This window comes from Oncorhynchus kisutch, linkage group LG25 (assembly GCF_002021735.2).
Source record: "Oncorhynchus kisutch isolate 150728-3 linkage group LG25, Okis_V2, whole genome shotgun sequence".
In the NCBI taxonomy this organism is placed as follows: domain Eukaryota; kingdom Metazoa; phylum Chordata; class Actinopteri; order Salmoniformes; family Salmonidae; genus Oncorhynchus; species Oncorhynchus kisutch.
In genome coordinates, this window is record NC_034198.2 from 37348007 (window position 1) to 37420095 (window position 72089).

General features: G+C 46.1%; 1 protein-coding gene and 1 pseudogene across 2 annotated transcripts; both read right to left on the minus strand.

Annotated features, from left to right (window-relative positions):
* Window positions 1-8873: 8873 nt before the first annotated feature.
* LOC109870451 (G-protein coupled receptor family C group 5 member C-like) lies at window positions 8874-23754 on the minus strand. 2 transcript variants are annotated; one of them, XM_031805070.1, is made up of 5 exons: window positions 23401-23754; window positions 18504-19572; window positions 11493-11593; window positions 10817-10936; window positions 8874-10143 (listed from the first exon to the last, which is right to left on the minus strand). In XM_031805070.1, the coding sequence occupies exons 2-5, from the start codon at window positions 19555-19557 to the stop codon at window positions 10111-10113; spliced, it is 1308 nt and encodes a 435-aa protein (XP_031660930.1). In that variant the 5' UTR covers window positions 19558-19572; window positions 23401-23754; the 3' UTR covers window positions 8874-10110. The 2 variants fall into 2 exon arrangements, with proteins under 2 accessions (XP_031660930.1, XP_031660929.1); XM_031805069.1 differs by having other exon boundaries at window positions 10817-10939.
* A 7226-nt stretch (window positions 23755-30980) lies between these two features.
* On the minus strand, window positions 30981-43789 carry LOC109870217 (probable G-protein coupled receptor 142; annotated as a pseudogene).
* Window positions 43790-72089: the final 28300 nt, after the last annotated feature.

A 72089-nucleotide genomic window follows, 5' to 3' on the forward strand; every position in this document is an offset into this window, starting at 1 on the left:
AACAGTCTAAAACAAAAGTGCAACACCTGACAATCATCCACGTAACAGATAACAATCACTCACAAATACAACATGGGGAACAGAGGGTTAAATAATAAACAAGTAATTGGTTGAGTGAAGCCAGGTGTGATAAGACAAAGACAGAACAAATGGAAAATGAAAAGTGGTTTGGCGGTGGCTAGAAGGCCGGTGACGTCGACCGGTGAACGGCGCCCGAAACAAGGAGAGGGACCGACTTTGTTGGAAGTCATAACACCATCCTCTCTGCCCATCAAAGATGAGAATGACAAAGCGTATCACATTACATCACCTTACGGAAAATCACATGATTTCACAATGTGACATTTAGCTTCTTTTGGAATAAAAAAAACATATACATGTATATACATCCCACTCGTTCCATCACAGTTCAAATCACATCACTACGACAGTCTCAGGAGCCTGTGAGGACGGAGTCTTTATTGACAGTCTCAGGAGCCTGTGAGGACGGAGCCTTTATTGACAGTCTCAGGAGCCTGTGATGACAGAGCCTTTATTGACAGTCTCAGGTGCCTGTGAGGACGGAGCCTTTATTGACAGTCTCAGGTGCCTGTGAGGAGGGAGTCTTTATCGACAGTCTCAGGAGCCTGTGATGACAGGACCTTTATTGACAGTCTCAGGTGCCTGTGAGGACAGAACCTTTATTGACAGTCTCAGGAGCCTGTGAGGACGGAGCCTTTATTGACAGTCTCAGGAGCCTGTGATGACAGAGCCTTTATTGACAGTCTCAGGTGCCTGTGAGGACGGACAGTCTCAGGTGCCTGTGAGGAGGGAGCCTTTATCGACAGTCTCAGGAGCCTGTGATGACAGGACCTTTATTGACAGTCTCAGGTGCCTGTGAGGACAGAACCTTTATTGACAGTCTCAGGTGCCTGTGAGGACGGAGCCTTTATCGACAGTCTCAGGTGCCTGTGAGGACATAACCTTTATTGACAGTCTCAGGTGCCTGTGAGGACGGAGCCTTTATCGACAGTCTCAGGTGCCTGTGAGGACGGAGTCTTTATTGACAGTCTCAGGTGCCTGTGAGGACAGAACCTTTATCGACAGTCTCAGGTGCCTGTGAGGACGGAGCCTTTATCGACAGTCTCAGGTGCCTGTGAGGACGGAGCCTTTATTGACAGTCTCAGGTGCCTGTGAGGACAGAACCTTTATCGACAGTCTCAGGAGCCTGTGAGGACGGAGCCTTTATCGACAGTCTCAGGTGCCTGTGAGGACGGAGTCTTTATTGACAGTCTCAGGTGCCTGTGAGGACAGAACCTTTATCGACAGTCTCAGGAGCCTGTGAGGACAGTGCCTTTGTTGACAGTCTCAGGAGACTGTGAGGAGGGAACATTTATTGACAGTCTCAGGAGCCTGTGATGACAGAGCCTTTATCGACAGTCTCAGGTGCCTGTGAGGACTGAGCCTTTATTGACAGTCTCAGGTGCCTGTGAGGAGGGAGCCTGTATTGACAGTCTCAGGTGCCTGTGAGGAAGGAGCCTTTATCGAACAGTCTCAGGAGCCTGTGAGGACGGAGCCTTTATTGACAGTCTCAGGTGCCTGTGATGACAGAGCCTTTATCGACAGGATTCTTTGTAATGCCTCTACTGTAAAATCCCCCAAAAAGTCCCCAAAAATACTCAGCCTCACTCACAACGATGCCTGTTTCTCAGATTTCCTCTCTGTTTGCGCTGTGCAGTTGATAACCAATGCAATGAACCGTCTCCTTCGCCCTAACAGGGGCACATGTTCACCACCACCATTTAAGCATTTAGACTCAGCCGGCATATGATACTCTGGGTAAAAAAAATGTCCCATTATAACTACAAGGTACCAAACTGTACTGTGTGAGTTCATATGTGTACATGTGAAGTGTACCCTTTGACCTTTGTGTACCGCAGGGAACAACACTGTCATGTACTCTAACCAAACCCTTATTATTGTGTTAATATGGTCCAAGCAATTAGTATGAACCTGGTGACACTGCATACTTTACTTCAAGTGCCCTTGAGCACTGCTAGTTTTACTTCAAGTGCCCTTGAGCACTGCTAGTTTTACTTCAAGTGCCCTTGAGCACTGCTAGTTTTACTTCAAGTGCCCTTGAGCACTGCTAGTTTTACTTCAAGTGCCCTTGAGCACTGCTAGTTTTACTTCAAGTGTCCTTGAGCACTGCTAGTTTTACTTCAAGTGCCCTTGAGCACTGCTAGTTTTACTTCAAGTGCCCTTGAGCACTGCTAGTTTTACTTCAAGTGCCCTTGAGCACTGCTAGTTTTACTTCAAGTGCCCTTGAGCACTGCTAGTTTTACTTCAAGTGCCCTTGAGCACTGCTAGTTTTACTTCAAGTGCCCTTGAGCACTGCTAGTTTTACTTCAAGTGCCCTTGAGCACTGCTAGTTTTACTTCAAGTGCCCTTGAGCACTGCTAGTTTTACTTCAAGTGTCCTTGAGCACTGCTAGTTTTACTTCAAGTGCCCTTGAGCACTGCTAGTTTTACTTCAAGTGCCCTTGAGCACTGCTAGTTTTACTTCAAGTGTCCTTGAGCACTGCTAGTTTTACTTCAAGTGTCCTTGAGCACTGCTAGTTTTACTTCAAGTGCCCTTGAGCACTGCTAGTTTTACTTCAAGTGCCCTTGAGCACTGCTAGTTTTACTTCAAGTGTCCTTGAGCACTGCTAGTTTTACTTCAAGTGTCCTTGAGCACTGCTAGTTTTACTTCAAGTGTCCTTGAGCACTGCTAGTTTTACTTCAAGTGCCCTTGAGCACTGCTAGTTTTACTTCAAGTGCCCTTGAGCACTGCTAGTTTTACTTCAAGTGCCCTTGAGCACTGCTAGTTTTACTTCAAGTGTCCTTGAGCACTGCTAGTTTTACTTCAAGTGCCCTTGAGCACTGCTAGTTTTACTTCAAGTGTCCTTGAGCACTGCTAGTTTTACTTTGATGGTGATAATTGGACGATTATTCACTTGATTCTAGGTAGCTTTTTAGCAAAGTGCCGCAAATGCATTCTTGCCAGTAAGGGGTGCAAAGTAAACCAGTAAGGGGTGCAAAGTGAACCAGTAAGGGGTGCAAAGTAAACCAGTAAGGGGTGCAAAGTGAACCAGTAAGGGGTGCAAAGTGAACCAGTAAGGGGTGCAAAGTAAACCAGTAAGGGGTGCAAAGTAAACCAGTAAGGGGTGCAAAGTAAACCAGTAAGGGGTGCAAAGTAAACCAGTAAGGGGTGCAAAGTAAACCAGTAAGGGGTGCAAAGTGAACCAGTAAGGGGTGCAAAGTAAACCAGTAAGGGGTGCAAAGTAAACCAGGGGGTAATTGAGGGACAGTGAAATACAAGCCTTGGTTTTAAGGGGGCTGGGGTAGGGTGAAAGTGCTTGTCAAGTCGGAGTGGTGAGTGTGAGAGATTGCGTGAGTGTGTATGTGTGTGTGAGTGAGTGAGTGAGGGAAGGTGCTACCATACTTTAAGGTTTATGTTGATTAGTTTTAGTTTCCATGGTTTCAAGAATGAGGAGGCAGCAGAGTAAAAGTCGGTTTATGCCATGTTGACATGGGGACGAGGATAGAGGACAGACAACATATTCAAACTCATTCATACCCTCCTCTCAGTCTATCCTTATCCTTTATAGACCGGAGACTATAGCCCCGTATAGGGTGGTTCCAGCATAACAGACATAAGTAGCCCATCCCAGATACTCACAATCCTCCACGGACACTGCCAAGGATAACAGGTAAACAACTGGGGTCATGGCTGAGTGTTTTACTCAATCACTCTCAACTCTGGTTATTAACATCAACACGGGGGTTCTCTTACACCACTGAGTGTTGTTTGAACTCCGAAATCAAAATATGTTACACTGAAAAATCAACAGTGTAAAACTGGTCAATTTACGGTGTACACTTCTGGTTCACTCGTACGCCCTTCTATTCTCATACACTGCTCAATAAAATCCCAGAAAATCATGCAAAGAAATCAACGAGTACTGTCAGTACTGTATATGTCAAATGATTAAGGGAATACTAGACATATGCACAAATATTCCCTTACAGGTGCAGTTTAAAACATTGTCACACCTATCTGTTTAAACTGATCTGAACTGATCAGATCTGATCTGATCAGAGTACTCAACGCCTGATGTTAAAGTTGAAACACTGAGGTAAACACTAATGTTCAGGGACTATTTCAAATTCAAATTAAAATACATAGAACCCTTCTTGCCTTCCAAAGAATTATCAAAGAACCCTTTCTTCCAAAAAAGGGTTCTTAGGTTGTTAAAGATTCTAGGTAGAACCCTTCTTGCCTTCCAAAGAATTATCAAAGAACCCTTTCTTCCAAAAAAGGGTTCTTAGGATGTTATAGATTCTAGGTAGAACCTTTCTTGCCTTTTTTTAAATGAACCCTCGTTTTCCAAAAAGGTTCTTCAGATGAAAATTGGTTCTTGGTAGAAACCTAATCCCTCCACAGAGAACCCCTTCAGAACCCTATTTTTGTATATGAACACACGTGGATATTCTGGACCATAAACCAGTACTATACTATATCCTGTCTTACTTTTGGCCTCTCTTATGTTGTCATAATACAACCAGGGAGAGGACTATGGATAGACGTATGGTATCTTTCATATCAAAGGCAGAAAAAGGATTATACAAACCTAGATTCATTATTTCCATCCCCTTTGATGATTGGTATCGTTCCATCCATCTAATACCAGTCAGTTTAACGGACACATTGCCATGACCACGTACGGTACGATACATTATGTAATGACACGCTATTATGAAAATAACCATGACTGCTTTTCCAATCCTCTCTCTCCACCAGTGGATCAGACCGTCTGGATATCGGTAATACACACCGAGAAAATAATGCAGCAGAAATTATTCTGTCATTTTTTGTGTACACTAACAAATTTATGTTATCCTTTTCCACAACAACCTAATCAAACATAACCACATTTCCAATACACTGTCCCAGCTACTCCATAATATTAACAGTCTATAACAAGAGACTAGCAACTACCTGACTGTGCAGTACATGAACTTATCTGTTCTATTCAAATACACACCGGCCCTTCGTGGGAGATTTATGGTTTAGTGAAATTACAGGCAAAACAAATGAGGGGAGCGAAAGCCAACAGAGGCCGGCTCTCTTACAAACAAAAGCACTTTCTTGGCAGTGAACGCAACACACTGCCCTACATCCTTTTAGCAATCTCACTATACCACTCTCCATTTGAACATAACTTAAAAACAGTCTCCCTGTGTTGTTATGCCTTAACTGACCTGATGTTGGAGCCTTCTAGCACATGAAGACTCTGGGCAAAATAAGTGCACTATATAGGGAATAGGGGGCCATTTAGAAGGCATGCTCACTCTGAAGCAGAGACCCTGAGGGGAGTTCCACAGAGGCCCTTATCACAGGTGGCTATGGAAATTATGTGTGTGAGAGAGAGAGAGAGAGAGAGAGAGAGAGAGAGAGAGAGGTAGAGAGAGAGAGAGAGAGAGAGAGAGAGAGAGGTAGAGAGAGGTAGAGAGAGAGAGAGGTAGAGAGAGGTAGAGAGAGAGAGGTAGAGAGAGAGAGAGGTAAAGAGAGAGAGAGGTAGAGAGAGGTAGAGAGAGAGAGAGAGAGAGGTAGAGAGAGAGAGAGAGAGAGAGAGAGAGAGAGAGAGGTAGAGAGAGGTAGAGAGAGAGAGAGGTAGAGAGAGGTAGAGAGAGAGAGGTAGAGAGAGAGAGAGGTAGAGAGAGAGAGAGGTAGAGAGAGGTAGAGAGAGAGAGAGAGAGAGGTAGAGGTAGAGAGAGAGAGAGAAAGAGAGAGAGAGAGGTAGAGAGAGGTAGAGAGAGAGAGAGAGAGAGAGAGAGGTAGAGAGAGAGAGAGAGGTAGAGAGAGGTAGAGAGAGGTAGAGAGAGAGACAGAGAGAGAGAGAGAGAGGTAGAGAGAGGTAGAGAGAGAGAGAGAGAGAGGTAGAGAGAGGTAGAGGTAGAGAGAGAGAGAGAGAGGTAGAGAGAGAGAGAGGTAGAGAGAGGTAGAGAGAGAGAGAGGTAGAGAGAGGTAGAGGTAGAGAGAGGTAGAGGTAGAGAGAGGTAGAGAGAGGTAGAGGTAGAGAGAGGTAGAGAGAGGTAGAGGTAGAGAGAGGTAGAGAGAGGTAGAGGTAGAGAGGTAGAGAGAGGTAGAGGTAGAGAGAGGTAGAGGTAGAGAGAGGTGGAGAGAGAAAGAGAGGTAGAGAGAGGTAGAGAGAGGTAGAGAGAGAGGTAGAGAGAGAGATAGAGAGGTAGAGAGAGAGACAGAGAGAGAGAGAGAGAGGTAGAGAGAGGTAGAGAGAGAGAGAGAGAGAGAGGTAGAGAGAGGTAGAGGTAGAGAGAGAGAGAGAGAGAGAGAGGTAGAGAGAGAGAGAGAGAGGTAGAGAGAGGTAGAGAGAGAGAGAGAAGAGGCGGGTAGAGAGGAGAGGTAGAGGTAGAGAGGGTAGAGAGAGGTAGAGGTAGAGAGAGGTAGAGAGAGGTAGAGGTAGAGAGGTAGAGAGAGGTAGAGGTAGAGAGAGGTAGAGGTAGAGAGAGGTGGAGAGAGAAAGAGAGGTAGAGAGAGGTAGAGAGAGGTAGAGAGAGAGGTAGAGAGAGAGAGAGAGAGAGAGGGAGGTAGAGAGAGAGGTAGAGAGAGAGAGAGAGAGAGAGAGAGAGAGGTAGAGAGAGAGAGAGAGAGAGAGAGAGAGAGGTAGAGAGAGGTAGAGGTAGAGAGAGGTAGAGAGAGAGAGAGAGAGAGAGGTAGAGAGAGGTAGAGGTAGAGAGAGGTAGAGAGAGAGAGAGAGAGAGAGAGAGGTAGAGAGAGAGAGAGGGTAGAGAGAGGTAGAGAGAGAGAGAGGTAGAGGAGAGAGAGGGTAGAGAGAGAGAGAGAGGTAGAGGAGGTAGAGAGAGAGGTAGATGAGAGAGAGGTAGAGAAGAGAGGTAGAGAGAGAGAGTAGAGAGAGAGGTAGAGAGAGAGAGGTAGAGAGAGAGAGGTAGGAGAGAGGTAGAGAGAGAGAGGTAGAAGAGGTAGAGAGGAGAGAGGAGTAGAGAGAGAGAGAGAGAGAGAGGGTAGAGAGAGGTAGAGGAGAGAGAGGTAGAGAGAGAGAGGTAGAGAGAGAGAGAGGTAGAGAGTAGGTAGAGAGAGAGAGGTAGAGAGAGAGAGAGTAGAGAGAGGTAGAGGTACGAGAGAGGTAGAGAGAGAGAGAGAGAGAGAGTAGGAGAGAGAGAGAGGTAGAGAGAGGTAGAGAGAGAGAGAGGTAGAGAGAGAGAGGTAGAGAGAGGTAGAAGGTAGAGAGAGGTAGAGAGAGAGAGAGAGAGAGGTAGAGAGAGGTAGAGGTAGAGAGAGGTAGAGAGAGAGAGGTGAGAGAGAGAGAGAGGTAGAGAGAGGTAGAGGTAGAGAGAGGTAGAGAGAGAGAGGTAGAGAGAGAGAGAGAGGGTAGAGAGAGGTAGAGAGAGAGAGAGGTAGAGAGAGAGAGGTAGAGAGAGAGAGAGGTAAATGAATGTTTTGATGAGCATGAAGATGATGTAAACCATATGCCATGGCCGTCTCAGCCACCAGATCTCTTACTGCATTGTCGGAACTAGAAGCACAAGCATTTCGCTACACTCGCATTCACATCTGCTAACCATGTGTATATGTGACCAATAAAATTTGATTTGATTTGATTTGATTGAACACGTTTTTCCACCACCATCCACAAAACACCAAATTATGGAATTTGTTGTGGAAGAATGGTGTCACATCCGTCCAGTAGATTACCAGACACTTGTAGAATATATATGCCAGGTGCATTGAAGCTGTTCTGGCTCGTGGTGACCCAACGGCAGTTACCTGAATCTAGTCTGGGAAATCCCATACCTAGGGCAACAGTATGTTGAAACTTTGTTAACGTGAGAGGCAAACCATCTGCATAGGGAGACTAGCATATACAGTGCATTCGGAAAGGATTCAGACCCCTTGACTTGTTCCATATTTTGTTACGATACAGCCTTTATCTAAATTTGATTAAATAACTACACACAATACCCCACAATACCCCACAATACCCCACAATACCCCACAATACCCCACAATACCCCACAATGAAAAACTGGTTTTTAGATATTTTGGGGTAATAACCAGTATTAGGTATTAACAGTATTAGGTATTAACAGTATTAGGTATTAACAGTATTAGGGTAAATACCAGTATTAGGTATTAACAGTATTAGGGTAAATACCAGTATTAGGTATTAACAGTATTAGTTATTAACAGTATTAGGTATTAACAGTATTAGGGTAAATACCAGTATTAGGTATTAACAGTATTAGTTATTAACAGTATTAGGTATTAACAGTATTAGGGTAAATACCAGTATTAGGTATTAACAGTATTAGGGTAAAAACCAGTATTAGGTATTAACAGTATTAGGGTAAATACCAGTATTAGGTATTAACAGTATTAGGGTAAATACCAGTATTAGGTATTAACAGTATTAGGGTAAATAACAGTATTAGGTATTAACAGTATTAGTTATTAACAGTATTAGGTATTAACAGTATTAGGGTAAATACCAGTATTGGGGTAAATAACAGTATTAGGGTAAATAACAGTATTAGGTATTAACAGTATTAGGGTAAATACCAGTATTAGGGTAAATAACAGTATTAGGTATGAACAGTATTAGGGTAAATAACAGTATTAGGTATTAACAGTATTAGGTATTAACAGTATTAGGGTAAATAACAGTATTAGGTATTAACAGTATTAGGGTAAATAACAGTATTAGGTATGAACAGTATTAGGGTAAATAACAGTATTAGGTATTAACAGTATTAGGGTAAATAACAGTATTAGGTATAATATATGATTTATTATGACAGATTCTCTGGACTGTATGTACTTCACCATTAAATGTTTATTTCGATTTTCATTTTTCTTTCAGACATCAATGGCTGTTGATACAGTATGTTCAACCAATCAATTCACTCACTGTTGCTTTACAACATCATATTAGATTGAACATTCAGGATTTCATTTACAGGTCTTGGCTCAAAACTGATTACAAGAGAAGTAATTACTGTAAATGTCTTAAATATCATATTTCCAAATTCATACAACAATTCATACAACAAGTGATTCCGTACATATGTAGTGAGAAGCCATTCATTGGCATGGCATTACCATTAGGTCATTCAACAACCTTTAGCTACAAATTGAAATAGCAATTTTAACTTTCTGGAAGTGATACCCATTCACAAGCCAGGCACTAAACATTGACATAATAATATTGACACTTACTTCAATTGAGAGCTTGAAAGTACACGCTTTCTGTATGCTAAACCTATAAATGAGTGCATTAGTGTTAGGTAGGTATCCCCCGTGACAGAAGAGACCTTTTCCAAGATTCCATGGAACCATAGAGGGTGTTCCAGGTATGGAATGTTCCACTGTTAAGGGGTCCTCTTCTGAGAACACTGGGATGACAGGTTTATCCCATCACACCAGTTGCCCCCTCGCTTGACTGATCCTGTTGTTGGCTGCACTTCCACGTGACTACTGTGTATGTGACTATTGTGTGTGTGTGTGTGTGTGTCTGTGTGTATGTATATCTATCTTTGTAGCCTAAATACACCCCCACATGCTAAGAGAGAGTGAGACTAGTATTCCATGCTGTTATCTCACATTTCATCTTTCACAGTGTGTCCAGCGGAGAGCTCAGCTCATAGTCAGAGGTGACCTCTGCAAAAGGTATTGTTCTCTCCCAACGCCATGGGCCTGCGCTCTGTGGGTTGCTTTGACTTCTGTCAGACAGACAGATGGGGCAGGGACTGGAACAGGGATAGACAGACCTGTTGGACACTGTCCACCTATCGATAGAGGGTTATGTCGTACACAGGACTTTCCAATCTTTAGGGGTTTTACAAAGGGCAAACTGTTCATGTCGTTCACCTAAAAGTCACCTCTGGAGTCTGATAGGCTGATAGGTCAGAGTTCAGGTAGGCCTCATTGTGATGGGTCCCGTTAAAACCAGCTCATATCAAGGATGCAATGGACAACAGCAAAATAGAGTCAACATGAGGAAACTGTAGCAATAAATATGTCTTGAGGAGAGGGGTGTAAAGTAGTCTGTGTTCACCACTGGGATATCTTCTGCAGTCCATTCCCCTGAAAACAGAAAAAGATAGAGAGATATTGTTAAAAAAACGATATAGACCTAATGTCATATAAATAGGCATAGTGTAATGACAGTGCTAACGCAATATGTGTGTGGGTTAAAAACTGAACTGAAAGAAGGTCAAAGGAAAGGCCGTCAACACCGGGAAAAAGTCAGAAACCCACAGGAAGAACGAAGTGAAAAGAGACGACTGATTCAAAGCAATTAAGAGAAACAGATGGGATGGACAAAAAACAACCACATATTTCCGAGGAATGTAGAGATAGAAACCGTCCAATAAGACAAGACGACAGTACAAGACCAGGAAGAAACTTAAGTGACAGGCTTGTCAAGGTGAAACGGAGACCGAGAAGGAATGCATTGTGATTGTGTGTGTTTACTGTATACAGTATCCACCTTTGTAGCCAAAATACCCCCCCCCCCCCCCCCCCCAATGCTAAGAGAGTGAGACGAGGACTGTATTTTGCACCATTCTCAGTGGAGAACGGACAGGGAGAGAGGTGAGGAGAATATGTCAGAGGACAGCGGGTACGAGTTCCGAATGGCACCCTATTCCCTATTTAGTGCACTACTTTTGTTCAGGGCTCTGGTCAGAAGTAGCACTACGAAGGGAATAGGGTGCCATTTTGGAACGCATCACAGGGTCTTTCTATCTCCACCTACACTGTGGCCCTGCTGGGTCTGCGTGTCTGCTGTCTTGTCGGTGCGACCCGAAAGGATACTGCCCCCGCTGTGGGCCACGGAGCTGTTGTTGGTGGAGGCTCGGGGGATGTGAGACATTTCCTGCTGCGACCAGAGATACACAAGGAACACAACATGCGCATCATGATCCATACGAAAGAGAACCGAATAATATTTAAACACAATGGATGTGAATAAAGATCCCTCTTTCTTTTAATGAAATAATCGAAAAACACAACAACCTGTGGCAGTGTGTGTGTGTCGCGCCCGTACATGTGTGTGTGTGTCACGCCCGTACATGTGTGTGTGTGTCACGCCCGTAAATGTGTGTGTGTGTGTCGCGCCCGTACATGTGTGTGTGTGTCACGCCCGTAAATGTGTGTGTGTGTGTCGCGCCCGTACATGTGTGTGTGTGTGTCGCGCCCGTACATGTGTGTGTGTGTGTCGCGCCCGTACATGTGTGTGTGTGTGTCGCGCCCGTACATGTGTGTGTGTGTCACGCCCGTAAATGTGTGTGTGTGTGTCACGCCCGTAAATGTGTGTGTGTGTCGCGCCCGTACATGTGTGTGTGTGTCACGCCCGTAAATGTGTGTGTGTGTGTCGCGCCCGTACATGTGTGTGTGTGTGCATGGACAAACAATTGATGGCCAGTACTCACATTCCCCATTCCCCTGCTGATGAGAGCCAGCTCAGTGGGCTGGTAGACAGAATGGTGGCTCTGACCACTATAGCCGCTGTATGGAGACACAACTTTGGGACCTGCGAGGGAAAACAACATTAGATCCCCATCACACACTGAGTGTCTTTCAATGACAAAGACTGACCCAGGTGAATCCAGGTGAAAGCAATGATCCCTTATTGAAGACACTTGTTAAATCCACTTCAAAATCAGTGTAGATGAAGGGGCGGAGACAGGTTGTAGAATGATTTTTAAGCCTTGAGACAATTGAGACATGGATTGTGTATATGTGTCTTTCAGAGGGTGAATGGACAAGACAAAATATTTAGGTGCCTTAGAACAGGGTATGGTTTTTCACACTCAACAGCTTCCCGTGTGTATCAACAATGGCCCACCACCCAAAGGACGTCCAGCCAACTGGACAAAACCGTGGGAAGCATTTGGGTCAACATGGGCCAGCATCCCTGTCAACATGGGCCAGCATCCCTGTCAACATGGGCCAGCATCCCTGTCAACATGGGCCAGCATCCCTGTCAACATGGGCCAGCATCCCTGTCAACATGGGCCAGCATCCCTGTGGAACGCTTTCGACAAGTGTAGAGTCCATGACCCGACGAACTGAGGCTGTTCTGAGGGCAAAAGGGGTTGCAACTCAATATTAGGAAGCTGTTCCTAATGTTTCGCACACTCAGTGTTTATGTCGGGACAATGGGATGCTTTCTTCATATCATCACGTTTTCAAATCCTAAATCTCAATCAAATCCACGTAGTCAAACATTCACGGGCGCATTCAAGCAGTATCCTCTGGGTATTCAGTGTTCCCAAGCAACCAGTCGTAGTAGCTTGTTCTATTCAACCACCATGACAAGATCATAAACAACAGACGCAGGCGATTTGTCTATTATCTCCACTGTGCAGTCAAATGTGCAGTCCTCTATAAAGGTAGGATGGATAATGCTTGGTTAATGTGAGAGGCATTTTTTGTTTTCCCCCCAGGTGGAATTGCCTGGTCCTCCCTCTGAAATATCTGCCTACCATGGCACTGTTGCCACACCTTGTTTGCTATTGAGACAGCGCGGTAACGCAAACACAAACAGTGATGTTGGGGCAAGCTGACGAGTGTGTGTTTGTGTGTGTATGTGTCAGTGTTTGTGTATGCATGGTATACTGGTTAGGTCACTGTTTTGTCCTGGACATCTAAATCCCATTGAGTCACCTGGTAGACCGGTGGGAATGGAATATATGTGTGGGAGAGAGAGAGGATTTGGTTGGTTAAATGTTTAAATAAGGTCCTCAGGATATACAAAGACAATGAAGGACTTTTTCTGGTTTCATAGCTCTCTGTCATCACGACAGATATCATCCTTCGTTTCTCAGTCTCTCCCAGAAAAGGTTGATTAGTTTTTAAAAACAAACATCATTTTCCTGTTAATATTTAATAATAGTTAAACATGAATATAAAATCGCCAAATATGGAAGGGTTATTTTTTGTCAAAACATTCTCTGTTCTCACTTCATTATTAGTTTGCTATGGCAACTGATGTGTCAGAGGACAGATAGCGGAGGGCTCATTATTAGTTTGCTATGGCAACTGATGTGTCAGAGGACAGATAGCGGAGGGCTCATTATTAGTTTGCTATGGCAACTGATGTGTCAGAGGACAGATAGCGGAGGGCTCATTATTAGTTTGCTATGGCAACTGATGTGTCAGAGGACAGATAGCGGAGGGCTCATTATTAGTTTGCTATGGCAACTGATGTGTCAGAGGACAGATAGCGGAGGGCTCATTATTAGTTTGCTATGGCAACTGATGTGTCAGAGGACAGATAGCGGAGGGCTCATTATTAGTTTGCTATGGCAACTGATGTGTCAGAGGACAGATAGCGGAGGGCTCATTATTAGTTTGCTATGGCAACTGATGTGTCAGAGGACAGATAGCGGAGGGCTCATTATTAGTTTGCTATGGCAACTGATGTGTCAGAGGACAGATAGCGGAGGGCTCATTATTAGTTTGCTATGGCAACTGATGTGTCAGAGGACAGATAGCGGAGGGCTCATTATTAGTTTGCTATGGCAACTGATGTGTCAGAGGACAGATAGCGGAGGGCTCATTATTAGTTTGCTATGGCAACTGATGTGTCAGAGGACAGATAGCGGAGGGCTCATTATTAGTTTGCTATGGCAACTGATGTGTCAGAGGACAGATAGCGGAGGGCTCATTATTAGTTTGCTATGGCAACTGATGTGTCAGAGGACAGATAGCGGAGGGCTCATTATTAGTTTGCTATGGCAACTGATGTGTCAGAGGACAGATAGCGGAGGGCTCATTATTAGTTTGCTATGGCAACTGATGTGTCAGAGGACAGATAGCGGAGGGCTCATTATATTTTGTTCCTTTTACTTGATCAAACATGATTCTCCACTCAGTATAAACTGGCTAAACACTGTATGTGTTCTGATACTGTATTGATATGTTCCCAGACCTTGGGCAACGTGCCGGAACATTGGTACATTGTGGGAGGCCAAATCAAATCAAATCTAACCTGTCTGTCTAGAGATGAGTCACCTGGTGCCAGCTGATCTCAACAGACCAAGACATACAGTAGGTTAACCTCAGTCAGGACAGAGCTGCTAACTCATGTGGCGCCATCCGCATTAACACGTGCTATTATACCTCCCTCCCACTCTGACCTAAACCATTGCCGGCATCCCAAATGGCCCCCTATACCCTATAAAGTGCACTACTTTTGAACGGTGCCTTTGGTCAAATGTAGTGCCCTATATAGGAAACAGGGTGACATTTGGTTGTGAAGAGGTGAGGCCAGGGCAAGCCGAGGGCAGGTGGAGCAGCATCAAAGAGATAGAGTGGGAGGGGAGGGGAGGGGAGGGGGGAGGGGAGGGGCGAGGAGAGGAGAGGGGAGGGGAGGGGAGGGGAGGGGAGGGGAGGGGAGGGGAGGGGAGGGGAGAGGCGAGGCGAGGCGAGGCGAGGCGAGGCGAGGCGAGGCGAGGCGAGGAGAGGAGAGGAGAGGAGAGGAGAGGAGAGGAGAGGAGAGGAGAGGAGAGGAGAGGAGAGGAGAGGAGAGGAGAGGAGAGGAGAGGAGAGGAGAGGAGAGGAGAGGAGAGGAGAGGAGAGGAGAGGAGAGGAGAGGAGAGGAGAGGAGAGGAGAGGAGAGGAGAGGAGAGGAGAGGAGACACAGTGTCCTGTCTGACTCTGCTGCAGCCTGCGAGATCAGATTCTGGTCGCCAATAGGATAAAAACCACATCAGCATATCAAATTCTTTAAGGTATGCAGATTGTACTGTATACTGGATGTGAAATTCAGTACTGTTTCAATGATATTCATTGAGCTTTTCTTGTCCATCTCGCAGTTTATTTTCAACTTACTGTTTTGGAAGATGTTTTATTTCAGACTCGGGGGTCATTGAAAAAAAAGTACATTGGAATATGAACAAATAAACTGTAGAGTGTGCAGATTGTTACATGTAGACAACAATGTTATTTCATTCACGTTCACCGCCTTATCTCAGCTCACTGGTCACGATGGCAACACCCATCCGTAGCACGCGCTCCAGCAGGTGTATCTCACTGATCATCCCTAAAGCCAACACCTCATTTGGCCGCCTTTCGTTCCAGTTCTCTGCTGCCTGTGACTGGAACGAATTGCAAAAATCGCTGAAGTTGGAGACTTTTATCTCCCTCACCAACTTCAAACATCAGCTATCTGAGCAGCTAACCGATCGCTGCAGCTGTACATAGTCTATTGGTAAATAGCCCACCCTTTTTCACCTACCTCATCCCCATACTGTTTTTATTTATTTACTTTTCTGCTCTTTTGCACACCAATATCTCTACCTGTACATGACCATCTGATCATTCATCACTCCAGTGTTAATCTGCAAAATTGTAATTATTCGCCTACCTCCTCATGCCTTTTGCACACAATGTATATAGACTCCCCCTTTGGTTTCTACTGTGTTATTGACTTGTTAATTGTTTACTCCATGTGTAACTCTTTGTTGTCTGCTCACACTGCTATGCTTTATCTTGGCCAGGTCGCAGTTGCAAATGAGAACTTGTTCTCAACTAGCCTACCTGGTTAAATAAAGGTGTTCTCAACTAGCCTACCTGGTTAAATAAAGGTGAAATAAATAAAAAAATAAAAAAAATAAAAAAAGTGTCTGACTATACGTACGAAAGCCCCATACCCTCCTGAACCTGCTGACAAGCCCCATACCCTCCTGAACCTGCTGACAAGCCCCATACCCTCCTGAACCTGCTGACAAGCCCCATACCCTCCTGAACCTGCTGACAAGCCCCACACCCTCCTGAACCTGCTGACAAGCCCCACACCCTCCTGAACCTGCTGACGAGCCCCACACCCTCCTGAACCTGCTGACAAGCCCCATACCCTCCTGAACCTGCTGACAAGCCCCATACCCTCCTGAACCTGCTGACAAGCCCCATACCTTCCTGAACCTGCTGACAAGCCCCATACCCTCCTGAACCTGCTGACAAGCCCCATACCCTCCTGAACCTGCTGACAAGCCCCATACCCTCCTGAACCTGCTGACAAGCCCCATACCCTCCTGAACCTGCTGACAAGCCCCATACCCTCCTGAACCTGCTGACAAGCCCCATACCCTCCTGAACCTGCTGACAAGCCCCATACCCTCCTGAACCTGCTGACAAGCCCCATACCCCCCTGAACCTGCTGACAAGCACCATACCTTCCTGAACCTGCTGACAAGCCCCATACCCTCCTGAACCTGCTGACAAGCCCCATACCCTCCTGAACCTGCTGACAAGCCCCATACCCTCCTGAACCTGCTGACAAGCCCCATACCCTCCTGAACCTGCTGACAAGCCCCATACCCTCCTGAACCTGCTGACAAGCCCCATACCCTCCTGAACCTGCTGACAAGCTCCATACCCTCCTGAACCTGCTGACAAGCCCCATACCCTCCTGAACCTGCTGACAAGCCCCATACCCTCCTGAACCTGCTGACAAGCCCCATACCCCCCTGAACCTGCTGACAAGCCCCACACCCTCCTGAACCTGCTGACAAGCCCCATACCCTCCTGAACCTGCTGACAAGCCCCATACCTTCCTGAACCTGCTGACAAGCCCCATACCCTCCTGAACCTGCTGACAAGCCCCATACCCTCCTGAACCTGCTGACAAGCCCCATACCCTCCTGAACCTGCTGACAAGCCCCATACCTTCCTGAACCTGCTGACAAGCCCCATACCCTCCTGAACCTGCTGACAAGCCCCATACCCTCCTGAACCTGCTGACAAGCCCCATACCTTCCTGAACCTGCTGACAAGCCCCATACCCTCCTGAACCTGCTGACAAGCTCCATACCCTCCTGAACCTGCTGACAAGCCCCATACCCTCCTGAACCTGCTGACAAGCCCCATACCCTCCTGAACCTGCTGACAAGCCCCATACCCCCCTGAACCTGCTGACAAGCCCCATACCTTCCTGAACCTGCTGACAAGCCCCATACCCTCCTGAACCTGCTGACAAGCCCCATACCCTCCTGAACCTGCTGACAAGCCCCATACCCTCCTGAACCTGCTGACAAGCCCCATACCCTCCTGAACCTGCTGACAAGCCCCATACCCTCCTGAACCTGCTGACAAGCTCCATACCCTCCTGAACCTGCTGACAAGCCCCATACCCTCCTGAACCTGCTGACAAGCCCCATACCCCCCTGAACCTGCTGACAAGCCCCATACCCCCCTGAACCTGCTGACAAGCCCCACACCCTCCTGAACCTGCTGAAAAGCCCCATACCCTCCTGAACCTGCTGACAAGCCCCATACCTTCCTGAACCTGCTGACAAGCCCCATACCCTCCTGAACCTGCTGACAAGCCCCATACCCTCCTGAACCTGCTGACAAGCCCCATACCTTCCTGAACCTGCTGACAAGCCCCATACCCTCCTGAACCTGCTGACAAGCTCCATACCCTCCTGAACCTGCTGACAAGCCCCATACCCTCCTGAACCTGCTGACAAGCCCCATACCCTCCTGAACCTGCTGACAAGCCCCATACCCCCCTGAACCTGCTGACAAGCCCCATACCTTCCTGAACCTGCTGACAAGCCCCATACCCTCCTGAACCTGCTGACAAGCCCCATACCCTCCTGAACCTGCTGACAAGCCCCATACCCTCCTGAACCTGCTGACAAGCCCCATACCCTCCTGAACCTGCTGACAAGCCCCATACCCTCCTGAACCTGCTGACAAGCCCCATACCCTCCTGAACCTGCTGACAAGCCCCATACCCCCCTGAACCTGCTGACAAGCCCCACACCCTCCTGAACCTGCTGACAAGCCCCATACCCTCCTGAACCTGCTGACAAGCCCCATACCCTCCTGAACCTGCTGACAAGCCCCATACCCTCCTGAACCTGCTGACAAGCCCCACACCCTCCTGAACCTGCTGACAAGCCCCATACCCTCCTGAACCTGCTGACAAGCCCCATACCCTCCTGAACCTGCTGACAAGCCCCATACCCTCCTGAACCTGCTGACAAGCCCCATACCCTCCTGAACCTGCTGACAAGCCCCACACCCTCCTGAACCTGCTGACAAGCCCCATACCCTCCTGAACCTGCTGACAAGCCCCATACCCTCCTGATGTATGTAATGTGCCAGATATATTAGATATATTAGATATATTAGACATATATATATGAGATATATTAGATATATTAGATATATTAGACATATATATATGAGATATATTAGATATATTAACTGTATGTAATGTGCTAGCAAGTGGAGAAAACATCCTGGTATCTAGTGAAGTGTACTTATTAGTGAAGCCAGGTCATTTATGTGGGTCACCAAGAGTGTGTGTGTGTGTGTGTGCTGTACAGTATATGTGTGTGTGTGTACACGTTACAGTGTGTGTGTGTGTACGGTACAGTATGTGTGTGTGTATGTGTACGGTACTGTGTGTGTGTGTGGCTACATACCGAAGTTGGGCTCATCCATAGAGAAAGCCTTGTTCTCCATAAACATGCTCTGGGCTCCTTGCTCCCTCAGGATATTCTCATAGCCCACACCTCTGCTCAGGTCCTCTCCGAACCCTGGCGCGCCCCCCTCCTCTTCCCCGGTCAGAGAGCATATCTCTGGGATGGTGTAGAGGATCAGGAACACCCAGGCGTTGCTGACCAGGGCGATGGCCAGGGTAGGGTCATCCCAGCTGGGTCTGCCGGTCCTCAGGTTCCCCCAGACGTACATGGTGATCCAGGCCACCCAGATGAACACAGAGAGGAGACCCGTGACGAGGATGAAGGCTCCCTCCTTGCGCCACTGTTTGTATTTCCCACACAGGGTGGGTATGGAAGCCACAATGACAGCTAGGAGAAGATTCAATACGTAGATCAGCGCCATGACAAAGTCCCGGTTGGCGATGTTACAAGGCACGTCTGTGGCTGTGCCAAGTGCTATCCCTGTAGCGTTGAGAGGATATCGAACCACAGTGATGATCAGCCACTCTGTGTTGATGACCACCTCCACCAGCCAGAGTCCCAGGGCTCCCAGACACAGCACCGAGGCCCGGGGCCCCCGATCTCCCCTGCGGGCCAGGAGGTTCAGCTTCACACACTGCATGAGAAGACACGCGAAGCACCCAGCGAACAGTACCCCAAAGAGGAAGCGCCGCGAAGCACAGGTGGCGAAGTCCTTCCCTACGATGAAGGAGAAGGTGAGGCAGAAGAGGCCCAGGGTACTGACCAGGAAGCAGGCATGGAGGCCCACGGAGCACATCCTATTCTTGTCTGTGATGAATGGCAGGCTGGCCAGGAGGACGATGAAGAGGACGATGGAGACCAGCACGCCAGCCGCCGCCAACGCTTCCAGCACGATGCCCCATACGGCACTGAGGTCACACAGGCTGTAGTACAGGGAGCCTACGTTGGAGCCACACCCACTTGGGGTCACACTGGCAGCCATCGAGACGGGGAAAGACCAGAGAGTGATGACGGTCGGGACTAGGAGATGAAGTCTCTGGAGTGTGTGGTCCATGTTGTTGGGCAGCACCTGTTGACACAGAGATAGAAGGAGAGACTCAGTAGGTTGGCATATGAGAAGGTTCTTAAGAGGGAGAAGAGAGAAACCAGGGTCGTTGTCATACATTAAAGAGTCACTCTTGAAACACCCAAGCAGGTAAACATGAGTCAAGAGCAAACAGAAAACATTATCCTGTAAAAATGGCTTAGATGTTAATTTTTACAACTTTTTTCTATGTAAAAATACCAGAGCCTATACCAGAGGTACCAGAGGTATTTCTGAAGCTGGCATTTATCCAAGCCCTTTTTGAGAATCATTGATAAGACTTTAAAAACAAATATAGAGTGAGTTCACCGTGTCAGCATGATAACACTTAGGAATGTCAGTTGAGACACTCTTTTACGGTCAGAGGATACAGTATAGTACAGCACACACACACACACACCATATAAATTCCCTCACAAGACACCACTCAGTGTACAACACATTTGGAACACCTTCTTAATATTCTTAATATTGAGTTTCAACCCCCCCCCCTTCCCTCAATTGATCAGGGCATGGACTCTAAGAGGTGTGGAAAGCGTTCCACAGGGATGTTGACTCACAGTTGTGTCAAGTTGGCTAAATGTCCTTTGGGTGGTGGACCACCTTCTTGATACACACGGGAAACTGTTGAGGGTGAAAAACCCAGCAACGTTGCAGTTCCTGACACACTCAAACCTGTGTGCCTGGCACCTACTGCCATACCCCGTTCAATGGCACATAAATATTTTGTCTTGCCCATTCACACGTACACAATCCATGGTTCAAAGCTTAATAAGGGAACACTAGTCACATTAATAATGTTTAAATAATGTCTACACACCACTTTACTCATCTCATATGAATATACTGTATTCTATTCTACTGTATTTCAGTCAATGCCACTCTGACATTGTTCGATCTAATAATTTATATATTTCTTAATTCCATTCTTTTATTTTTAGATGAATGTGTATTGTTGTGAATTGTTTTTATATTTGATGGGGACAGAGAGAAATGGCATGGCACAGCATTCAAATAAGTCTGGTCTACTGTAGGGATGCTTATTTTCAAAAAAGTTGGCGGTTGTTTAGATGAGTTTGACAAACTTTCACAAGGGCAAAGCTTTAAAAAGGCTCATCATCTCAAATTCAAGTTATAGTTGGAGCAATGCATGTACACTGAGTGTACAAAACATTAGGAACACCTGCTCTTTCCATGACATAGGCTGACCAGGTGAATCCAGGTGAAAGTTATGATCACCTATTTGATGACACTTGTTAAATACACTTCAATCAGTGTAGATGATCATGTAGAGGTTAAAGTGGCCAGTGATTCCAAGTCTATGTATATAGGGCAGCAGCCTCTAAGGTGCAGGGTTACGTAACCAAGTGGGAGCCGGCTCGTGATGGCTATTTAACAGTCGGATGGCCTTGAGATAGAAGCTGTTTTTCAGTCTCTCGGTCACAGCTTTGAGGCACCTTTACTGACCTCGCCTTCTGGATGATAGCGGGGTGAACAGGTCGTGGCTCGGGTGGTTGATGTCCTTGATGATCTTTTTGGCCTTCCTGTGACATTGGGTGCCATAGGTGTCCTGGAGGGCAGGTAGGGTGCCCACGGTGATGCGTTGGGCAGACCACACCACCCTCTGGAGAGCCCTGCAGTTGCGGGTGGTGCAGTTGCCGTATCAGGTGGTGATACAGCCCGACAGGATGCTCTCAATTGTGCATCTGTAAAAGTTTCTGAGGATTTTAGGGGCCAAGCCAAATTTCTTCAGCCTCCTGAGGTTGAAAAGGCGCTGTTGCATCTTCTTCACCTCACTGTGAGTGGTGATGAATCATTTCAGATCATCAGTGATGTGTACGCTGAGGAACTCGAAGCTTTCCACCTTCACTGCGGTCCCCTCGATGTGGATAGGGGTGTGCTCCCTCTGCTGTTTCCTGAAGTTCACGATCAGCTCCTTTGTTTTGTTGATGTTGAGAGAGAGAGGTTATTTTCCTGGAACCACTCTCCCAGGGCCTTCACCTCCTCCCTTGATGGTGTTGTTGTGGTGGCAAATGCTGTTCAGTTTCCTGCCATGAAGCCACTGCTCAGCCGTAAGAAAGACATCCTTCTTTCTGTATTTCCATGTGCCTTAATTCAATAACCCTCATGTAATACCATTTTCTTTGCAATTCTGCCAATAATGTAACTAAGTTTGTGTTGGGCACTAGGGAGTAAGTAGCAAAACAGGTAGTCAATTGTTTGTGGCGGGAGGAAGTATGGAGAGCCAATTGTTGAGATCTTATCACACATATAAACACGTATATAGACATACATACACATACACACACACACACACACAGACACACACACACACACACACACACACACACACACACACACACACACACACACACACACACACACACACACACACACACACACACACACACACACACACACACACACACACACACACACACACACACACACACACACACACACACACACACACACACACACAACACACACACACACACACACACACACACACACACACACACACACACACACACACACACACAGACACACACACACACACACACACACACACACACACACAGACACACACACACACACAGACACACACACACACAGACACACACACACACACACACACACACACACACACACACACACACACACACACACACACACACACACACACACACATACACATACATACACACACACACACACACACACACACACACACACACAGACACACACACACAATATATGTTATATATGTTAACCCAGGGGTTCTCAATATATGTTAACCCAGGGGTTCTCAATATATGTTAACCCAGGGGTTCTCAATATATGTTAACCCAGGGGTTCTCAATATATGTTAACCCAGGGGTTCTCAATATATGTTAACCCAGGGGTTCTCAATATATGTTAACCCAGGGGTTCTCAATGTGGGGATACCGTCTTCGTTCTCGATTCTGGGTAAAACGTATCTTATGTCTGTGTCCAGTTGCACCACCTGCAACTGGACACAGACATAAGATACGTTTTACAGTGAAAACCCAGAAAGATAGAACGGGAAGCTCTGACAAATCACTCCACAGAATATCACTCTTTCAAACCAATTAAACCAAAAGTAAAATACCCACAAAAAATGAAACTTAAGAATGTGAAGCATAGAAATAGTGCACATAGAACAGATTTACCGAATGACAGATTTATAACTCACATTTCTATGTGAATATGGTGGGGTCACCCCAAAAGTTACATATTGCAGTTTAAATTTATGTTTTATTAGATGTTTTTTCTCAATTTGGGGCGGCAGGGTAGCCTAGTGGTTAGAGCGTTGGACTAGTAACTGGAAGGTTGCAAGTTCAAACCCCCCAGCTGACAAGGTACAAATATGCCGTTCTGCCCCTGAACGGGCAGTTAACCCACTGTTCCTAGGCCGTCATTGAAAATAAGGATTTGTTCTTAGTTAAATAAATACAAAATAATAAATAATAAATCCCTTCCTGCATAAGGAACCAGCACTACAGAATCGGTAAATAGAATTGTATTTAATTTCTGGCAGACTATTCCGTTTTTTTTTGCAAGCTGATTCCTAGCAACGCTAGTGTGTAAATAGCGTTGCTAAAAACAGATAAGCGGATCCCCGAGGCTCAATTATAGGCTTTTAACCAACTATTAAATATTTATATTTTTGGGAACACTTTTCAAAAAGTCATAGTCTATGTATTTGGAGTGTCACTATTAGACCGTGCGTAGTCGCTGTACCCCCCACTACCTCTTTTCACTATGAAATGAATCTGTAGAGGACCTTACCTTCGGGTGTCTGATCAGTGTTTTGTTCTTGGTGGTCTTTGATAATGTCGCTATTCGTTCACCTGTTCTAAGCCACAACGATAGAAAACGCGCTCAACATCGTCTCCAGGTAGCCTATCCAGTGGGTTAAAAGGTAATAGCTCTTTTGAAAATGTCGTGTATATTCCGTGTCTAGTTGTTTTTAAATGAGCCCTAATGACACTGCACTCACTGCTTTTAGTAAAATGTTGAAATATTGAAATCAGGGCTGGATCTCACAAAACTAGGCGACTAGGTGCTGAAGTCCTGTGGCTGTGATGTGGACAGAGGAGCGATTGGTCCCTGGATAGCGACTGCCTCTCTCTCTCTCTCTCTCGCACACACACACACGCCTTCTCTCTCTCTCTCTCGCTCTCTCGCACACACACACACGCCTTCTCTCTCTCTCTTGCGCGCGCACACACACACTATTTTGATGAATAGCCTACTAACAGGGTAAGGTTGGAGAACAGTTAGTGTTACTCTAAATTGAATAATACAATTCACGTTTTGTCTTTTTAATTAAGCAGGGATGAAAGGTGTCTAGTTCGAATAATTAAATAGTTAATAGCACAGGAAGTAGCTCACAAGGTTTTGCGTGCCTTTAGTGCGCTCACTGTCCAAGCTGCTCCATTTGACCGAGGTGAGTCGAACATAATGTATCTTTGCCATTGGGTCATCAAGACTAGAAATAGACCATTGTACATAAAGTAGTCGATATATTCGTGCCTCTCCTCAGATCATGTATAGTCTATGATGAAATATATAGACACCCCCAATGTGTCAATAGCCTAGCTGTGCATCTGCACACACACTGTTAAGAGAGAAATCTGTATTTCATCAGAGGAGGAGGAATGAGGAGACACCTGGTGGCAGTGCAGCGCTTACCAGGCTACTAGTCCAACTGTTGATCACTTTGACATCAGAGACACCTGGTGGCAGTGTCCTCCATGTAGGCTACTAGTTAACATGTCACATGGGAGGCTACTAGTTAACATGTCACATGGGAGGCTACTAGTTAACATGTCACATGGGAGGCTACTAGTTAACATGTCACATGGGAGGCTACTAGTTAACATGTCACATGGGAGGCTACTAGTTAACATGTCACATGGAAGGCTACTAGTTAACGTGTTACACATGGAAGGCTACTAGTTAACATGTCACATGGAAGGCTACTAGTTAACATGTCACATGGAAGGCTACTAGTTAACATGTCACATGGAAGGCTACTAGTTAACATGTCACATGGAAGGCTACTAGTTAACATGTCACACATGGAAGGCTACTAGTTAACTTATCACACATGGAAAGCTATTGGCTTTTTTTCACCCATTGGCTTTTGATTGTGATAATACCATTAGTTTGGTCTCGCATCTAAACAGTCAAAACACCTCTCCCATCCTGATGTGTGAAAAACACGTTTTTAAAACATCTGTTGTCTGATATTCTGCCTTGTCTCCACGCTCTGTCCACCAGTTCACGGGCACAATGAAACACTAAAGGTGGCTGCTGAAAGACAAATAGAAGAATATGTTTGATTCTGGTGTGGTTGTTGTTGCTGTTGCCTTTGTGACAATGTACTTTCATCCAAAAATACATCACCTGGCAATACCTGAGGTCAGTTGTGGGGCAGTTAAGCCTACAGTAAGATTATGTATGTAACAAATGGTCAGGACTGGTGACAGACACCAATGGACATAGAGTTGTAGTCAACCTTTAGTAGTCAATTGAAATGCCATTTTTTTATTTCGGCTGGCTGGCGGCTCTGGCAACTCCAGGCTGGCTGACGGCCCTGGCGGCTCCCGGCTGGTTGACGGCTCTGGCGGCTCCAGGCTGGTTGACGGCTCTGGCGGCTCCCGGCTGGCTGGCGGCTCTGGCAGCTCCAGGCTGGCTGACGGCTCTGGCAGCTCCCGGCTGGCTGACGGCTCTTGCAGCTCCTGGCTGGCTGACGGCTCTGGCAGCTCTTGGCTGGCTGAAGGCTCTGGCAGCTCCTGGCTGGCTGGCGGCTCTGGCAGCTCCTGGCTGGCTGACGGCTCTGGCAGCTCCTGTCTGGTTGACGGCTCTGGCAGCTCCTGACTGGTTGACGGCTCTGGCGGCTCCTGGCTGGCTGACGGCTCTGGCAGCTCCTGGCTGGCTGACGGCTCTGGCGGCTCCTGGCTGGCTGACGGCTCTGGCGGCTCCTGGCTGGCTGACGGCTCTGGCGGCTCCTGGCTGGCTGATGGCTCTGGCGGCTCCTGGCTGGCTGACGGCTCTGGCAGGTCAGAGCAGAGGGGATGGCTCTAACCATTATCACACAGAGGGGATAGCTCTAACCATTAAAACAGAGGGGATGGCTCTAACCATTATCACACAGAGGGGATGGCTATAACCATTATCACACAGAGGGGATGGCTCTAACCATTAAAACAGAGGGGATGGCTCTAAACATTAAAACAGAGGGGATGGCTCTAACCATTATCACACAGAGGGGATGGCTCTAACCATTATCACACAGAGGGGACTCCTCTAATCATTATCACACAGAGGAGACTGCTCTAATCATTATCACACAGAGGGGATGGCTCTAACCATTATCACACACAGGGGATGGCTCTAACCATTATCACACAGAGGGGATGGCTCTAATCATCATCACACAGAGGGGATGGCTCTAATCATCATCACACAGAGGGGATGGCTCTAACCATTATCACACAGAGGGGATGGCTCTAACCATTATCACACAGAGGGGATGGCTCTAACCATTATCACACAGAGGGGATGGCTCTAACCATTATCACACAGAGGGGATAGCTCTAACCATTAAAACACAGAATATGTAAGAGCCTATTAGAGAGTGACTTGTCAATGGGTGGGGATGAGATGGTGGCACTTGGAGACATGAAAAATAATAAGGTAATTTCTAGGCTTCTCTAATGTTGGCATTGAACCATATACTGTAGGTATCACACAACTACATTCACGGTAGTTGACTGAACTGCCTAATATAGTACCATACCAAACATGTACTGTACACTCACGTCAGTTGACTGTCATGCTCAAAGAAGCTCACTGAGATTGGTATAAGGTTGGTTGGTCTTGTGCTCATGTATGAATACTGTAGATATTACACTTTGACTATGGGATATGTTGATTACTCATCCAACTGGTGATATACACACACAAGTTATTTACAAGTATTAATCAGCTAGAAATGATCTAGGTACATAGTGTAAAGATAAGTATTTAGGCTGCCATTTGAAAGACCAGATCAAACGATAGTGAAGGTATTTAGGTATAAGTATTTAGGTATTTAAGTATTTTATAGTATTCTTTTATAGTGGTCTTTATGGTAAATATTTATTTATTTTTAAATTTTACCTTTATTTAACCATGCAAGTCAGTTAAGAACATATTCTTATTTTCAATGACGGCCTGGGAACAATGGGTTAACTGCCTGTTCAGGGGCAGAACGACAGATTTGTACCTTGTCAGCTCAGGGGTTTGAACTCGCAACCTTCCGGTTACTAGTCCAATGCTCTAACCACTAGGCTATGCTGCCGCCCCATAGTAAGTCTTTTGTAGTGGTCTTTATAGTAAGTATTTTATAGTATTCTTTTATAGTGGTCTTTATGGTAAATATTTTATAGTAAGTCTTTTGTAGTGGTATTTTATCGTAAGTCTTTATGGTAAGTATTTTATAGTAAATATTTTATAGTAAGTATTTTATAGTATTCTTTTATTCTGGTCTTTTTATACTGTACTTTATTGTTTACATTTCTTTAGATTGATTTCAAAAGTCATCCACATTGGGGGTTGCTTAATAAATACAAATACACCAGCAATGAGCTCACTCTGAATCTCACTCAAACAAAAGACAAAATCAACTAATTTTAAACTCATCTTTCTTACTCTCTGTTACTACCAGTGCAAACAGATTAACTATTTGATGTAGTTGATATGTCTTCTTCTATAGATTATGCTACGGCTATGAGGACAAAACTACATCCTTATTTAGAAGCTTTTCCCTGAGGAAGCATTGATGAGCCAGAGCTGCACGATCAATCGATTAATTCCAATCGATTAATTCCAATCGATTAATTCCAATCGATTCATTCCAATCGATTCATTCCAATCGATTCATTCCAATCGATTCATTCCAATCGATTCATTCCAATCGATTCATTCCAATCGATTCATTCCAGATAAAAGTCGAACCACGGTTCATCAAATGAATTCGTTGCGTTAAAAAGCAATGCACCAACAGATTACATGTGCCAAGTGTTGTCACGGATCCCTCCTGAACTGTCATTACCCACACACCTGGTCCCCATTTCCCACTGATTGTAATTGTATAAATGTGCCCTTTGGTTTCCTTTGTCCTGTCGATTATTGTTACAATGTCCGTTGGTGGTATGAGTACCTGTGCTGTGTTGTTTTGGCTGTATTGAGCAGACGATTACAGGTCTCGTCCCATGTGTTGCCCTTGTGTATTTATTCGAGGTACTCCCCGCTCTTTTGTTTGGGTCTCAACCCTGTGTTTTGTATACGTGTTTGTTTGGTCTTTGTCCCCGTGCCTTTACACGGCACGCTGTAATTTGGGTAAATAAAAAAAGATATTACACATTCCTGTGCCTGTCTCCCGATCCCTTTATACCAAGCGTGACAAGTGTTGATTAACATATGAAATGATTAGTTAGAACCAGAGATATGTATAGAGAATAGATATGGAGCCGGGTAGAACACTCAGCTCCAAATTAATACTGAGGTCACAAAGTGCTTATTTATCTCATATTTAAAAACGGTAATACATATTTGTAAGTAAGTGTGGATGTTTCTAGAGGACTGTTTCACCCCTTAGCCGTGTGATGATCACAGTAAACCCACAGGTCCTCATGCCCTATTGCTGGGATATCTCATTTAAAAATGTTGATTTGAATTTGTCCGTATCGTCTGCCTGTCTGCCTGTCTGTCTGTCTGTCTGTCTGTCTGTCTGTCTGTCTGTCTGTCTGTCTGTCTGTCTGTCTGTCTGTCTGTCTGTCTGTCTGTCTGTCTGTCTGTCTGTCTGTCTGTCTGTCTGTCTGTCTGTCTGTCTGTCTGTCTGTCTGTCTGTCTGTCTGCCTGCCTGCCTGTCTGTCTGTCTGTCTGTCTGTCTGTCTGTCTGTCTGCCTGCCTGCCTGTCTGTCTGTCTGTCTGTCTGTCTGTCTGTCTGTCTGTCTGTCTGCCTGTCTGTCTGTCTGTCTGTCTGTCTGCCTGTCTGTCTGCTTGCCTGCCTGCCTGCCTGCCTGCCTGCCTGCCTGCCTGCCTGCCTGCCTGCCTGTCTGCCTGTCTGTCTGTCTGTCTGTCTGTCTGTCTGCCTGTCTGTCTGCCTGTCTGCCTGTCTGTCTGTCTGTCATTAGGTTTGTTTAGCTAGCTGAGATGAAGTGGAGAGAGTGTTTTGTAGAAATGTTATTCGCTCCTGCGGCTTTTAGACAGTCACTCACAGCCAGCATTTATTTAAACCTACACCCAGTTGCCTTTTCATGAGCAATAAACACCAGAGCTAACAGCTGTTGTTTGACCTCACTGTCGCCGTGGAAATGAAGTGCTTAGTGTCATTTCTTTGCTTGATTGGTTTGGGTGTGCTGCTCAGCGAGCCGGATGTTCTGTCATGTTCATGTCCTCTCCATGGTAAAGCATAACAACACCGTATAAACATAATGTCTCACTCTCATTTAGCTTAGTCCCTGTTCCTTGATTTGATCAATGTGCAACGAGATGAAGGATTCACATGAAGTGACGTGCACATGAAAGCGTCATCTCTTTTTCAGCGTCTCTTCCCTCTGTGTGCTAACCAAAGCACTTTGAGCAAGTACTTACTGCAAAACGGACCGAAAAACAAAAAAATAAAACAATGTCCATGTGTCTTTCCTTTTAAACAAATAAAAAATGATATCATGATGCGTAATTATGACTAGCTACCGTATATGGTAAACAGCAGAATGCCAGGCCAAGTGCTCATGATGTCACAAGCCAAATGTTCCCCTAAGGAAAAATAAATAGTTTGTGAGCCATTTAATTGAATTCCCGCTGGGACATCATAAAATCATAAATAACACATGAATCAGTTACAAAAAAAACCCCATGCTGCTTAGTTTTCAGTCCAGCAACAGGGGATGGGGATGGGGTGGATGAGAGGGTTGGAGGGATGGGGGATGGGGTGGACGAAAGGGTTGGAGGGATGGGGGATGGAGGGATGGGGTGGACGAGAGGGTTGGAGGGATGGGGGATGGAGGGATGGGGTGGACGAGACGGTTGGAGGGATGGAGGGATGGGGGATGGCGGGATGGGGTGGACGAGAGGGTTGGAGGGATGGAGGATGGGGGATGGAGGGATGGGGTGGACGAGAGGGTTGGAGGGATGGATGATGGGGGATGGGGTGGACGAGAGGGTTGGAGGTATGGGGAATGGAGGGATGGGGTTGACGAAAGGGTTGGAGGGATGGAGGGATGGGGGATGGAGTGATGGGGGATGGAGGGATGGGGTGGACGAGAGGGTTGGAGGGATGGAGGATGGGGGATGGAGGGATGGGGTGGACGAGAGGGATGGAGGATGGAGGGATGGGGTGGACGAGAGGGTTGGAGGGATGGAGGATGGGGGATGGAGGGATGGGGTGGACGAGAGGGTTGGAGGGATGGAGGATGGGGGATGGAGGGATGGGGTGGACGAGAGGGTTGGAGGGATGGAGGATGGGGGATGGAGGGATGGGGTGGACGAGAGGGATGGAGGATGGAGGGATGGGGTGGACGAGAGGGTTGGAGGGATGGAGGATGGGGGATGGAGGGATGGGGTGGATGAGAGGGTTGGAGGGATGGAGGATGGGGGATGGAGGGATGGGGTGGACGAGAGGGTTGGAGGGATGGAGGATGGGGGATGGAGGGATGGGGTGGACGAGAGGGATGGAGGATGGAGGGATGGGGTGGACGAGAGGGTTGGAGGGATGGAGGATGGGGGATGGAGGGATGGGGTGGACAAGAGGGTTGGAGGGATGGAGGGATGGGGGATGGGGGGATGGGGTGGACGAGAGGGTTGGAGGGATGGGTTGGACGAGTGGGTTGGAGGGATGGAGGGATGGGGGATGGGGTGGACGAGAGGGATGGAGGGATGTGGTGGACAAGAGGGTTGGAGGGATGGGTTGGACGAGTGGGTTGGAGGGATGGAGGGATGGGGGATGGGGTGGACGAGAGGGATGGAGGGATGGGGTGGACGAGAGGGTTGGAGGGATGGGGGATGGGGGATGGGGTGGACGAGAGGGTTGGAGGGATGGGGGATGGGGGATGGGGTGGACGAGAGGGATGGAGGGATGGAGGGATGGGGGATGGGGGGATGGGGGATGGGGGGATGCGGTTGGAGGGATGGGGTGGACGAGAGGGATGGAGGGATGGGGGATGGGGGGATGGGGTGGACAGGAGGAATGGGGGGATGGAGGGATGGGGGATGGGGTGGACAAGAGGGTTGGAGGGATGGAGGGATAGAGGGATGGGGTGGACGAGTGGGTTGTTCTCAAATAGGGGGTCTCGTCCCATAGTCAAGGGCCAAGATCAGAGGCACACCTTGCGGAGTGGTAGGGGGGCGGGGTTGGTTGAGTCTCGGTGCCAGCACTTGTTTGTCCCGTTAGACATCGAGGATGTGGAGGCGTTGGCGGGTGCATCCTGAGCAGCAGAACATCCCTTTACGGTCACTCCGAGTGGCTTACTGACAACACTTTAGAGAAAGAAGTTGACTACATTGTTGAACATGGCCAGCATATTACCAGGTTGTAGGCCCGGTGGATCCGTCTGTCCTGGTGGACTGAGGACACGTACAGTATAGATGATAGATGGCCACTAGAGTCCTGGGGTCCCAGAGGATGGCGAACATGGAGTTGATGGCGAGCAGCATGGCAGGGCTCTTACCCAGCCGCCATAGCCATGCCAACTGAGGCCCACAGCCACCACACTCCTCCTGGCACGGGGCCTGTCTCTGCCGCGCTCCCAGCCGGCGGAGGATCAGCAAGTTCAGAACCAGGAAGATGCTACACGGCAGGAAGTATATTATAGTCACATGTGTCCATTTGAGGGCGGGGTCAAGGGAGGTGGGCGGTAACATGTCAGACCACCAGAAGAACGACACGCCCGACAACAGCGCCAGGAATAAGACGATGGCGATCCACCACACCGCAGCGCCGGGCAGCTAATCTAGCGGTGGAGGAGAGCGCCACTTAGCGGTCCATGGTAAGAGGTACGGTGGCCCAGATGGAGGTATGGCTGTCAGTGAACTCCGCCACTCTGACCTAGTGCAGCAGGAGGGTGGGGACCTAGAAAATCAGTACAATACTTTATTGTCCATTCTTCAACCACTGGGCTGCCTACCTCCCTGTGGAACATGGCTGTTTGCAGCAGGAAGCCCACCGAGATGATGCAGCGCTGGGAGAGGATATCAGAGCCGGTTAGAGCCAGCAGGTACACCACAGCCACCGAAGTCAGGATGTTAACTGAGAGGGGGGGGGGGTGAAGAGAGAGGGTAGAGAAAAAGAGGGGGAAGTGGGAGAGGGGAAAGAGAGAGAGAGAGAGAGAGAGAGAGAGAGAGAGAGAGAGAGAGAGAGAGAACATTTACTCAAACACCATTTGAAGTCCATTATACTTGGCCTGTGGCTGTGTTACGGTAGATATTCTGTGGAGGGGGGAGATATTTGTTCACACACACACACAGTATGTGTGTGTGTGTGTGTGAAATACAGGAGCTACATTGATGTGTATTTCCTTCAATATAAAGAGCTCATGTATATTCCAATGGATAATATCACTGTCACAGCCTTGTCAACAACACGATATTCCCACTAAAGTCAATTGGAGCACATGTGTGACCACAGTTAGTCTCAGACCTTCGACCTCAACACAGACCTCTCAATGCGTACTGGGGGAAATTAGTACACTGTGCTCTTGGGGTGGGTGTGTGTGTCTTGGTGTTGATGTGTGTGTCTTGGGGTGTGTGTGTGTGTCTTGGTGTGTGTGTGTGTGTCCTTGGTTAATTCCAAAAGGTCATCTGGAGGATTGAGTGAGCGACGCAGCTCTCCCCTCCACCCCCCCCCCCCCCCCAATCTGTAAATAGCACACCCAACTACCTCATCCCCATATTGTTATTTATGTTGCTCCTTTGCACCCCAGTATCTCTACTTGTACATCATCATCTGCACATCTATCACTCCAGTGTTAATGATAAATTGTAATTATTTTGCCTCTATGGCCTATTTATTGCCTTACCTCCCTACTCTTCTACATTTGCACACACTGTACATTTATTTTTCTATTGTGTTATTGACTGTACGTTTGTTTATGTGTAAATCTGTGTTGGTGTTTTTGTCGCACTGCTTTGCTTTATCTTGGTCAGGTCACAGTTGTAAATGATAACTTGTTCTCAACTGGCCTACCTGGTTAAATAAAGGTGTTCTCAACTAGCCTACCTGGTTAAATAAAGGTGTTCTCAACTAGCCTACCTGGTTAAATAAAGGTGTTCTCTACTAGCCTACCTGGTTAAATAAAGGTGTTCTCAACTAGCCTACCTGGTTAAATAAAGGTGTTCTCAACTGGCCTACCTGGTTAAATAAAGGTGTTCTCTACTAGCCTACCTGGTTAAATAAAGGGGAAATATAAAATATCCTGCCGGATAGTGATCACCCATGACAACATTTTTTTATGTATTCATTTATCTTTATTTAACTAGTCAGTTAAGAACAAATTCTTATTTACAATGACGGCCTAGGAACAGTGGGTTAACTGCCTTGGGGGCAGAACAACAGATTTTTACCTTGTCAGCTCTGGGATTTGATCTGGCAACCTTACGGTTACTAGTCCAATGCTCTAACTACTAGGCTACCCTGCCGCAATGACAACATAATATTGGTGGACTGGGGCTGTGTGTGTGTGTGTGTGTGTGTGTGTGTGTGTGTGTGTGTGTGTGTCTGTCTGTGTGTGTGTGTGTGTGTGTGTGTGTGTGTGTGTGTGTGTGTGTGTGTGTGTGTGTGTGTGTGTGTGTGTGTGTGTGTGTGTGTGTGTGTGTGTGTGTGTGTGTGTGTGTGTGTGTGTGTGTGTGTGTGTGCGTGCGTGTGTCTGTCTGTGTGTGTGTGTGTGTGTGTGTGTGTGTGTGTGTGTGTGTGTGTGTGTGTGTGTGTGTGTGTGTCTGTGTGTGTGTGTGTGTGTGTGTGTGTGTGTGTGTGTGTGTGTGTGTGTATATATATATATATATATATACAGTATATAGGGTGATGGGATGTATAGACATTATTGACAGTATATTAATAGTATATGTAGTATATCTGTAGAATATATATGATATTATATGTACAGTAATAGATAGGATAGGCCTTGACTAGAATACAGTATATACATATGAAATGAGTAAAACAGTGTGTAAACATTATTAAAGTGACTAGTGTTCCATTATTAAAGTCACTAGTGATTCCACGTCTATGTACATAGGGCAGCAGCCTATACGGTGCAGGGTTGAGTAACCGGGTGGTAGCCGGCTAGTGACTAAAGTTCAGGGCAGGGTACTGGGCGGAGGCCGGCTAGTGGTGACTATTTAACTGTCTGTGTGTGTGTGTGTGTGTGTGTGTGTGTGTGTGTGTGTGTGTGTGTGTGTGTGTGTGTGTGTGTGTGTGTGTGTGTGTGTGTGCGTGCGTGCGTGCGTGCGTGCGTGCGCTCCACACTGAGGAGGGTGTTGCAGTAAATGACAGGGACATCTAGACCTCTGCGACACTTTACCTCCTGGTTTCAGGCCTTGCTCTGAAGGGTTGGTCTCTGTGATATTGGGCCAGTCAAACAAGACCTTGGTGCTTCTCCTGAACGGGAGATAACTATTTTGAGAGAGGAGGACCATGGTCAGACTACTGAAAAAATATATCTGATTTGACTGAAACGTCACTAGTTTTATCGGTGAGTCAGTGAACAGTATAGTAAGCAGAGACTGTTAAGCCATTGTATAGCTAGCACCTCTACTGTAGTTTGAGCACAAATCCATTTTTTATTATTTCACTTACAATTTTAAAGATAGAATGATCAAAATATTAAAAAGTGCAAATTAAACTGTATGCTAGGAACTGTCAAACTGCTGCTATGGAATGAAAGTCCTGCTACATTACTACCCCACATTGAACCACAGCCAGGGGACAGCTACATTACTACTCTACATTGAACCACAGCCAGATGGCTGCTACATTACTACTCTACATTGAACCACAGCCAGGGGACAGCTACATTACTACTCCACATTGAACCACAGCCAGATGGCTGCTACATTACTACTCCACATTGAACCACAGCCAGATGGCTGCTACATTACTACTCCACATTGAACCACAGCCAGATGGCTGCTACATTACTACTCCACATTGAACCACAGCCAGATGGCTGCTACATTACTACTCTACATTGAACCACAGCCAGGGGACAGCTACATTACTACTCCACATTGAACCACAGCCAGATGGCTGCTACATTACTACTCCACATTGAACCACAGCCAGATGGCTGCTACATTACTACTCCACATTGAACCACAGCCAGATGGCTGCTACATTACTACTCCACATTGAACCACAGCCAGATGGCTGCTACATTACTACTCCACATTGAACCACAGCCAGATGGCTGCTACATTACTACCCCACATTGAACTACAGCCAGATGGCTGCTACATTACTACTCCACATTGAACCACAGCCAGATGGCTGCTACATTACTACTCCACATTGAACTACAGCCAGATGGCTGCTACATTACTACTCCACATTGAACCACAGCCAGATGGCTGCTACATTACTACTCCACATTGAACCACAGCCAGATGGCTGCTACATTACTACTCCACATTGAACCACAGCCAGATGGCAGCTACATTACTACTCCACATTGAACTACAGCCAGATGGCTGCTACATTACTACTCCACATTGAACTACAGCCAGATGGCTGCTACATTACTACTCCACATTGAACCACAGCCAGATGGCTGCTACATTACTACTCCACATTGAACCACAGCCAGGGGACAGCTACATTACTACTCCACATTGAACCACAGCCAGATGGCTGCTACATTACTACTCCACATTGAACCACAGCCAGATGGCTGCTACATTACTACCCCACATTGAACTACAGCCAGATGGCTGCTACAGTACTAATCCACATTGAACCACAGCCAGAAGGCTCCTACATTACTTCTCTACATTGAACCACAGCCAGAGGGCTGCTACATTACTACTCCACATTGAACCACAGCCAGATGGCTGCTACATTACTACTCCACATTGAACCACAGCCAGATGGCTGCTACATTACTAATCCACATTGAACCACAGCCAGATGGCTGCTACATTACTTCTCTACATTGAACCACAGGATCCTAATGGCTCCATGTCTGGCTTTATCCTTCATGACCTCAATGTGTTTCACTGGGGGAAGTGTTGTTCTCCATATAAGTGCTCTTACTCCTGTCTGGCTTCATAATGTTAGATGAGATTCATATGAGTGTTAATAAAGCATGCTTAATCTGTTATTTGTATTGCATTTATTATGATTCCACATTAGCTGGATGTGTAGGCTATACATTAGCCATAATTGGTCATGTGTTGGTTGGTGGGGGAGTGATGGTGATGATCAGGTAAATGGCAAAGTGAAGAGGGACTTAGGATGTTTTCCAGACTCTCTCGCACCTCTTTTTCTCTCTCTCTCTCTCTCTCTCTCTCTCTCTCTCTCTCTCTCTCTCTCTCTCTCTGTCTCTCTGTCTCGCTCTCTCTCTCTCAGGCACCTCTCTCTCTGTCTCTCTCTCTCATACCTCTCTTTCGCTATCTCTCTCTCTCTCTCTCTCTCTCTCTCTCTCTCTCTCTCTCGCTCTCTCTCTCTTGCTCTCTCTCACCCGCACCTCTCAATTCAATTCAATTGACTTTATTGACATGGCAAGTTCATCAATACTCACATTGTCAAAGTATTCATGTAGAAAAATCTAAAATAAATATTTATATATATATATATATAAAGAAATATATATATATATTTATATATAAATGGTGGGACCAACAGCAATAATAATAGTAGTAGTGGACATGGGATTACCATTAACAACAACAATATTAATGAGAACAACAATACATTAAAGCAGTGGTAGTAGACCAGTGTCAACATGACTGAGAAGACACATGACCTGGTAGTAGACCAGTGTCAACATGACTGAGAAGACACATGACCTGGTAGTAGACCAGTGTCAACATGACTGAGAAGACACATGACCTGGTAGTAGACCAGTGTCAACATGACTGAGAAGACACATGACCTGGTAGTAGACCAGTGTCAACATGACTGAGAAGACACATGACCTGGTAGTAGACCAGTGTCAACATGACTGAGAAGACACATGACCTGGTAGTAGACCAGTGTCAACATGACTGAGAAGACACATGACCTGGTAGTAGACCAGTGTCAACATGACTGAGAAGACACATGACCTGGTAGTAGACCAGTGTCAACATGACTGAGAAGACACATGACCTGGTAGTAGACCAGTGTCAACATGACTGAGAAGACACATGACCTGGTAGTAGACCAGTATCAACATGACTGAGAAGACACATGACCTGGTAGTAGACCAGTGTCAACATGACTGAGAAGACACATGACCTGGTAGTAGACCAGTGTCAACATGACTGAGAAGACACATGACCTGGTAGTAGACCAGTGTCAACATGACTGAGAAGACACATGACCTGGTAGTAGACCAGTGTCAACATGACTGAGAAGACACATGACCTGGTAGTAGACCAGTGTCAACATGACTGAGAAGACACATGACCTGGTAGTAGACCAGTGTCAACATGACTGAGAAGACACATGACCTGGTAGTAGCCCAGTGTCAACATGACTGAGAAGACACATGACCTGGTAGTAGACCAGTGTCAACATGACTGAGAAGACACATGACCTGGTAGTAGCCCAGTGTCAACATGACTGAGAAGACACATGACCTGGTAGTAGACCAGTATCAACATGACTGAGAAGACACATGACCTGGTAGTAGACCAGTGTCAACATGACTGAGAAGACACATGACCTGGTAGTAGACCAGTATCAACATGACTGAGAAGACACATGACCTGGTAGTAGACCAGTATCAACATGACTGAGAAGACACATGACCTGGTAGTAGACCAGTGTCAACATGACTGAGAAGACACATGACCTGGTAGTAGACCAGTGTCAACATGACTGAGAAGACACATGACCTGGTAGTAGACCAGTGTCAACATGACTGAGAAGACACATGACATGGTAGTAGACCAGTATCAACATGACTGAAAAGACACATGACATGGTATGAAAGACAAAACAAAACAAGATGGGAAATATTATTGACATTACTTTGCACTTTTCACTGGCTGTCCCTCAGGTTGTGGCAGGAGGACACATATTTGGCTGCCAAAACTGCACATTTTGGCTTTTCACACAATAAATATTAGATTTTTTCTTCATCCTTTATAGTTTCAAATTTTTTGTATTGAATTATAATTTTGGGAAATAAATATTCTCTTAGGTCTGAGTATTTGTCACAGTGTAATAGGAAATGCAGCTCTGTCTCTACCTCTCCCCTGGAGCAGAGTGAGCACAGCCTGTCCTCTCTGGTTAGCCATGTTTGTCTGTGACGACCTGTCTCTATAGCCAGACTGTCCTCTCTGGGCAGCCAGGTTTGTCTGTGACGACCGGTCTCTATAGCCAGACTGTGCTCACTGGGTCTGTACCTAGTCAATGTTTTCCCCAGTTTTCTATCAGTCACAGTGGTCAGATAGTCTGCGACCAAGTACTGTCTGTTCAGAGCCAAATAGCATTGAAGTTTACTTAGATTTTTTGTGGTGTCTTTCCAATAGGGGATATATTTTTCTTTTTGTTTTGTGATGATTTGGTTGGGCCATATTTTCTGAGTGTTGTCCTGAGGCTCTATGGGGTTGGTTTGGGTTGGTGAACTGAGCCTCAGAACCAGCTGGCTGAGGGGACTCTTCTCTTGTTTCATCTCTTGACATTGTAGAGCTGTGTGATGGAATGTTTTGGGGTCACTTGTTTTTAGATGGTTGTAAAATTTGATGCCTCTTTTTTCTATTTGAATGAGAAGGGGGTTTTGGCCCAATTCTGCTCTACATGCGTTGTTTTGAGTTGTTCTTTGCACTTGCAATACAGTCTTGCAAATCTCTTCAAGCAGTATTTCAAATGGATGTTTGTCCCATTTGGTGAATTCATTATTAGAGACTGGACCCCATACTTCACTGCCATATAGATCAATTGGTTCTAGAACTGATTGAAACATTTTGAGCCAGATTCTAATTGGAATTTGGATTTTGCTGTTCCTTTTAATGGCATAGAATGCTCTTCTTGCTTTGTCTCTGAGCTCATTCACAACCATGTGAAAGCTGCCTGTGTTGTTGATATTTAGTCCTAGATATGTGTCGTTTTTGGTGTGTTCTAATAGAACTGTGTCCAAATAGAATTTATATTTGTCATCCTTATTTCCGGACCTTTTTTGGAAAGGGCTAATTTTTAGGTTAACGGTCAGAGCCCAGGTCTGACAGAACCTATGGTTAACGGTCAGAGCCCAGGTCTGACAGAACCTGTGGTTAACGGTCAGAGCCCAGGTCTGACAGAACCTGTGGTTAACGGTCAGAGCCCAGGTCTGACAGAACCTGTGGTTAACGGTCAGAGCCCAGGTCTGACAGAACCTGTGAAGATGATCTAGGTGCTGCTGTAACCCTCTTTAGTGGGAGACCGCAGCACCAGGTCATCTGTCTACAGCAGACCCTCCTTAGTGGGAGACAGCAGCACCAGGTCATCTGTCTACAGCAGACCCTCCTTAGTGGGAGACAGCAGCACCAGGTCATCTGCATACAGCAGACCCTCCTTAGTGGGAGACAGCAGCACCAGGTCATCTGTCTACAGCAGACCCTCCTTAGTGGGAGACAGCAGCACCAGGTCATCTGTCTACAGCAGACCCTCCTTAGTGGGAGACAGCAGCACCAGGTCATTTGCATACAGCAGACCCTCCTTCGTGGGAGACAGCAGCACCAGGTCATCTGTCTACAGCAGACCCTCCTTAGTGGGAGACAGCAGCACCAGGTCATCTGTCTACAGCAGACCCTCCTTAGTGGGAGACAGCAGCACCAGGTCATCTGCGTACAGCAGACACTTGATTTCAGTGTTGTGTAGGGTGATACCAGGTGCTGCCGATTCTTCTAATGTTTTTGCCAATTCATTAATGTAGATGTTAAATAGTGTTGGACTTATTGGGCAGCCCTGTTTCACTCCCCATCCCTGAGAGAAGAAGTCTGTTTTCTTGTTGCCAATTTGAACCGCACATTTGTTTTTAGTGTACATTGATTTAATAAAATCATGTGTTTTCCCTCCAATACCACTTTCTATTAGTTTATAAAAAAGACATTTGTGCCAAATTGAATCAAATGCTTTCTTGAAATCTACAAAACACGAGTAGATTTTGCCTTTGTTTTGGTTTACATGTTCTTCAATTAGAGTGTGGAGGGTGTAAATGTGGTATGTTGTACGATCATTTTTTAGAAATCCAATCTGGCTTCTGCTCAAGACAATGTGTTCATGAAGGAAATGATGTAGTCTGCTATTTATAATACCGCAGAGAATTTTCCCCAAGTTGCTGTTAATGCAAAGTCTTCTGTAATTATTTGGGTCAAATTTGTCTCCATTTTTATAGATTGGTGTGATCAATCCCTGGTTCCAAATATCGGGGAAATACCTGCAGTGAGGATAATGTTGAAGAGTTTGAATTTGTGGTCTGTATATTTGATCATTTCATTTAAAATACCATCAGCACCACAGGCCTTTTTGGGTTGGAGAGTGCGTAGTTTTTCCAATAGTTCTTCTTCTGGGGTATCCACAGGATTCTGATAGTCTTTGCCTGCTGATTCAAGGATTTGTAATTTTTCTTGTATATCTTTTTATTCTGGGCTCTTTGTTATATTGCTGTAGAGGTTTGCAAAGTGATTTCTCCACATATTGGATAGCCAGTTCCTCCTGATGAGGTTTGTTTAATTTATTCCAATTCTCCCAGAAGTGGTTTGATTCTATGGATTCCTCAATTCCATCCAGCTGATTTCTAATGTGCTATTCCTGTTTTGTTCTTAGGGTGTGTTTGTATTCCTTCAGTGTTTCCCCATATAGAAGGCCTATATTTTTGTTGTCTGGTTCTCTGTGTTTTTGATTAGATATATTTCTCAATGACTTTCTTAGATTTTTGCAATCATTATCAAACCATTTTTCATTATCTGTTATTTCTGGTTTGCTCTTATGCTTCTTTAAATTAATTTGTCAAATATAAAGTTTATGTTCCAAACAGCCAAATAGGCTCTGAGAGACTCTGGGTTTTGGTCGGTGAGGAAGTAGTCTACAGTGCTGCTGCCAAGGTGCTGCTGCCAAGGGATGAGCTGTAGGTGTACCTACCAAAAGAGTCCCCTCTCAGCCTGCCGTTGACTATGTACAGACCCAGTGTTCGACAGAGCTGTAGGTGTACCTACCAAAAGAGTCCTCTCTCAGCCTACCATTGACTATGTACAGACCCAGTGTTCGACAGAGCTTCACGAGCTCTGATCCTCAACACTGGGGCCCCACAAGGGTGCGTTCTGAGCCCTCTCCTGTACTCCCTGTTTACCCACGACTGCGTGGCCACGCACGCCTCCAACTCAATCATCAAGTTTGCGGACGACACAACAGTGGTAGGCTTGATTACCAACAACGACGAGACGGCCTACAGGGAGGAGGTGAGGGCCCTCGGAGTGTGGTGTCAGGAAAATAACCTCACACTCAACGTCAACAAAACTAAGGAGATGATTGTGGACTTCAGGAAACAGCAGAGGGAACACCCCCCTATCCACATTGATGGAACAGTAATGGAGAGGGTAGTAAGTTTTAAGTTCCTCAGCGTACACATCACAGACCAACTGAATTGGTCCACCCACACAGACAGCATCGTGAAGAAGGCGCAGCAGCGCCTCTTCAACCTCAGGAGGCTGAAGAAATTCGGCTTGTCACCAAAAGCACTCACAAACTTCTACAGATGCACAATCGAGAGCATCCTGGCGGGGTGTATCAGCGCCTGGTATGGCAACTGCACCGCCCTCAACCGTAAGGCTATCCAGAGGGTAGTGAGGTCTGCACAACGCATCACCGGGGGCAAACTACCTGCCCTCCAGGACACCTACACCACCCGATGCTACAGGAAGGCCATAAAGATCATCAAGGACATCAACCACCCGAGCCACTGCCTGTTCACCCCGCTGTCATCCAGAAGGCGAGGTCAGTACAGGTGCATCAAAGCTGGGACCGAGAGACTGAAAAACAGCTTCTATCTCAAGGCCATCAGACTGTTAAACAGCCACCACTAACATTGAGTGGCTGCTGCCAACACACTGTCAATGACACTGACTCAACTCCAGCCACTTTAATAATGGGAATTGATGGGAAATTATGTAAATATATCACTAGCCACTTTAAACAATGCTACCTTATATAATGTTACTTACCCTACATTATTCATCTCATATGCATATGTATATACTGTACTCTATATCATCGACTGCATCCTTATGTAATACATGTATCACTAGCCACTTTAACTATGCCACTTTGTTTACATACTCATCTCATATGTTACACTGTACTCGATATCATCTACTGTATCTTGCCTATGCTGCTTTGTACCATCACTCATTCATATATCCTTATGTACATATTCCTTATCCCCTTACACTGTGTATAAGACAGTAGTTTTTTTGGAATTGTTAGTTAGATTACTTGTTCGTTATTACTGCATTGTCGGAACTAGAAGCACAAGCATTTCGCTACACTCGCATTAACATCTGCTAACCATGTGTATGTGACAAATAAAATTTGATTTGATTTGATTTGAGCTGTACTCCATTTTTGTTTTTCACTTTCTCATAGTTGTTTCTGTGGGGGTATATGGGGAGGGAAAGGTTGTTGCTTCCTGGTAAGTGTTTATCCCCATGACTGTTTATAGTGTCTGGTCTAGCATTCAGGTCTCCACAGACCAGTACGTTGCCTTGGGCCTGAAAGTGACTCATTTCCCCATCTAGAATGGAGAAACTCTTTTCACTGAAGTAGGGTGACTCTGTGGGGGGAATGTATGTGGCACAGAGGAAGACGTTTTTATCTGTCAAGATGGCCTCCTTGTTGATTTTTAACCAGATAAAGAATTCCCCTGTTTTGATCAATTCATTTTAATTAATTAGTTCAGATTTATACCATATTAGCATTCCCCCTGAGTCTCTGCCCTGTGTGATTCATTTTCATTTAGTGGATGGTAAGATGATCTCCCTATAACCTAGTGGACAGCCAGTGGAAACATCACCTCTGGACCATGTTTCCTGTAGTACTACAATATCAATATCATAAATGACTTTCAGGAAGTCTGGGTTTCTGCTCTGTAGCCCAAAAGCAGAGGACTTCAAACCTTGTAAATTCCAACATGCAACGTTAAAAGATTTCATAACTTTTTTTCTTTACCTCTCAAATGTGATTTGTTTATCATTTAAGATATCATTTGTGTCATGCCACTTGGGTGGATGTAGTGTGAGGATGATGGAGTTCTTGTGTTCATCTTACCATGACCCCCGGCCTATCACATGTGAGCATCCATGACCCTCGGCCTATCACATGTGAGCATCCATGACCCTCGGCCTATCACATGTGAGCATAGTAGACTCAGCATTTGTTTAATGTCACTAATTTGGTTGGTGGGGGCTGGGCTAGTTGCTCCTCTCACAGCCTGTGCTTAGCTCTGCCTGCTGGGCTGTGGCTCCTCCAAGTGGGGTCTGCAGTGGGGGGCGGAGGGGTGGGAGGCCTCGTCTGCGTGGCTCTGAAGCTGGGCTGGGGTGGTCTGTGCTGTGCTGGCTGGCTGTGGTGGGCATTGAGGTTGGTGGTGCTGTGGTCGTGGCCGGGGGGTCCAGGGTGCTGGTCCGGGGTGTTGTCTCGGTCCGGGGTGTTGTCTCCCTGTACAGGTGAACATGGTCATAGAGACAGTCCAGATCGAGGGTGGGATGGTGGGCCAGGTGTACATTGGGTCACAGGGGGGCTGGTGTTTATTCTTTGGATTGTGGCAGGGTGGAAGTCCTTCCTCTGTAGAAGGGTTGACACCATGATTCTTGAGTTGGGGAAGATTGCGGAGGCCTTCTCGATCACTCCCCGTAGTGAAGTCGCCACCCTCTCCTGCTGAGCACGCAGGTCGTTGCTTCCGGTATGTATGATTATGTGGCTTGGCGACCCGAGATGGGCCTCAAGCAGCTCCATGTCACTCTGGGCTGGGGAGGCCTGGCTGGTTGAGGACAGGGCTGGGGAGGCCTGGCTGGTTGAGGACAGGGCTGGGGAGGCCTGGCTGGTTGAGGACAGGACTGGGGAGGCCTGGCTGGTTGAGGACAGGACTGGGGAGGCCTGGCTGGTTGAGGACAGGGCTGGGGAAGCCTGGCTGGTTGAGGACAGGACTGGGGAAGCCTGGCTGGTTGAGGACAGGACTGGGGAGGCCTGGCTGGTTGAGGACAGGACTGGGGAAGCCTGGCTGGTTGAGGACAGGACTGGGGAAGCCTGGCTGGTTGAGGACAGGACTGGGGAAGCCTGGCTGGTTGAGGACAGGGCTGGGGAAGCCTGGCTGTTGAGGACAGGACTGGGGAAGCCTGGCTGGTTGAGGACAGGGCTGGGGAGGTCTGGCTGGTTGAGGTGGGCTCCTTTGCTGTGTGAGGGAAGGTCATAGAGTGGTGATCTAGCTGCTCCTGCAGCCTGTCCTCTGTTCTCTTTCTCTCCTGCAGCCTGTCCTCTCTTAGTGTGGTCAGATCGTTATTACTCTTCTGCCTGTCTTTTTGGAGGTCTCTCACCTCCTTTGTTAGATCAGCCAGCTCTCTCTCTCGAGTCCGTCTCTCTCTTGCTGAACCTCTTTTCAGCTGTATTGCAAGGCTGCTGTCCTGCTCTGTCCTCACCTTGGTTAGGAGCTCCTGTAAGGTGTGGTTGTCTGGTTGCTGTTTGCTCACACTCTCCCTCAGCAGGACCACCTCCCCCTCCAGTTTGGTGAACTCATCCCTCATGGCAGCCATGGTGGTGAGGAGGGCCTGAGCCTGCTCTGCACTGGGGCGTGTCCTCCACTATGATGGGAAGAGAGGTGCTGGATGTGCCTTTTTGGATGGGGATAGTAGGGGTGAGGGTGGTGCTGGTGGAGTTTGTCTTGTGGGAGGGCATGTCACTGGTGGTGTCCTTCTCTCTCTCTGCTCTCTCCTTAATGGTCTGAAAGTCTGTTTCAAACAGCCTAATGTTACCTTGCACCATGACAGTCCCAGTCTTGTAGAGGTTGATTGTTATCATGGTGCTGTCAGGGTCGTCTGTCTCTTTGATTTTCAGCTTCCACCCATTACAGATTCCCTATTTCTTTATGGATGGGTAGTGAGAGCACAGTGCTGCATTTGGCTGGTCAGTGAGGAAGATGAGACTCCTCACGTCACCGTTTTTGTAGAGGTCTGCAAAAAGGGTTTCTGGCCTCCCCTTTAGTAGTTTCTGTTTAAAAGCTTAAAAGTCATTTTTGGCCACTGGAGGGTAGAGAATGGATTCAGCACTGAGGGGGAGTGGGGACATGGTGCCTGTGGGCTCTGCTGCTGCCGCTGCTGCTCTATTCTGCTGCCCCATTGCCATGGCAACCAATTTGTTTGTCTACTGCTGTTGTTAGCTAGCTAATTTAGTTCAATAACCAGCAAAAAGAGTGACAAATCTTTACACAAAAAAAAACAGAAGATATGTTTAATGTTAGTCCGTGCTCTTTTTGGTTTACTCACTCAGTTTGGTCGTTTGATGTAGTTGTATTAACTCTCCTTGCTAGGTTTGTTCTAGCTCGTTTCTTCTGGCTAGCTTGTTAGTCTGCTGGCTAGTTCTTTGCTGTGTAGCTAGCTAGCTAGAGTCAAAACTTCTTAACTTGAGGCGCAAAGTTACTTTTTTTCTATTCTGAATGAATAGAGTTGTTGTTCATCACTTCTTGTCTGGAATTCTTTTTCAATTAGAGTGTTTATCTCATTCTAAAAACCAAAAAAAATTAAATATATCAGGACCTCATGTTGAGCATGACTCTCTCTCAATTCAATTAAATTTCAATTCAATTCAAGGGCTTTATTGGCATGGGAAACATACATCTCTCTCTCTCTCTCTCTCTCTCTCTCTCTCTCGCATCTCTCTCTCTCTCTCTCTCTCTCTCTCTCTCTCTCTCTCTCTCTCTCTCTCTCTCTCTCTCTCTCTCTCTCTCTCTCCCTCTCTCTCTCTCTCTCTCTCTCTCTCCCTCTCTCTCTCTCTCTCTCGCACCTCTCTCTGCTCTGGGTCAAATGGTATAGGAGTTATACACTATACAGTTTATTAGGTACACCCATCTAGTACCAGGTCGGATCCCCCTGTAGCCAAGAAGGGATGCACCTGGTCAGCAACAATGTTTAACGTTGTTCAATTGTTCAAAACATTCCTCACACCATTACACCATCGCCACCAGCCTGTACAGATGACACCAGGCAGGATGCGGAATTGCGCCAAATCCTGACTCTGCAATCAGGATGACGCAACAGGGACCGGGATTTGTCGGACCAGGCAATGTTTTTCCACACCTCAGTTGTCCAGTGTTGGGGGTCGCGTGCCCACTGGAGCTGCTTCTTCTTGTTTTTAGCTGATAGGAGTGGAACTCGGTGTGGTTGTCTGCTGCAATAGCTTGACGAGGACTGATGAATGCATTCTGAGTTGTCGCTCTGCACACCACTGTTGTGCTGCGCTGTTATTGGCACGTTTGGGGCCTGTTAGCCCTTCTCCTTTGACCTCTAATATCAATGAGCTTTTATCGCCCACAGGACTGCCGCTGTCTGGCTGATTTTTGTTTGTCGCACCATTCTCAGTAAACCCTGGACACTGCCATGCGTAAAAAGCCCAGGATACTGGCCGTTTCTGAGATACTGGAACGCTCAAACCACGCTCAAAGTCTCTTAGGTCACTCGTTTTGTTGATTCTAACTTCAATGGAACAGTAACTGAATGCATCGATGCCCGTCTACCTGCTTCATATAGCAAGCCACGACCACGTGAATCACTGCCTGTAGGAGCAAACCTTTTCATGAACGGGGTGGTGTACCTAATAAACTGGCTACTGAGTCTATTTCAGTACAGTATGTCGTCAGTGGTTTTGCAGATCAGAGATGCGTACTTAGCTATTTTAATGAAGGATAAAAAGACTAATCCGAAGTTATTGGTCGCATATTTAGCAGATGTGTGTGTGTGTGTGTGTGTGTGTGTGTGTGTGTGTGTGTGTGTGTGTGTGTGTGTGTGTGTGTGTGTGTGTGTGTATACAGTCATATACAGTCATGGCCAAAGGTTTTGAGAATGACACAAATATTAATTTTCACAAAGTCTGCTGCCTCAGTTTGTATGATGATAATTTGCATATACTCCATGATGCTATGAAGAGTGATCAGATGAATTGCAATTAATTGCAAAGTCCCTCTTTGCCATGCAAATGAACTGAATCCCCCCCCCCCAGCCAAAATTCCACCTCATTTCAGCCCTGCTACAAAAGGACCAGCTGACATCATGTCAGTCATTCTCTCATTAACACAGGTGTGAGTTTTAACAAGGACAGGGCTGGCGATCACTCTGTCATGCTGATTGAGTTCGAAAAACAGACTGGAAGCTTCAAAAGGAGGGTGGTGCTTGGAATCATTGTTCTTCCTCTGTCAGCCATGGTTACCTGCAAGGAAACACCTGCCGTCATCATTATTTTGCACGAAAAGGGTTTCACAGGCAAGGATATTGCTGCAAGTAAGAATGCACCTAAATCAACAATTTATTGGATCATCAAGAACTTCAAGGAGAGCGGTTCAATTGTTGTGAAGAAGGCTTCAGGGCGCCCAAGAAAGTCCAGCAAGCGCCAGGACCATCTCCTAAAGTTGATTCAGCTGCGGGATCGGGGCACCACCAGTACAGAGCTTGCTCAGGAATGGCAGCAGGCAGGTGTGAGTGCATCTGCACGCACAGTGAGGCGAAGACCTTTGGAGGATGTTCTGGTGTCAAGAAGGGCAGCAAAGAGCCACTTCTCTCCAGGAAAAACATCAGGGACAGACTCATATTCTGCAAAAGGTACAGGGATTGCACTGCTGAGGACTGGGGTAAAGTAATTTTCTCTTATGAATCCCCTTTCCGATTGTTTGGGGCATTGGGAAAAAAGCTTGTCTGGAGAAGACAAGGTGAGCGCTACCATCAGTCCTGTGTCATACCAACAGTAAAGTATCCTGAGACCATTCATGTGTGGTGTTGCTTCTCAGCCAAGGTAGTGGGCTCACTCACAATTTTGCCTAAGAACACAGCCATGAATAAAGAATGGTACCAACACATCCTCCAAGGAACAGTTTGGTGATGAACAATGCCTTTTCCAGCATGACGGAGCATCTTGGCATAAGGCAAAAGTGATAACTAAGTGGCTCGGGGAACAAAACATCGATATTTTGGGTCCATGGCCAGGAAACTCCCCAGACCTTAATCCCATGGAGAACTTGTGGTCAATCCTCAAGAGGCCTGTGAACAAACAAAAACCCACAAATTCTGACAAACTCCAAGCATTGATTATGCAAGAATGGGCTGCCATCAGTCAGGATGTGGCCCAGAAGTCAATTGACAGCATGCCAGGGCGGATTGCAGAGGTCTTGAAAAAGAAGGGTCAACACTGCAAATATTGACTCTTTGCATCAACCTCATGTAATTGTCAATAAAAGCCTTTGACACTTATGAAATGCTTGTAATTATACTTCAGTTTTCCATAGTAACATCTGACAAAAATATCTAAAGACACTGAAGCAGCAAACTTTGTGGAAATTAATATTTGTGTCATTCTCAAAACTTTTGGCCACGACTGTATATATAAACTCAGCTAAAAAATAAACGTCTCTTTTTCAGGACCCTGTCTGTCAAAGATAATTTGTAAAAATCCAAATAACTTCACAGATCTTCATTGTAAAGATTTTAAACACTGTTTCCCATGCATGTTCAATGAACCATAAACAATTAATGAACATGCACCTGTGGAACGGTCGTTAAGACACAAACAGCTCACAGACGGTAGGCAATTAAGGTCACAGTTAAGAACACTTAGGCCACTAAAGAGTCCTTTCTACTGACTCTGAAAACACCAAAAGAAAGATGCCCAGGGTCCTTGCTCATCTGTGTGAACGTGCCTTAGGCATGCTGCAAGGAGGCACGAGGACTGCAGATGTGGCCAGGGCAATACATTGCAATGTCCGTACTGTGAGACGCCTAAGACAGTGCTACAGGGAGACAGGACAGACAGCTGATCATCCTCGCAGTTTCAGACCACTTGTAAAAACACCTGCACAGGATCGCTACATGCGAACATCACACCTGCAGGACAGGTACAGGATGGCAACAACAACTGCCCGAGTTACACCAGAAATGCACAATCCCTCCATCCTTGCTCAAACTGTCTGCAATAGGCTGAGAAAGGCTGGACTGAGGGCTTGTAGGCCTGTTGTAAGGCAGGTCCTCACCAGACATCACTGGCAACAACGTCGTCTATGGGCACAAACCCACCATCGCTGGACCAGACAGGACTGGCAAAAAGTGCTCTTCACTGACGAGTCGCGATTTTGCCTCACCTGGGGTGATGGTCGGATTCACGTTTATCGTCGAAGGAATGAGCGTTACACTGAGGTCTGTACTCTGGAGCGGGATCGATTTGGAGGTGGAGGGTCCGTCATGGTCTGGGACGGTGTGTCACAGCATCATCGGAAAGAGCTTGATGTCATTGCAGGCTATCTCAACGCTGTGTGTTACAGGGAAGACATCCTCCTCTCTCATGTGGTACCCTTCCTACAGGCTCATCCTGACATGACCCTCCAGCATGACAATGCCACCAGCCATACTGCTCGTTCTGTGCGTGATTTCTTGGCCAGGCCAGCGAAAACACCGGATCTCAATCCCATTGAGCACGTCTGGGACCTGTTGGATCAGAGGGTGAGGGCTAGGACAAATCCCATCAGAAATGTCTGGGAACTTGCAGGTGCCTTGTTGGAAGAGTGGGGTAACATCTCACAGCAAGAACTGGCAAATCTGTTGCTGTCCATGAGGAGGAGATGAAATGCAGTACTTAATGCAGCTGGTGGCCACACCAGATACAGATTGTTACTTTTGACCCCCCCCCCCCTTTGTTTAGGGACACGGTATTCCATTTCTGTTAGTCATATGTCTGTGGAACTTTTTCAGTTTATGTCTCAGTTGTTGAGTCTTGTTATGTTCATACAAATATCTACACATGTTAAGTTTGGCGAAAATTAACATAGTTGACAGTGAGAGGTCATTTCTTTTTTTTGCTGAGTTTATGTGTGTGTGTGTGTGTGTATATATACAGTGCCTTGCGAAAGTATTCGGCCCCCTTGAACTTTGCGACCTTTTGCCACATTTCAGGCTTCAAACATAAAGATATAAAACTGTATTTTTTTGTGAAGAATCAACAACAAGTGGGACACAATCATGAAGTGGAACGACATTTATTGGATATTTCAAACTTTTTTAGCAAATCTAAAACTGAAAAATTGGGCGTGCAAAATTATTCAGCCCCCTTAAGTTAATACTTTGTAGCGCCACCTTTTGCTGCGATTACAGCTGTAAGTCGCTTGGGGTATGTCTCTATCAGTTTATTAATAGTATATGTAGTATATCTGTAGAATATATATGATATTATATGTACAGTAATAGATAGGATAGGCCTTGACTAGAATACAGTATATACATATGAAATGAGTAAAACAGTATGTAAACATTATTAAAGTGACTAGTGATTCCACGTCTATGTACATAGGGCAGCAGCCTATAAGGTGCAGGGTTGAGTAACCGGGTGGTAGCCGGCTAGTGACTAAAGTTCAGGGCAGGGTAATGGGCAGAGGCCGGCTAGTGACGGCTATTTAACAGTCTGATGGCCTTGAGATTAGAAACTGCTTTTCAGTCTCTCGGTCCCAGCTTTGATGCACCTGTACTGACCTCACCTTCTGGATGGTAACAGGGTGAACAGGCCGTGACTCAGGTGGCTGAGGTCCTTGATGATCTTCTTATCCTTCCTGTAACTCCGGGTCCTGAAGGACACGCAGTATGCCGCCGGTGATGTGTTGGGTAGACCGCACCACCCCCTGGAGAGAGAGCTGCAGTCAGCATTTTGATGTCTCCAAAAATGTTGATGCAGTATTGGAAAGATCATTGTGTTTTACACCAGAAATTACTCTCAATTTGACTTCATTCAATCCTGCCAGGTTGCCTGGATAGAAATGCTTTAAAATGAATGCAAGACATGTTGTATTTTGATCATTTATTATGTGCTTTAGAGACGGGTATAATTTCACTCGTCTTTGGCAGTACTATATTACATTAAGTGTAAAAAATAGGCGGATCATCGTTCCTGTAAGCCTGATGGTGCCGTATTTGGGACAAATCCTTCTGTTTTTAACAGTAATTCCTCTTCGTATTTTTTCTCCAACCCTCATAATCTACGAGTGAGATATACTGTAATGACTCATAATCTACTAGTGAGATATGCTGTAATGACTCATAATCTACTAGTGGGATATGCTGTAATGACTCATAATCTACTAGTGAGATATGCTGTAATGACTCATAATCTACTAGTGGGATATGCTGTAATGACTCATAATCTACTAGTGGGATATGCTGTAATGACTCATAATCTACTAGTGAGATATGCTGTAATGACTCATAATCTACTAGTGAGATATGTTGTAATGACTCATAATCTACTAGTGGGATATACTGTAATGGCTCATAATCTACTAGTGGGATATGCTGTAACGACTCATAATCTACTAATGGGATATGCTGTAATGACTCATAATCTACTAGTGGGATATACTGTAATGGCTCATAATCTACTAGTGGGATATACTGTAATGGCTCATAATCTACTAGTGAGATATGCTGTAACGAGTCCTTTATAACACTGTCCGCTTCTCTCTTCAGCAGTCAGCTCTGCCAGTCTTGGCACAGAGGCAGCCGTGGGAATAAATTAACTCCTGGCATTGCGAGACACTGGCTATTTCTAGCTCGCTCCAGAGGTGTGCCCTGAGTACTTATAAGTGCTTAAAAATAACGGAAAAGTGGTGCGTGCATATGTATTCCCCCCTTTGCTGTGAAGCCCCTAAATGAGATCTGGTGCAACCAATTACCTTCAGAAGTCACAATAAAATCCACCTCTGTGCAATCTAAGTGTCACATGATCTGTCATATGATCTCAGAATATATACACCTGTTCTGAAAGGCCCCAGAGTCTGCAACACCACTAAGCAAGGGGCACCACCAAGCAAGCGGCACCATGAAGACCAAGGAGCTCTCCAAACAGATCAGGGACAAAGTTGTGGAGAAGTACAGATCATAAAAAAATATCCCAAACTTTGAACATCCGACGGAGCACCATTAAATTAATTATTAAAAAATTGAAAGAATATGTCACCACAACAAACCTGCCAAGAGAGGGCTGCCCACGAAAGGATGGCATTCATCAGAGATTCAACAAAGAGACCAAAGATAACCCTGATGGAGCTGAAAGCTCCACACCGGAGATTGGAGTATCTGTCCATAGGACCACTTGATGCCGTACACTCCACAGAGCTTGGCTTTATGGAAGAAAAAAAGCCAATGTTTAAAGAAAAAAATAAGCAAACATGTTTGGTGTTTGCCAGAAGGCATGTGGGAGACTCCCCAAACATATGGAAGAAGGTACTCTGGTCAGATGAGACTAAATTTGAGCCTTTTGGCCATCAAGGAATGCTATGTCTGGCACAAACCCAACACCTCTCGTCACCACGAGAACACCACATGGCAGTATTGTGCTGTGGGGATGTTTTTCATCGGCAGGGACTGGGAAACTGGTCAGAATTGAAGGAATCATGGATGGTGCTATATACAGGGAAATTCTTGAGGGAAACCTGTTTCAGTCTTCCAGAGATTTGAGACTGGTACGGAGATTCACCTTCCAGCAGGACAATGACCCTAATCATACTGCTAAAGCAACACTCGAGTGGTTTAAGGGGAAACATTTAAATGTCTGGGAATGGCCTAGTCAAAAGCACAGACCTCAATTCAATTGAGAATCTGTGGTATGACTTAAATATTGCTGTACACCAGCAGGAACCCATCCAATTTGAAGGAGCTGGAGCAGTTTTGCCTTGAAGAATTGGCAAAAATTCCAGTGGCTAGATGTGCCAAGCTTATAGAGACATATCCGAAGAGACTTGCAGCTGTAATTGCTGCAAAAGGTGGCTCTACAAGTATTGACTTTTGGGGGGTGAATATTTATGCACGCTCAAGTTTTCAAGTTTGTTTCACAAAAAAAAAAAAAAATCTTCAATCTTCAAAGTGGTAGGCATGTTGTGTAAATCAAATTATACAACCCCACCAAAAATGTATTTTAGTTCCAGTTTGTAAGGCAACAAAATAGGAAAAATGCCAAGGGGGTAAACACTTTCTCAAGGCACTGTAGGTAGGGCATAGTGTGCCATTTGGGATGCATCCTGGTATCCAGGTGTTTAATAGGAGAACGTGGGCTCCCAGTAGGGCTGACAGAAATCCAAAACCCACAGTTTCCCTTCTAGCTATTGATCCGTTCGCCCTGTGGAAAACCAGGCATTGCAGATATTCCTGGTGCAAGGCCAAACACTTGATGCTAGGTCATATTCATTAGGCATGAAATGTCTACGGATTGAAAGAGGGAGAGACTACCTGGACTTTCTTTTCGTATGCGAAATACTTTCTTTAACGTTGCGCCTTAATGAACGTGATCCAGGTCTATTTTCTCATCTTAGGACAAGACGTGAGAAAGATCATAGTTATGAGAGTTATGAGAGACTTTTTATTAGGATGACGCCAACAAAAACAATAAACAACCGTGAAGCTTAAGGGCTATGTACCACAAACAAAGAAAACTTCCCATACTGAAAGGAGGGAAAGGGCAACCTAAGTATTATTCCCAATCAGACACAACGATAGACAGCTGTCTTGAGAACCATACCCGACCAAAACATAGAAATACAAAATCATAGAAAACAAAAACATAGAATGCCCACCCCAAATCACACCCTGACCAAACCAAATAGAGACATAAAAAGGCTCTCTAAGGTCAGGGCGTGACAGCCAGGCAATAAACCTGCTATCCTCTCCGTGGTACAAGATCTTCTTCAAGAGGTAGTAGACACAGAAAAGCATTGAACGATATACAAATGAAAGTCCAGACACTAATATTGGTTTGACTTAAAAGCCTCTACATCAATGGAAAGCGCACTAGATATTGGTTTTACTTAAAAGCCTCTTAAAAAGTGTTTGCACTATAAAGTATATGGATCATTTAGTTATTTTATCTTGTGGATATAATTCATTATTTTTCAGACCATTACTCTCTGATTCCAAGAATCACCTGTGGATGTTTAGATTATTTTTGTTGTCGTTGCAAGATGTTCTTTATCACAGGAGTCAGTATATACTGAATAGTCAAATATAAAACTGTCTAAGCCTGAAGCATTCCTATGCCAGGTCTGTGTCTACTTACGAGGAGGTTGTTAGTCATACATACACACTGGAAACCAATGGTTCACCTGATTTCAGCTTGTTAATACAACACAATGGAGTTTTAACAATATAACACAGCTATTAAACCAGAATAAAAATGCTTTATCGTTCTACAAAGAATTTTTGAGATTGAGAAAGGTTCTTTATAGGAGGCTGTTAGTCATACGTACACACTGAAAACCTAACTTTCTGTAAATGTTTATTTGAATTAAATGTAACCTTTATTTAACTGGGCAAGTCGGAACAAATTCTTATTTTACAATGACGGCCTACCCCTTCCAAACCCAGACGATGTTGGGCCAATTGTGCGCCGCTTTATGGGACTCCCAATCACGGCCGGTTGTGATACAGCCTGGAATCAAACCAGGGTCTGTAGTGACACCTCTAGCACTGAGATTCAGTGACTTAGACCGCTGCGCCACTTGGGAGTCTTAAGAACCATTCTGAATCTCAGGTTCTATGTAGAATGATACAGCACCTACATTCTGGTTTAATAGCTGTGTTATATTGTTAAAATTCCATTGTGTTTTATTACCAAGTTGAATAAGGTGTGCTAGCTCTGGAACAGCCGGGGGTCCCTGAGGAGAGAAGAGAGAACTGCTACCGTTCTCAACTGGCCAAACTGTACACGAGTCTTTCACGAGACACCATCACTGGCCATAGTCGTATATAACATGGAATAGTGTAACACAACAGATTAGATCAACCGGAATGACACTCTCACTCTCGGATGCACAAAAAGAGCTGTGAGCAAACCACGCCCCCAAAATATTCTTATGAGCCACCGACCCCTACATTTGAACTATTGCTCAAATTTAAAAGAACACTTTTCTGAACTGTAAAGAACCACTGAAGGGCTTAAAGGGTTCTTTGGGTCAGTACGGTTCCAGAATCATCATTCAAGAACCATCATCCTTCCTAAAGAACCCTTGAGGAACCCTCATTGGTTTTGTGTGTAATGGGTTGATATCACCATTTTCAGATGAAGATCAGAGAAAGAAGAGAAGAAAGAAGAATGTTTCACTGTCTGTGAGGGAGGTGAGGCTCCATGGTGTAAACCTTTCCAATCCGGGTTCCATGGTGTAAACCTTTCCAATCCGGCTCCATGGTGTAAACCTTTCCAATCCGGCTCCATGGTGTAAACCTTTCCAATCCGGCTCCATGGTGTAAACCTTTCCAATCCGGTTCCATGGTGTAAACCTTTCCAATCCGGTTCCATGGTGTAAACCTTTCCAATCCGGTTCCATGGTGTAAACCTTTCCAATCCGGTTCCATGGTGTAAACCTTTCCAATCCGGCTCCATGGTGTAAACCTTTCCAATCCGGCTCCATGGTGTAAACCTTTCCAATCCGGCTCCATGATGTAAACCTTTCCAATCCGGCTCCATGGTGTAAACCTTTCCAATCCGGTTTCCATGGTGTAAACCTTTCCAATCCGGTTCCATGGTGTAAACCTTTACAATCCGGCTCCATGTTGTAAACCTTTCCAATCCGGCTCCATGGTGTAAACCTTTCCAATCCGGCTCCATGGTGTAAACCTTTCCAATCCGGTTCCATGGTGTAAACCTTTCCAATCCGGTTCCATGGTGTAAACCTTTCCAATCCGGTTCCATGGTGTAAACCTTTCCAATCCGGCTCCATGGTGTAAACCTTTCCAATCCGGCTCCATGGTGTAAACCTTTCCAATCCGGCTCCATGGTGTAAACCTTCCCAATCCGGCTCCATGGTGTAAACCTTTCCAATCCGGCTCCATGGTGTAAACCTTTCCAATCCGGCTCCATGGTGTAAACCTTTCCAATCCGGCTCCATGGTGTAAACCTTTCCAATCCGTCTCCATGTTGTAAACCTTTCCAATCCGGGTTCCATGGTGTAAACCTTTCCAATCCGTCTCCATGGTGTAAACCTTTCCAATCCGTCTCCATGGTGTAAACCTTTCCAATCCGGCTCCATGGTGTAAACCTTTCCAATCCGGCTCCATGGTGTAAACCTTTCCAATCCGGCTCCATGGTGTAAACCTTTCCAATCCGGTTCACTTTTAAGGACGAACAATAAAAATAAAATGAAAGACAGCACTGACTGTTAACTGCACCTCAAATAACAGTGAAACAGCCATTTAAGAATCCAGTACGTAAACATTTGAAGAGATATCCAGTATGTAAACATTTGAAGAGATATCCAGTATGTAAACATTTGAAGAGATATCCAGTATGTAAACATTTGAAGAGATATCCAGTATGTAAACATTTGAAGAGATATCCAGGATGTAAACATTTGAAGAGATATCCAGTATGTAAAGATTTGAAGAGATATCCAGGATGTAAACATTTGAAGAGATATCCAGGATGTAAACATTTGAAGAGATATCCAGTATGTAAACATTTGAAGAGATATCCAGTATGTAAACATTTGAAGAGATATCCAGTATGTAAACATTTGAAGAGATATCCAGTATGTAAACATTTGAAGAGATATCCAGTATGTAAACATTTGAAGAGATATCCAGGATGTAAACATTTGAAGAGATATCCAGGATGTAAACATTTGAAGAGATATCCAGTATGTAAACATTTGAAGAGATATCCAGGATGTAAACATTTGAAGAGATATCCAGGATGTAAACATTTGAAGAGATATCCAGGATGTAAACATTTGAAGAGATGGAAGCCTTTCCCTTCTACTCTATTCCCTTTGTATGGACAGCATCTGTTGTACCTGTGATGCCAGACAAAACTGTGATGCCAGACAAACCTGTGATGCCAGACAAACCTGTGATGCCAGACAAAATTGTGATGCCAGACAAAACAGTGATGCCAGACAAAACAGGTAAAAGGATGAGTAAGGCTTGTACCTTTTACAGCCGGTCTTCACAGTTTCTCCCCACCTGTCTCATAGGTCCCCATGTCTGTGGTCCTGTCAGGTCCCTACCACTGCAGCTGCCGGTGACAGTAACTACTCACACAGCCACTGGAGAGGAGGAAGAAGAAGATATGAAGAGGAGGAAGAAGAGAACTGGGCTCCCAGCAGCAGGCTCATCACTACAGCGAGTGTAAGAGTGAGTGAAGGAGGAGAGGAGAGTTGAGACGGAGAGGAGTGAGAGAGAGAGAGAGAGAGCACGAGGGAAGAGAGACAGAGGGTGAGATGGACAAAGAGGAGAGATGGAGAGCACGAGAGAGGAGAGAGAGGGAGATGGACAGAGAGGAGAGAGGGAGAGCACAAGGGAAGAGAGAGAGTGAGATGGACAGAGAGGAGAGAGGGAGAGCACAAGGGAAGAGAGAGAGGGAGATGGACAGAGAGGAGAGAGGTATAGAACGAGGGAAGAGAGAGAGGGAGATGGACAGAGAGGAGAGGGAGATGGACAGAGAGGAGAGGGAGATGGACAGAGAGGAGAGAGGTAGAGTATGAGGGAAGAGAGAGAGGGAGATGGATAGAGAAGATTGAGAGAGAGAGCACGAGGGAAGAGAGAGAGGGAGATGGACAGAGAAGAGTGAGAGAGAGAGCACAAGGGAAGAAAGATGGAGAGGGAGAGGGACAGAGGGTGAGGGGTGGGGATAAAGAAAATTATTTTGATCTATGGGATAGATAGAACAGGTAAAGGAGTGGAAGTGGTTGTCATGGGAGATATAAAGAAACAAAGAAACAGAGAGAGAGAGAGAGAGAGAAATTTGAAAGGATATCCAATGGCAAACAATATAGAAAGTAAAAGCCTTCAATCACCTAGTGTCACCTGTTGGGTCCTGAAACTTGCTATCCCCTGCCTACGTCTGCTCTGCTTTAATGAGGTCTTAGAGCCGTTCACAGGTTGTGATCAGAATGCAAATAACCATACAGTCCAAATATTAATGTACGCTCCCTAGACTGACATCAAGACGTGAGACAGACTAAATGACACACAGGCAAACCAAGGTACGTATGTATGTAGCTGTATTAGTGGTCCTACTGTATGTAGCTGTATTAGAGATCCTACTGTATGTAGCTGTATTAGTGGTCCTACTGTATGTAGCTGTATTAGAGATCCTACTGTATGTAGCTGTATTAGAGATCATACTGTATGTAGCTGTATTAGTGGTCCTACTGTATGTAGCTGTATTAGAGATCATACTGTATGTAGCTGTATTAGAGATCATACTGTATGTAGCTGTATTAGAGATCCTACTGTATGTAGCTGTATTAGAGATCCTACTGTATGTAGCTGTATTAGAGATCCTACTGTATGTAGCTGTATTAGAGATCCTACTGTATGTAGCTGTATTAGTGGTCCTACTGTATGTAGCTGTATTAGTGATCCTACTGTATGTAGCTGTATTAGAGATCCTACTGTATGTAGCTGTATTAGTGGTCCTACTGTATGTAGCTGTATTAGAGATCCTACTGTATGTAGCTGTATTAGTGGTCCTACTGTATGTAGCTGTATTAGAGATCATACTGTATGTAGCTGTATTAGTGGTCCTACTGTATGTAGCTGTATTAGTGGTCCTACTGTATGTAGCTGTATTAGTGGTCCTACTGTATGTAGCTGTATTAGTGGTCCTACTGTATGTAACTGTATTAGAGATCATACTGTATGTAGCTGTATTAGTGATCCTACTGTATGTAGCTGTATTAGAGATCCTACTGTATGTAGCTGTATTAGTGGTCCTACTGTATGTAGCTGTATTAGTGGTCCTACTGTATGTAACTGTATTAGAGATCATACTGTATGTAGCTGTATTAGAGATCATACTGTATGTAGCTGTATTAGAGATCCTACTGTATGTAGCTGTATTAGAGATCATACTCAAATCAAATCAAATGTATTTGTCACATACACATGGTTAGCAGATGTTAATGCGAGTGTAGCGAAATGCTTGTGCTTCTAGTTCCGACAATGCAGTAATAACCAACAAGTAATCTAGCTAACAATTCCAAAATTACTACCTTATACACACAAGTGTAAGGGGATAAAGAATATGTACATAAAGATATATGAATGAGTGATGGTACAGAGCTGCATAGGCAAGATACAGTAGATGGTATCGAATACAGTATATACATATGAGATGAGTATGTAAACAAAGTGGCATAGTTAAAGTGGCTAGTGATACATGTATTACATAAGGATGCAGTAGATGATATAAAGTACAGTATATACGTATACATATGAGATGAATAATGTAGGGTATGTAAACATTATATTAGGTAGCATTGTTTAAAGTGGCTAGTGATATATTTTACATCAATTCCCATCAATTCCCATTATTAAAGTGGCTGGAGTTGAGTCAGTGTGTTGGCAGCAGCCACTCAATGTTAGTGGTGGCTGTTTAACAGTCTGATGGCCTTGAGATAGAAGCTGTTTTTCAGTCTCTCGGTCCCAACTTTGATGCACCTGTACTGGCCTCGCCTTCTGGATGATAGCGGGGTGAACAGGCAGTGGCTCGGGTGGTTGCTGTCCTTGATGATCTTTATGGCCTTCCTGTGACATCGGGTGGTGTAGGTGTCCTGGAGGGCAGGTAGTTTTCCCCTGGTGATGCGTTGTGCAGACCTCACTACCCTCTGGAGAGCCTTACGGTTGTGGGCGGAGCAGTTGCCGTACCAGGCGGTGATACAGACCGACAGGATGCTCTCGATTGTGCATCTGTAGAAGTTTGTGAGTGCTTTTGGTGACAAGCCGAATTTCTTCAGCCTCCTGAGGTTGAAGAGGCGCTGCTGCGCCTTCTTCACGATGCTGTCTGTGTGGGTGGACCAATTCAGTTGGTCTGTGATGTGTACGCTGAGGAACTTAAAACTTACTACCCTCTCCATTACTGTTCCATCAATGTGGATAGGGGGGTGTTCCCTCTGCTGTTTCCTGAAGTCCACAATCATCTCCTTAGTTTTGTTGACGTTGAGTGTGAGGTTATTTTCCTGACACCACACTCCGAGGGCCCTCACCTCCTCCCTGTAGGCCGTCTCGTCGTTGTTGGTAATCAAGCCTACCACTGTTGTGTCGTCCGCAAACTTGATGATTGAGTTGGAGGCGTGCGTGGCCACGCAGTCGTGGGTGAACAGGGAGTACAGGAGAGGGCTCAGAACGCACCCTTGTGGGGCCCCAGTGTTGAGGATCAGCGGGGTGGAGATGTTGTTGCCTACCCTCACCACCTGGGGGCGGCCCGTCAGGAAGTCCAGTACCCAGTTGCACAGGGCGGGGTCGAGACCCAGGGTCTCGAGCTTGATGACGAGCTTGGAGGGGGATCGGAGATCGGGATCGCCACGTGCTTTAGTGGCGATTTGCTTCACTATGGCTGTGCTGTGGTAGGACTGCAGATTATAGTGTACTGCAGGGGGGGGGGTCAGAGATAGATGGGGGTCGTCAGACTGAAGCAGTGGAGGGGGGGGTCAGAGATATATGGGGATCGTCAGAGTGAAGCAGGGGAGGGGGGGGGTCAGAGATAGATGGGGGTAATCAGAGTGAAGCAGGGGAGGGGGGGGTCAGAGATAGATGGGGGTTGTCAGAGTGAAGCATGGGGCTCTTCATAATCACTATATGTACTATAACTCTACGTACCTCCCCCTCACCTCTCCCATCACAGGCTCAGTCAAACACGTAATGAAACCCAGAGCCAATGATCGTGCACAGGCATGGGTCGCTATCAATCAGGCAGGGCCTATGGGCTGGGAGGGGGTGCGTGGGAGAAAGAAGAGGCGTTAGGGGGCTTTTGACACACACACGCGCACACACACAGGGCGGATGCTGATTCTGAACGTACAGTTTTATGAAGAAGGCTATAGTCATGGGCCACGTCAGTAGCACCAGGGTTACGTCAGTAGCACCAGGGGTTACGTCAGGAGCACCAGGGGTTACGTCAGTAGCACCAGGGGTTACGTCAGGAGCACCAGGGGTTACGTCAGTAGCACCAGGGGTTACGTCAGTAGCACCAGGGGTTACGTCAGTAGCACCAGGGGTTACGTCAGGAGCACCAGGGGTTACGTCAGGAGCACCAGGGTTACGTCAGTAGCACCAGGGGTTACGTCAGTAGCACCAGGGGTTACGTCAGGAGCACCAGGGTTACGTCAGTAGCACCAGGGGTTACGTCAGGAGCACCAGGGGTTACGTCAGTAGCACCAGGGGTTACGTCAGTAGCACCAGGGGTTACGTCAGTAGCACCAGGGGTTACGTCAGTAGCACCAGGGGTTACGTCAGTAGCACCAGGGGTTACGTCAGTAGCACCAGGGGTTACGTTAGTAGCACCAGGGGTTACGTCAGTAGCACCAGGGGTTACGTCAGTAGCACCAGGGGTTACGTCAGTAGCACCAGGGGTTACGTCAGGAGCACCAGGGTTACGTCAGTAGCACCAGGGGTTACGTCAGTAGCACCAGGGGTTACGTCAGTAGCACCAGGGGTTACGTCAGTAGCACCAGGGGTTACGTCAGTAGCACCAGGGGTTACGTCAGTAGCACCAGGGGTTACGTCAGTAGCACCAGGGGTTACGTCAGTAGCACCAGGGGTTACATTAGTAGCACCAGGGGTTACATTAGTAGCACCAGGGGTTACATTAGTAGCACCAGGGGTTACGTCAGTAGCACCAAGGGTTACGTCAGTAGCACCAGGGGTTACGTCAGTAGCACCAGGGGTTACGTCAGTAGCACCAGGGGTTACGTCAGTAGCACCAGGGGTTACGTCAGGAGCACCAGGGTTACGTCAGGAGCACCAGGGGTTACGTCAGTAGCACCAGGGGTTACGTCAGTAGCACCAGGGGTTACGTCAGTAGCACCAGGGGTTACGTCAGTAGCACCAGGGGTTACGTCAGTAGCACCAGGGGTTACGTCAGGAGCACCAGGGGTTACGTCAGGAGCACCAGGGGTTACGTCAGTAGCACCAGGGGTTACGTCAGTAGCACCAGGGGTTACGTCAGGAGCACCAGGGGTTACGTCAGGAGCACCAGGGGTTACGTCAGTAGCACCAGGGGTTACGTCAGTAGCACCAGGGGTTACGTCAGTAGCACCAGGGGTTACGTCAGGAGCACCAGGGGTTACGTCAGTAGCACCAGGGGTTACGTCAGTAGCACCAGGGGTTACGTCAGGAGCACCAGGGGTTACGTCAGTAGCACCAGGGGTTACATTAGTAGCACCAGGGGTTACGTCAGGAGCACCAGGGTTACGTCAGGAGCACCAGGGGTTACGTCAGTAGCACCAGGGTTACGTCAGTAGCACCAGGGGTTACGTCAGTAGCACCAGGGGTTACGTTAGTAGCACCAGGGGTTACGTCAGTAGCACCAGGGGTTACATTAGTAGCACCAGGGGTTACGTCAGTAGCACCAGGGTTACGTCAGTAGCACCAGGGGTTACGTCAGTAGCACCAGGGTTACGTCAGTAGCACCAGGGGTTACGTCAGTAGCACCAGGGGTTACGTCAGTAGCACCAGGGGTTACGTCAGTAGCACCAGGGGTTACGTCAGGAGCACCAGGGTTACGTCAGGAGCACCAGGGTTACGTCAGTAGCACCAGGGGTTACGTCAGTAGCACCAGGGGTTACGTCAGTAGCACCAGGGGTTACGTCAGTAGCACCAGGGGTTACGTCAGTAGCACCAGGGGTTACGTCAGTAGCACCAGGGGTTACGTCAGTAGCACCAGGGGTTACGTCAGGAGCACCAGGGGTTACATTAGTAGCACCAGGGGTTACATTAGTAGCACCAGGGGTTACATTAGTAGCACCAGGGGTTACGTCAGTAGCACCAAGGGTTACGTCAGTAGCACCAGGGGTTACGTCAGTAGCACCAGGGGTTACGTCAGTAGCACTAGGGGTTACGTCAGTAGCACCAGGGGTTACGTCAGGAGCACCAGGGTTACGTCAGGAGCACCAGGGGTTACGTCAGTAGCACCAGGGGTTACGTCAGTAGCACCAGGGGTTACGTCAGTAGCACCAGGGGTTACGTCAGTAGCACCAGGGGTTACGTCAGTAGCACCAGGGGTTACGTCAGTAGCACCAGGGGTTACGTCAGTAGCACCAGGGGTTACATTAGTAGCACCAGGGTTACGTCAGGAGCACCAGGGGTTACATTAGTAGCACCAGGGTTACGCTAGGAGCACCAGGGGTTACGTCAGGAGCACCAGGGGTTACGTCAGTAGCACCAGGGGTTACGTCAGTAGCACCAGGGGTTACGTCAGGAGCACCAGGGTTACGTCAGGAGCACCAGGGGTTACGTCAGTAGCACCAGGGGTTACGTCAGTAGCACCAGGGGTTACGTCAGTAGCACCAGGGGTTACGTCAGTAGCACCAGGGGTTACGTCAGTAGCACCAGGGGTTACGTCAGTAGCACCAGGGGTTACGTCAGGAGCACCAGGGGTTACGTCAGGAGCACCAGGGGTTACGTCAGTAGCACCAGGGGTTACGTCAGTAGCACCAGGGGTTACGTCAGGAGCACCAGGGGTTACGTCAGGAGCACCAGGGGTTACGTCAGTAGCACCAGGGGTTACGTCAGTAGCACCAGGGGTTACGTCAGTAGCACCAGGGGTTACGTCAGGAGCACCAGGGGTTACGTCAGTAGCACCAGGGGTTACGTCAGTAGCACCAGGGGTTACGTCAGGAGCACCAGGGGTTACGTCAGTAGCACCAGGGGTTACATTAGTAGCACCAGGGGTTACGTCAGGAGCACCAGGGTTACGTCAGGAGCACCAGGGGTTACGTCAGTAGCACCAGGGTTACGTCAGTAGCACCAGGGGTTACGTCAGTAGCACCAGGGGTTACGTTAGTAGCACCAGGGGTTACGTCAGTAGCACCAGGGGTTACATTAGTAGCACCAGGGGTTACGTCAGTAGCACCAGGGTTACGTCAGTAGCACCAGGGGTTACGTCAGTAGCACCAGGGTTACGTCAGTAGCACCAGGGGTTACGTCAGTAGCACCAGGGGTTACGTCAGTAGCACCAGGGGTTACGTCAGTAGCACCAGGGGTTACGTCAGGAGCACCAGGGTTACGTCAGGAGCACCAGGGTTACGTCAGTAGCACCAGGGGTTACGTCAGTAGCACCAGGGGTTACGTCAGTAGCACCAGGGGTTACGTCAGTAGCACCAGGGGTTACGTCAGTAGCACCAGGGGTTACGTCAGTAGCACCAGGGGTTACGTCAGTAGCACCAGGGGTTACGTCAGGAGCACCAGGGGTTACATTAGTAGCACCAGGGGTTACATTAGTAGCACCAGGGGTTACATTAGTAGCACCAGGGGTTACGTCAGTAGCACCAAGGGTTACGTCAGTAGCACCAGGGGTTACGTCAGTAGCACCAGGGGTTACGTCAGTAGCACTAGGGGTTACGTCAGTAGCACCAGGGGTTACGTCAGGAGCACCAGGGTTACGTCAGGAGCACCAGGGGTTACATTAGTAGCACCAGGGGTTACATTAGTAGCACCAGGGGTTACGTCAGTAGCACCAAGGGTTACGTCAGTAGCACCAGGGGTTACGTCAGTAGCACCAGGGGTTACGTCAGGAGCACCAGGGTTACGTCAGGAGCACCAGGGGTTACGTCAGTAGCACCAGGGGTTACGTCAGTAGCACCAGGGGTTACGTCAGTAGCACCAGGGGTTACGTCAGTAGCACCAGGGGTTACGTCAGTAGCACCAGGGGTTACGTCAGTAGCACCAGGGGTTACGTCAGTAGCACCAGGGGTTACATTAGTAGCACCAGGGTTACGTCAGGAGCACCAGGGGTTACGTCAGTAGCACCAGGGGTTACGTCAGTAGCACCAGGGGTTACGTCAGTAGCACCAGGGGTTACGTCAGTAGCACCAGGGGTTACATTAGTAGCACCAGGGTTACGTCAGGAGCACCAGGGGTTACATTAGTAGCACCAGGGTTACGCTAGGAGCACCAGGGGTTACGTCAGGAGCACCAGGGGTTACGTCAGGAGCACCAGGGGTTACGTCAGTAGCACCAGGGGTTACATTAGTAGCACCAGGGGTTACGTCAGTAGCACCAGGGGTTACATTAGTAGCACCAGGGTTACGTCAGGAGCACCAGGGGTTACATTAGTAGCACCAGGGTTACGCTAGGAGCACCAGGGGTTACGTCAGGAGCACCAGGGGTTACGTCAGGAGCACCAGGGGTTACGTCAGTAGCACCAGGGGTTACATTAGTAGCACCAGGGGTTACGTCAGTAGCACCAGGGGTTACATTAGTAGCACCAGGGGTTACGTCAGTAGCACCAGGGGTTACGTCAGTAGCACCAGGGGTTACGTCAGGAGCACCAGGGGTTACGTCAGGAGCACCAGGGGTTACGTCAGGAGCACCAGGGTTACATTAGTAGCACAAGGGGTTACGTCAGTAGCATTGTTGGGAGATCAGTTTATGAGGACTCATGTCACATGGCTTGGTAGTTGGTAGCTGGGAGAACGATGGGAGTACCGGGGGGATGTTATTCACGTCACAAATTAGTAATCTGGTCAATGTTGTCCTGTTGTTAGGAAATGACCCGTGCGTTGCAGTGTGTACAGTATATTCCCAGGTGAAAGCTGCACACGAGGAGCAGGAGATAACCAAGAGCATGGGCTGAATTCTGGACATTGAGGGTACATCAAGATACATCAGGCGGGGGTGTTGGGAAAGCGTTGGTCTGATCCACACACAGTACACCTTACAGCTCCTGCAGCGGTGTAGATCGTCATGTCTCTCCACGGTGGGTTCATAGTTCTCACAGCAAGTGAGATCCAGCTACATAATGGGTGAGCTTGAAGACGTCACGACAGAGGAAGCAGAGCTAATGAGAGAGACTAGATTCCACTGTAGACATACAGATGGGTTTGGTCTGGGAGCTACTTTAACCGCCATAGTTGGGTTGGGTTAGTTGCTTTATTGGTTAATGCATCATATAAAAGGATAGATGTTGGGGTAATTGTACTCTGGACAACATTCTGAAGGTATTGATGTGAAACGTAGATACAATGCTGATTAGGGATACTCACTTGCCTATCGGGTGGCAATGGAGGAAGAAGGAGATGGGGAACAAAGTGAAAATGACATGGCTTGGGAACACTTCTCGGAGCCTGTGGCCGGAAAGGGGAAGACTGGGTGAAATGACGACGAGGTTTTCTAGGGCCTTCATTTTTGTGGAATCCAGCAGAAAAGTTTCCAGAAGGCGTAGAGTCAGGCGAAGAGAGAAAACACTATGTTTTCATGCTTCTATAATTATGCATAGCTTACCACCTTGTTAATACTGTTATGGTTGTGTTTCTTTTTGCTTGTCAAGTTCTGTTCTATCACTCTCTTAGGAACCAGAAGGAGAACGTTGAAATGGTAGAAGTTATCAGTGTTCTATGAGGAATGGAAATAAGAGTGTGCTTGGTGTGACTATAGAAAAGAGGCCATATGTCTCTTGAGTTTGTCAAATTCACTGTGAATGTTAATCATGTTTTATTTTTAGATCATGTTTTTTTTTATCATTGTTTGTTCATTTATAAGTAATTTCCAAGTTTATGTAAGTTGAACAGTAGGAAGCTATTGTTCAAGAGGAGGGACTGTTGGGTCTGATTTCTTGACTAATTAACTGAAATATACATATTGATATACTTAGTGATCTGAGGGATGGAGGGAAATGTATAATGTATATGTTGGATGCAATTAAGCTTGGAATATACTGAGGGCAGGGAAGACTATCACAGGTGGCAGGCGCTGATAAGGGTGGAGAGCTGGGGATTAGTGAGGAAGGGGGTCGAGGTCAGGTCAGGTCACATTAAGGGAGAAGGAACAGTTTATTGCCCGCGTCACTTCATTTCCTGCCTAGCAACAGAGATGTAATGGTTAGAGAGAAGAAGGAGATTCCACCCCAAACTGGAGTATACATATATATATATACCATCAGTGGTGGAACCATGTCTTTATCTGATGCGGCTGTATTGACCCAATGGACGAATAAACTTGGTGTGAGCTTTCATAGTGACCGTCGAGATCTTACTCTGATAATTAGAACCTAACACTACTAATCTCTCAGCAGATATGTCACAGATAATAAAAAACATGAACAAATCCTGGTTGAAAGATTTCCTGCTTATTCCCTCCTGTTTCCAGGAATCTTTTAACCATGATTACTGGAAAACTTGGAAAAATTTCCAGAATTTTGCAACCTTACCTGCAAGTCACATTATGTTTGCCTTGCAAAATGGTTTGTTATTCCTATTGGTATGCAGAGTATCTCTTGGTCAGCACAGGGGAGGTGTGTAATGTCACTCCACATACAGTGCCTTCGGAAAGCACAGCCTCATTCTAAAATGTATTTTTTTAAATTATCTACACACAATACCCCATAATGACAAAGCAAAAATACGTTTTTAGAAATGTTTACAAATTTATTACGAATAAAAAACAGAAATATCACATTTACAGAAGTATTCAGACTTCAGAGGTCGACTGATTATGATTTTTCAACACAGATACCGATACCGATTATTGGAGGACCAAAAAAATGCCGATAACGATTATTCGGACAATTTTTTTTTACATTTATTTGCAATAATGACAATTACAACAATACTGAATGAGCACTTATTTTAACTTAATATAATACATCAATAAAATCAATTTAGCCTCAAATAAATAATGAAACATGTTCAATTTGGTTTAAATAAGAAGTAAAAGCGCAATATGTGCCATGTAAAAAAGCTAATGTTTGAGTTCCTTGCCCAGAACATGAGAACATATGAAAGTTGGTGGTTCCTTTTAACATGAGACTTCAACATTCCAAGGTAAGAGGTTTTAGGTTGTCGTTAATATAGTATTTATAGGACTATTTCTCTCTATACCATTTGTATTTCATATACCTTTGACTTTTGGATGTTCTTATAGGCACTATAGTATTGTAAGTGTAACAGTATAGCTTCCGTCCCTCTCCTCGCCGCTACCTGAGCTCGAACCAATAACACATCGACAACAGCCACCCTCGAAGCATCGTTACCCATCACTCCACAAAATCCAAGGGGAATAACTACTCCAAGTCTCAGATCGAGTGACGTTTGAAACGCTATTAGCGCACCCTGCTAACTAGTTAGCCATTTCACATCGGTTACACCAGCCAGTAGGCTGATAGGCTTGAAGTCATAAACAGCGCTGTGCTTGCGAAGAGCTGCTGGCAAAACGCACAAAAGTGCTGTTTGAATGAATGCTTACGAGCCTGCTGGTGCCTACCATCGCTCAGTCAGTCTGATCTATCAAATCATAGACTTAATTATAACATTATAACACACAGAAATATGAGGCTTTGGTCACTAATATAAATAGTCTAGATATTCTGGCAAATTAGTTCGCAATGAGCCAGGCTGCGCGCACCCTGCTAACTAGCTAGCCATTTCACATCGGTTACACCAGCCTAATCTTGGGAGTTGATAGGCTTGAAGTCATAAACAGCGCAATGCGTGAAGCATTGCAAAGAGCTGCAGGCAAATCTCACAAAAGTGCTGTTTGAATGAATGCTTACGAGCCTGCTGGCTACCATCGCTCAGACTGCTCTATCAAATCATAGACTTAGTTATAACATAATAACACACAGAAATACGAGCCTTTGGTCATTAATATGGTCGAATCCGGAACCTATCATCTCAAACAAAACATTTATTCTTTCAGTGAAATACGGAACCGTTCTGTATTTTATCTAAGGGGTGGCATCCATTAGTCTAAATATTCCTGTTACATTGCACAACCTTCAATGTTATGTCATAATTACGTAAAATTCTGGCAAATTAGTTCGCAATGAGCCAGGCTGTCCAAACTGTTGCATATACCCTGACTCTGCGTGCAATGAACGCAAGAGAAGTGACACAATTTCACCTGGTTAATATTGCCTGCTAACCTGGATTTATTTTAGCTAAATATGCAGGTTTAAAATATACTTCGGTGTATTAATTTTAAGAAAGGCATTGGTGTTTATGGTTAGGTACAGTCGTTCAACGATTGTGGTTTTTTCGCAAATGCGCTTTTGTTAAATCATCCCCCAGTGTTGCATCGATTATATGCAACGCAGGACACGCTAGATAAACTAGTAATATCATCAAGCATGTGTAGTTATAACTAGTGATTATGATTGATTGTTTTTTATAAGATAAGTTTAATGCTAGCTAGCAACTTACCTTGGCTTCTGCTGCATTCGTGTAACAGGCAGGCTCCTCGTGGAGTGCAATGAGAGGTAGGTGGTTAGAGCGTTGGACTAGTTAACTGTAGTTGCAAGATTAGATCCTCGGAGCAGACAATGTGAAAATCTGTCTTTCTGCCTCGTTCAGGGCAGCTTTCCTAGGCCGTCATTGAAAATAAGATTGGTCTCTTAACTGACTTGCCTAATTAAATAAAGGTATAAAAAAATCCTTCTTTTTTTAAATCAGCAAAATCGCCGGCCCAAAAATACCGATTTCCGATTGTTATGAAAACTTGAAATCGGCCCTAATTAATCGGCCATTCCGATTAATCGGCCGACCTCTAATTCAGACCCTTTCGTTTAGTTAGTACTTTGTTGAAGAAACTTTGTCAGCATCAAGATTTCTTGGGTAAAGCACTACAACCTTGGCACACTGTCACGCCTTGGTCTTAGTATTTTGTGTTTTCTTTATTTATTTGGTCAGGCCAGGGTGTGACATGGGTTTATTTTGTGGTGTGTTTTTGTATTGGGGTTTTAGTAGGTATTGGGATTGTGGTTGAGTAGGGTTGTCTAGCATAGTCTATGGCTGCCTGAGGCGGTTCTCAATCAGAGTCAGGTGATTCTCGTTGTCTCTGATTGGGAACCATATTTAGGTAGCCTGGGTTTCACTGTGTGTTTGTGGGTGATTGTTCCTGTCTCTGTGTTTGTTGTCACAAGATAGGCTGTATAGGTTTTCACGGTCCGTTTGTTGTTTTGTATATTTAGTTATTTCATGTTTTGTTCATTTTCATTAAAGAACATGAGTAACCACCACGCTGCATTTTGGTCCGCTTCTCTTTCAACGGAAGAAAGCCGTTACACACACCTGTGTTTTGGGAGTGCTTCCATTCTTCTCTGCAGATCCTCCCAAGTTCTGTCAGGTTGGATGGGGAGCGTTGCTGCACAGATATTTTCAGACCAAAAATACATACATTATTTACATAAGTATTCAGACTAAAATTTAGTTCAGGTGCATCCTGTTTCCAGTGATCATTCTTGAGATGTTTCTACAACTTGATTGGAGTCCACTTGTGGTAAATTCAATATTTTGGACATGATTTGGAAAGCCAAACACCTTATATAAGGTCCCACAGTTGACAGTGCATGTCAAAGCAAAAACCAAGCCATGAGGTCGAAGGAATTGTCCGTATAGCTCCGAGACAGGATTGTGTCAAGGCACAGATGTGGGGAAGGGTACCAAAACATTTCTGCAGCATCGAAGGTGCCCAAGAGCACAGTGGCTTCCATCATTCTTAAATGGACAAAGTTTGGAAACAAAAGACTCTTCCTAGAGCTGGCCACCCGGTCACACTGAGCAATCGAGGGAGAATGGCCTTGGTCAGAAGGACAACCATCTCCGCAGCACTCCACCAATCAGGCCTTTATGGTCGAGTGGCCAGGTGGAAGCCAGTCTTCAGTAAAAGGAACATGGAGTTTGCCAAAAGGCACCTAAAGAACTCTCAGACCATGAGAAACAAGATTCTCTGGTATGATGAAACCAAGATTGAACTATTTGGCCTGAATGCCAAGCATCTGGAGGAAACCTGACACCATCCCTACGTTGTAGCATGTGATGACAGCATCATGTTGTAGGGATGTTTTTCAGCGGGCAGGGACTGGGAGACTAGACAGGATCGAGGGAAAGATGAATGGAGCAAAGTACAGAGAGATCCTTGATGAAAACCTGCTCCAGAGGGCACAGGACCTCAGAATGGGGCGAAGGTTCACCTTCCAACAGGACAACGCCAGGAGTGGCTTTGGACAAGTCTCTGAATGTCATTGAGTGGCCCAGCCAGAGCCCGGACTTGAATCCCATCGAACATCTCTGGAGAGACCTGAAAATAGCTGTGCAGCGATGCTTCTAATCCAACCTGACATAGTTTGATACCCAAGAAGACTCAAGGCTGTAATCGCTGCCAATATAAGGGCACAAGGTGAGACCTAAATGCAGACACAGGAGGTAAATGGTTGAGCTCCGATATTTATCATAACAAAAGGGGTAGGCAAAAGGCAGGTCGGGGACAGGCAAGATTTCATAAACCAGGTCAGAATCCAAACAGTACCATCCGATAGGCATGCTTGAGTATAAGGGGATAGGCAGGTTCGGGGTCAGAACAGGCAGAGTGGACAGGCAGGTGGGTTCGGCGTCAGGACAGGCCAGGGTCAAAACCAGGAGGGCTAGGAAAAGAAATAGGAGCTAAGAAAAATGCTGGTTGACTTGGCAAAACCAGATGAACTGGCACAGAGAGACAGGAAACATGGGGATAATACCCCGGGGATAATAAGATGATCTGGCACAGAGAGACAGGAAACATGGGGATATTACCCGGGGATAATAAGATGAACTGGCACAGAGAGACAGGAAACATGGGGATAATACCCCGGGGATAATAAGATGAACTGGCACAGAGAGACAGGAAACATGGGGATAATACCCCGGGGATAATAAGAGACACCTGGATGGGGGTGGAGACAAGCACAAGGACAGGTGAAACAGATCAGGGTGTGACAGCCAATGGTTCTTCAACAAAGTACTGAATAAAGAGTTTGAATGCTTAGGTAAATGTCATATATATATATTTTTTATATATATATTTGCAAACATTTCTAAAACACTTTTTTGCTTTGTCATTATGGGGTATTGTGTGTAGACTGATGAGGGGGGTGAAACTATTACATAGATTTTAGAATAAGGCTGTAACGTAACAAAATGTGGAAAAAGTAAAGGGAGTGACCCACACGCCCCTACTGCTGAGTTTGAGAACCACTGCCCTAAGGTACAGTATTGACTCTTAAGGTACAAACTGCAATTGGACAATTGTGTAGAGTGGGGTATTATTAACATCCTTGATAAAGA

Excerpts from the sequence above, each read along its gene's own strand:
- LOC109870451 (XM_031805069.1), bottom strand. The coding sequence starts at position 19,557 with ATGGACCACACACTCCAGAGACTTCATCTCCTAGTCCCGACCGTCATC. Across the intron at positions 11,594-18,503 it reads TATGGATGAGCCCAACTTCG|GTCCCAAAGTTGTGTCTCCA; the intron begins GTATGTAGCCAC and ends TTTCCCTCGCAG. Across the intron at positions 10,144-10,816 it reads AGACCCAGCAGGGCCACAGT|GGGAATGGACTGCAGAAGAT; the intron begins GTAGGTGGAGAT and ends TTCTGTTTTCAG.